Source organism: Leptosomus discolor, chromosome 5 (genome assembly GCF_034619465.1).
Source record: "Leptosomus discolor isolate bLepDis1 chromosome 5, bLepDis1.hap2, whole genome shotgun sequence".
Taxonomy (NCBI): Eukaryota; Metazoa; Chordata; class Aves; order Leptosomiformes; family Leptosomidae; genus Leptosomus; species Leptosomus discolor.
In genome coordinates, this window is record NC_141395.1 from 14,531,244 (window position 1) to 14,603,332 (window position 72,089).

General features: G+C 44.3%; 2 protein-coding genes across 2 annotated transcripts in view; both read right to left on the reverse strand.

Moving 5' to 3' along the window:
- Window positions 1-8,817: 8,817 nt before the first annotated feature.
- On the reverse strand, window positions 8,818-9,768 carry TMEM177 (transmembrane protein 177). Its single transcript, XM_009946561.2, has one exon. It carries the CDS (start codon window positions 9,766-9,768, stop codon window positions 8,818-8,820), a length of 951 nt encoding a protein of 316 aa, XP_009944863.1.
- A 47,964-nt stretch (window positions 9,769-57,732) lies between these two features.
- Window positions 57,733-72,089, reverse strand: part of MRAS (muscle RAS oncogene homolog) — an 18,095-nt gene continuing 3,738 nt past the window's right edge. Inside the window, exons 2-5 of the mRNA XM_009957281.2 lie at window positions 65,738-65,891; window positions 62,321-62,420; window positions 60,913-60,992; window positions 57,733-57,857 (exon numbers count right to left, since the gene is read on the reverse strand). Of these exons, the coding sequence (XP_009955583.1) occupies window positions 57,758-57,857; window positions 60,913-60,992; window positions 62,321-62,420; window positions 65,738-65,891 (434 nt within the window). The 3' untranslated portion in view covers window positions 57,733-57,757. The remainder of the gene's footprint in view (window positions 57,858-60,912; window positions 60,993-62,320; window positions 62,421-65,737; window positions 65,892-72,089) is intronic.

Genomic DNA, 72,089 nt, shown 5'->3' on the forward strand with positions numbered 1-72,089 from the left:
AGGAGAAGAAATTTTGACACATCTGATCCGGCAACATGCACACGCGGTATTTTGCAGGGTTCAAAGCTGCATTAAATCTGTTTCTAGTCGCAGAATAAAAGAAACTTCAGAGACAGCCATGGTGTAATTTGGGAAATTTGTGCTTCAGGGAAGCTTACCTTTGGGATCTCCACATGACACCTCTCCAGTGTGAGTAATTTTGTGTCTAGATCAAGGAAACAGCAAGTATGAGTGCCAGCTGAACTGCTTGTGGAGAACATAGCACCACATTTGGTTTGGTTTTTTTTTGCTCACTGCATAAGCAGAAAAAAAAAAAATCTGGTCACCACATAACTCTGGAAGAAAACGTACCTTTTCCAATCCATCTATTGTGAAGTTTCAGCCCAGATTTTTTTCTTTAACACTCACTGAAAGAAATCCCAAATGTGTAGAAAATCCCAATTATTCTCATTCTTATTCTGTTCTTAGACTGAAACTTTTGCATTTTCATGGCTCTGAATATCCAGTTCAGCTGCTGGAAAGTTAGAAAAAGAACTGAAAGAAATGTTTTTACAGTTCAATTTGCAATTGCTAAAGCGTGACTTTAATTTGCAACACAAATTATATTCTGGCCAGGAAAGCAAGAAAAATATTTTGCCTTTTCACCTGCTTTATAGGTGTAAAGCCAACTATACATATATAAAGCTTTCATCTAGCCACTTGCAACTATGCCACAGCCATCTTCACATATGATACAAGTGAACACTATTAAGATCTGTAAATTGTGATTGCAAAAAAATACTTCGATTTATAACCTCCATAAAATGATGGATTCAGGATTTCCTTTTATAAGGTGCTGCCATGCTTAATGAAAACTTCAATGATATGAAGTTTGTCTCATTCCTGATTTGACTTTTTCAATATTCACTAGTATATCTTTAGACTAAGTGGAAGAACTGGAAGCAGAAGGGAAGGAAGTGTTAGGGGATGAACACAATTTTCCAAATTGCTTAAAAGAATATATAAAAAAAAATAACCTTTGGGATCACTGGCTTTTATTTTCCTATGGCAACTTCTAACCACCACATGCATATAATGAATGCCTGAACATTAAGAATTTATGTGTGCTGCCTTAGATGAGCATAATTCTCAACTATTATTAATGAGGAACTATAAAACACACTTCAAGTTTTATGCCTAAATTACATGAAGTTTCCAAAACCCATAAATACATCTGTCTACGAGTATCTACAGAGAATTATATAACACACTTTTATAACAGTCACTAAGGCAGTGGAACGCATCCCATATGAGAAAACATCTTACAAGGAAAACTTTCTACAGAGTAATTCATCCCCAGCTCTGTTTTCTGAAATATTTATAGATGCCTCCAGTCTAGTTAGGAAATGAAGACCAAAAAAAAAAAAAAAAAAAGAAAGAGGTTTTTTCAAAGCCAGCATCATTATTTACAACATGGCTTGATCTTAATTTTCAATCTCACCTGAGAAACAGATCCACTGTTTCATTGCATAGTAATTCATTTTTCTTTAAGAATGAATATAGCTTTACAATAGTAAAGTGGATTACAGTTTTATCTTCACTTCCACATTTGTTAAATCTCTTTATAGTTAGAGCAGAGTAATTTACTAGTTTTCACTTCTGGAAATTCCACTTCTAGTTTTTATATCACAAATCATGCCTCCAGTCTCAGCTGATTCACGTTGATATTGACAGTTACGTTTGTGGTAACAGAACTCTGCAAAATTCCATTTTCTCTGGCTGGAAATAAGTAGTAGCATGGGCTTTTTGGACCAGCATACCTGGTAGAGCTGGCATGGTATTGAACTGTGTCACGTGTTGCTTAGTGGAAGCTGGAGAGGGAACCATCCCATTCAGTTCTCAGCTCATTTAAATCAGGCGCTACTCCACTGAATTCTCTGGTGGCTGTGCCTCCAGGCCACAGGAGCACGGAAGGGGAACTGGTGTGGGTAAGGGAACTGAAGCAGAAGCTTTTCTCTGGGGTGCGTGTTTGTTACCTGGAGTACCCAGAATGTGACTGCACACAAGGAACTGGGAAGTGATGGAAAACTTGACTATTTGAGGAGGTACTGACCAGATGGAGTTTTACTGTAGTTGACATGGTGACAAAGATGCTGTTCAAGAGCAGCTAAGTACCCATGCATACTGTCAGGACTGCAAAGCTTAGTCCTGTTAAAGGGATAACCTAGAAATCAGATGCAATTGGTTACAGAAGTCTATTGCAATTCTTGTGCCATATACAGCTTTGTAACAATATCAAGATTTAGAAAAGTTAAGGGACATGGGATTATTTTCCTTGGTTTTGCCTGGGCTTTTCTTCCACATTCCAAACCCCTCACCTTGCAAGAGTTACTCAAAATATTTTGTCAAAAGTGACTAAGTGTTCTTTTTCATCAAACAAAACCCAATATATCCCTCAGCTTCTGCTCAGTGGCAGGCAATTAAAACACATCTATAAACTCCACAGTGGAACTGGCAGTACGAGCTACTTGAGAAGATGCAGTTCTTAAAGCCAGCGTGCAACGTCTCTACACAACAGCTCTCAAGTGTAACACGACATGCCTGAGCTAGGTCAACATTGATACAAACAGCTAATGGTAAACATCAGCTGTTATTTCTCAAGTCACAATATGTCACCTAGCCATAGAAGTAGATGAGATTCCCTGCAATTTTCAGGAATAGGAAACAAAATTTCTAAGGGAACAGCAGCATCTTAAAAGTGACAGAGGCAAATTACGATCAAAAGTGAACTGGGTGCCATAGATGGTGAGTAAGAAATAGCCTTTCAAAAAGTAATGCTAAATGGAAAATTCAAAAGCAATATTATTTTTTTTTGTGGCAAAACAAGAAGGTTTTTAACCTTTAACCACAATGTCTATTTTTCATTTAATTAAAGACATTTTTCATTGCAAAACCAGGTAGACTAAACCTAATAAAACAAAAGAGAAGTTCAAGCTGCTGTGGTCTTTGGCTAGCAAGTACTGCAGGAGCAAGTAGTGCAAATGAAAGTGCAAGCAGCAAGTCAGAGCTTAAAAAGTTCACAAATCTTGTCTGAGTGAGCTGAAGCAGCTTGCAAAATGAGTCAGCAGAGGCAATTAGAATAGCAGAGCAATGGAAAATGCAAAGGAACAGAGAATGAAGAAACAACAGCTTTCCCACTGGAAAATTATTTCAGCAAATCATAGAAACAAAGCTACCAGAGGTCAGCAGGTCTGCACTAAACCACTAGACAGTTACTAGAGAAAAGTTATCAGGATACTGCATATCCTTTATTAATGCTCCCTCTGGAAGAACTCCTGGAACCGTGAACCTGGGATCGGGCTCAGTGTCTGTTTTCTAAACACTGTTAGTCATACTAATGAGCTCTGCTGTTTTGCAAGACATCTACAGCAGCAGTAGCTGGGCCACACACAAAGGAGGACACAGCTTCATCTGTTACTCATTTATACTGAAAGAAGCCATTTACACCTTGCCTACGTTAATGCAGTAATGCTCCTGCAGACCAAAGAAGCTAGTGACTCCAAGTAACCAGGTCGAGACTGGGAAAAGGCCCGAATTCCAGATGATGGAAGATCAGACATTCAAAACAAAACAAAGCAAAAGTTCTCTAGGAATCATGACTTGAGGGGCAATTCTTTTTTCAAAACTTAGGCCAAATACACTTAATTACTGCCATATATAGGAATCTCATTGTTACACCATCAGGCTGAGGTCACATTACAGTAAGTACCGCACAAGCACATAGAACCACAAATGGTTCCTGCAGTAAGGGCAGAAAGACTAAGGTGGGGGGAAACAAACATACAGCTGGGCTGGCTGTGTTTTCTAAAGAGCATTTTTGGACACAAACTGAGTCTTTAGCAGTACTCTTTCTCTGAGGACTGGAGACCAGGATACATCATAGAATCATTAGGCTGGAATAGACCTCCAAGATCATCAAGTCCAACCATTGACCTAACACCACTATGCCCACTAAAGCATGTCCCGAAGTGCCACATCTACACATTTTTTTAACACCTCCAGGGATGGTGACTCCACCACTTCCCTGGGCAGCCTGTTCCAATGTTTGGCCACTCTTTCAGTAAAGACATTTTTCCTGGTGTCCAACCTAAACCTTCCCTGGCATAATTTGAGAGGCCATTTCTCTTGTCCTATCACTTGTTACTTGGGAGACGAGACCAACCCCCACCTCACTACAACCTCCTTTCAGGTAGCTGTAAAGAGCCGTAAGGTCTCCCCTCAGCCTCCTCAAGACTTAACAACCCCAGTTCCCTCAGCCGCTCCTCGTAAGACTTGTTCTCTAGACCCTTCACCAGTTTCGTTGCCCTGTCATGGCAAACTTGTTCTGACTGAGGAGCGTGAGAGCTCCCAAGTGCAGCGACATTTCAGTGTTTATTTCTGGCTATGAAGCTGAAGAGTTGGGCTTGTCCAAAAATTTCCCTTTTTCCAGATGGGAAAGACAGACTGATTTCTAGTCAAATTTTAGTAATTTTCTCCACTTTATGGGTTTGGCAGTTTGAGCAGCTTGAATGTACTCACTTCAGCTAAACAAACTGATATATTCTCAGTGAAAAAGCAGCCCAGCAAAACATCCATAAGCCATTTTTCAGCTCCTTCAGATTTAATTTGTCTAACATACCAGTTCCTAGAGAATAATTACATTGTTTTTCTGTTTGTAAGTCTACTTTTGATAACCAAATTCAGCTTCTCTCTCTTCCTGACAGTGTTCTCCTTATTCTGAGATCTTAATTATGTCTTCCTTCATCAGCACTGCTCTGCTTACCGGTGTGTTCTGCCTTTCAGTTATATACAGTTCCAGCTAAGATTAATGAAATCAAGGAAGAACTGGATGCATGAATGGCAGGTTGTCTGCAACTTAATCATTTTTATATTAATGTAATCACACCTGCTACATGAAGCTTTTAATGAACACAAGCAGATAACAGTTGCAGGATATGGCCCACATACTTGTCTCGGTGTCTGCAGCTTGCAAGGAATTGCATTTCCACATAGTGGAGATTCCTACCGTTGTTGTAATGATGCCCACAATGGCTGCATATAGCAGAACTCACTCTGAGATGGATTCTCTGCATTTGTTTCTTTGATGAAAGCTGCCTGTGATTCAGTCATGATGATTTGATTCATACATTTTAATTCACTCCCACCCAAGCCACACTTTGTCACAGTGGTTGTTTCACAGCTGCTATGGCCAAGGGGAAAACCACAGCATTAGGCTGGGTTTCCAGCATCACCTTTCCCAACACCACCAGCTTACCCTGTAGGGTAACAGGCTCCACAGCTTCCCAGTCAGCTCTCTCACTATCTTATCTGTCAGGTTGTAGAAACCACTTCAGCTGTGAAAAGGGGTGATAACAGTGCCCTACTGTAATAAAAAGTGCTCTTTTCTAAAGGTCTGCTCCACTTCAACTGAAGCCCTTGCGGCAATAGCATGGGGGACATTCTTTATTCACATGCCACCTGGGTGGAGATGCCTCTCTTGGAAGCCACCTCTGAAGCTTCTTCTTCCTGTAAATTGCAAGAGGAGCCAGATACCCATAGCAGCTGATTCAGAAATTATTTTAAACAAGATTATTTTTACAGTTTGTTTGTCTGCAAGAAAACTGTCTAGATCAATTTCTGACAGTTTTATGGTTTTGACCATTAAACAAGCTGAAGGCTTCTCCATGACAAGAAACCACAATTTTTAGGATAGGGAAAGAAACATCTGAGCCAGACGCTGCATTTCTTACACACCAGTGGGGAATTCTGAGCACAGCACCAAGGTGGCCCTCATCTCTTGCAGCATTATCCACTAAAGCTTTATGTAGCAGCAAGTATTACATTTATATAAAAATTTATAAAAGTTACAAGGATCATTTTCTTTTCAGTTATCTAGAAAGTTCAGGATAATAACATAAATAAACCAGTCAAGGAAAACTTTCTTTAAAGGAGATTGTGTATAAATTTAAACTAGCAACTCATTTTCGTCCTTTGCTAATCATACTTCATCCTTTAATCACTTTACCAGGCAGAGCACTTAATTTTTGTAGACAATATCCATTTTTATGAGAGTTCATTATTTCATTCATACCCTTGCTTTTACAGTTTCTTGGCTTAGACTTCTTATATCCACATCTCCTAGCAATTCCCTTTGCTTAACACTTTCTGTTGCTTTGCTACACAAAACATTGTACAAAGTCTGCCTCACCTGAGCAGCGCAAGAGATGCCAGTTACTACTACAACAAGTTTTCTGAACTCAGAGTTTCAGCTTCAGAGCTGGGGGTGACTCTAAGGCTGTTCACTGACACTATTTACAGATTGATTCACTTGGGTTCTTCTAGGCCAACTTGCTTTTCCACGTCAGACTTTTCTTAGCACAGAAGAGCATGATCAACCAATGTTTTCACCGTTAATTCTGGGGTGCTTGCTTCTATTATACTCTCAAAACTAGACCATTTCTATCACCAGGGTGAGGAAATCCTATTTGATTTAATCAGAAATTCCACTGACAGAAAAACATTTTCAGTATTGTAAGACTTTGCATGAGTATTTTCATGGCCTTATATTTGAGTTGTGCTATTCTTACTTGCCAAATAGCATGGGTGGTCTTGCAAGCAATTACCTGGCAACACACACGCAATGCAAACCTTTCCTGGGACAAGCCACACATTCCTAAAGTTCAGGGAAATCTTAATTAGCAGTTGTGATTTCAACTTCCATTTCCCTTATACAGACAGTACTATGCTTCCAGATTACACAGATGGTGACAGAATAGGAGCTGGACTATATAGATACAGAGGTGTGTAAGCCCTTGGCAAGAACATCTCTGTGCTGGGCAAGGGCATACGTCTGAATACTAGCCAGCCCTCTCTCACTGACACCAATATGCCACATCAAGTTCAAAGAAGGGTAAACCAGACACAGCATTTACAGATATGTAGAGCTTTCTGGAGAATCCAGCTGGAAGAGTAAAGCAAAGTGCACAACTGCAAAACCCATTAGCATCACTAGGGTTTTACAAGCTGGAAATGCTAAATAACAGTACTGGATGCAGGCACCTTGATGAAAAGCAGCAGTAAGGAGTGGTGAGAGGCAAGCAGATTTCTTTAATTTAATTTTGCTTAAACTGCTACTTGTTGTAAATCTCAAAGAAGCCTCTGTTTCCTCTCTGCACTCTTGATGTAGTACCAGCTCCTTAAACCACATAAAACAAGTGGGCGAAGCTCTCTCCAAGAACATTTCATGGAGTTTAGACTTGTCTGAAGGAGTAACACAAGGATGAATTGGACTCATAGGTTATATAAAACAGGAGTTACTTTCCAGTCTTGAGCCACTATATCACTCAACAGAAAAACCTCTAACTTGACTTGTTATATTGGATTTACCTGGAAGAGAAGTCAAATAAAATTTAGCCTGAAGCTCTGAAAGCCCCCTGCTTAAATGTGAAGTCTCCTTTTATTCCACAGATATGAGATTTTGTCAAACTCTTTCACAAAGGTAACAAGAACAACCACCTTATGCCCTACATCTAGAAACCACCTTAAAAGGACAACTGCAAGTGATAAGTGGTAGTCCAGAAAAAACATGACACATTACTTCAGCAGAAACCCAAACTTCTTATATATATGGCTTCAGCAATGTAAGGCAACACCCGTGCCTCAGCAGCCAGTATATCAACTTTATGTCACTGTGTGATTCAAAGGGAAATCAGAACTCAATAACTGTTTGAGCAAACACAGGCATGACGGTTATTATTGTAGCAGATGAAGAAAGCACAAAACCAGAGCAGACAGGCCACTCAGCACACCTGTAACAAAATAATAGAAATTTCCTGCAAAAATGACAACAGAGATGAGAACTGCTGTGATGTCACCAGAGAGGGCTACTGGAACGGCTGCAACAGAAACACAGAAAGGAGGGAATTACAAAGTTTGAGAACTATCATCTTGGAGATCACGTAAAAGCTTCAAGGTGAGACTACAGTGGAAAGTTTAGTGCCCATGCACTAAAGACCTTTCCAGAAGACTAGTAATCCTGGGTTCTGCCAGATAAAACCTTCTTAGGCTAGTCTGAACAGGAGAATTGATTTCCTTTGGCAACTCTTCATCACAGACTTCACCATTTTCTGCACCAAATGCCAGACTTATTTCTTATACCTTGCCTTCTTTGACATAAAAGATGACATACGTATATTTTTAAATTAAACAAAAACTGTACCAAAGCAAACAGAAAACCCTCTCCTGAAGACACTTATCCCACTTGTGAGAAAACAAGCAACCGTGACAGTCATGTTATGTACTGCCACTGCTGGGACACATTCAAGATATACCCGCTGCTGTCTCCACGTCATGTAGAGAGTGGAACTAGATTTAAGCAAAATGATGCAGGTGCTGGTAGCTATCTAGCTTTGGGTTGTTCCATAGGAGGAATGGCAAACATACATATGAACATGCCAGTTTAAATGATAATTCTCCCAAAACTCACCATTGGACTTTACCCTTACCATTTTCCAGACTGCGCTGGCAGGAAGGCACAGCAGAGCAGCAGAACTTCCAGATCAGTGTCTGGGAAGTTCCCCTCCTCAGCAGTCTTGTGATTTGAGATGCACACAGAACAGAGCACTTTAAAGTGAGTCTTTAATATTTCAATAGAGAATTCTTTATTCACAGAATGTGCAATAACTCCTTCCGAACTATATGCAAAAATAAACCCCAAAATTCTAATGAAGATACAGAAGAAAAAAAAAAAAAGCAGCACAGCAATGTTCCAAGAGAATACATAATTCACAAGTTTAAAATTCAAGCACTCCCTTCCTCTGCCTGGAGCTCTCTTAAAATATTAACAATCAAATCTCTTCGGTAAGTGTATGGGGTGTACTTTATTCTGAACCAGTGCCTTGGGAAAAGGTTACCACTCGGGGCATACATTTTCGTCCCTTGTTTGCCCATCAGACCACGAAGAATCCTGTTGCGGGACAAGATTTTATCATAAAATTCAACCCCACCTCTGGCGTAGTCTTTGGAAATAGTAGCTGCCTTTCTGTCAGCCTTGCAGTCTAGGTGATAGGTCACAGCGTCGTAAGAAATGTAATAGCACATCAGTCCACCAGCGGCAGTTATGAGGTTACAGATGCTGCGAAGTATAATGGGGCCAGGAGATAAACCCAAAAGTAGCTTTATACCTCTCCCACAGAAAAATGTACCAGCTAAGCAAGCTGGAGCCACAACTGCACTTGCTAAAGGGCTGCCGTTCTGCAAATACACAACTTCTCTGGCAATGGCAAACTTCTGAGCTTTAAGTGAAAATGTCAGAGCTTCCTTCAAAGCAACACCTTCATTGCTCTCCCAGTCCACTTTCTTGCCATTGATCACAACAACATGGTTGACTATTCCTTTTCCATCCTCAGCTGTACTATCAAAGTTAGGAGGGATACCCACCAAAGAGCCTGCAGGCAGCCAGGGGACTCCCGCACTCACTGGGTGGAAGCCAGAAGCTGCGAAGGCTCGATAGGAGTCAGTGGATTTCACACCAGCATCTTGAAGGACATCCTGAAAGACAGCACAGAGCCTCTGTGAAAGCTCAGCTGGCTGCCCCTCTGACCAGCCCTCATGCAACAGTTTGAACGTCTGCTCAGGAAACACATGATGGGAAAGGTTAGCGCCAAACAGTCCCATGCAAGAAACAGCCAACAAAGTGATCTTGCGCTTCTTTAACCACACAGATGCCTTCCACAGGAACTGCACTGCCATAGTCAAATCCTAACCTGTTTATAACACAAAATCAGGAATTAAAATGTGCATAATGGGTCTCTCATCTGTAGCATTTAAAAAAAAACAAACCAAAACCAAAAACATGAGAAGAAGCAGAGCACCATAGCCAGAGAAACATTTGTCTACATTAACAAAACACAAAACACCTTTACAGAGAAAGTGATACACATTAATTTTTGGGCCTTGGACCATAGGATGATTGATACGAAGAATTAACTTCTCCCTTTCCTCCAGTAAATCAACTTACCGCAATAAAGACGGTAGTAAAGCCACCGTACTTCCTCCTTCCCCCAGCAATCAATATACATTCTGTATTTACCCAACTACTTGTCTGGTCCTTGCCAGCACAATCCTACTGTTGCACTCCACTACAGATACTAAGGCCAGAAAGAGACAGCAATTAGATTAATCTACACTAACCTCCTCTACGGCACAGCTCCAAAAATTTTAATAGTAACCTCAATACTAAAGTCAGTAATTTGTGCTTGACTACAACTTCCAAAATAACAAAAGAACAGTACATGGATCTTTGTAACAGTATCTTTTCTTCCAAAAGAACAGTATGTGGTTTTTTTCTAGGGTTGTTTTTTTTTTTCCAGATTTCAACTTCCAGGCAGTTGTTCTAGCTTACTCAGCAAAAAGCTATATTCAAAAAGCAGCATGCTTTCGGTGGCTACTTTTACAAATTTGTCTCTGAAATAATTTCTCTGACAAGTAATACATGCAATCCAGAGCAGAAACTGGAACAGAAATTGTTTCAGGGCAGACAACTACATTGTGACTCTTTAAATAAGCAAAGAAACTTAAAAACTTTCAAACCTGCCAACTCCTTCAGTTCAAGAGTCCTGCTTCCCTTGGGGAGTATCAGTTCCTTTTACAGTCCAAGCCATATGATGTGCTCTGCCCAGGAAAGCTCCAATCTCTAAAAATTCCATTGGCTACAGAATTTCCCCCTAGAATGATGCTACTATAAAGTCAGTAGTGAATTAGGCACCTAAATCCAACCAGTATCAGTGAAAAAGAGATGCCCCTCTTGCATCTTGCAATGTCTCTTCACTCAGGGCTTTAACACATGAGCTTCAGAGAATCTTGCTGCAGCTGTTGAAGACATTAGTGTTTCCAGCTGTCCTTACAGGAAGCCGAGGTGGCAGAAGGAAACCGCGCTTTGATACAACAACTAAGGTCTTAGTGTGGAGTACCACCAGAGGTGGATTTCAGCTATGCTGCTGGGCTTTGTACGGCAGCAGCTGAAACACAGACATATGCTCTCTTCCACTCATGCTGAACAAGAACGTCCCGCAGAGGGATAGAGTGGACAACTGGGGGCTGTAACATCATAAAACAGCACTGCATGACATGCCAGGATACACCAGTCATGGTCAACAGCAAATGAGTATTAACCACAGGGAAACGGAAGGGGATTAAATTGAAGGCAGTGTTTTAATGATATGTTATTACTACTCCTTCCTATGAAGCTCTTTCAGATTGTAAATTCACCAGGGGAAGAATAATCTTGTTTAATGTTTATACTGCACTGCACACATACTGAGTGCTTAATAAAAACAATGATGCATGTAAGTATACAATAATTTAATACGTATTTCTTAGTGTAATAAGTGGTGGTATTCTTACATTCTGCTGAAGACCGGAGGTGGTGATTTGTTTGACAAAGTTATTTAAGAAAAACATGCTGAAGAGCCAGGAGCTTGGATGAAACCCAATTTTGGAAGAAAATCTCCTTGATAATAGAGCTAAAAACCAGAAGATGGCAATACTAAACCCAAATGACCTTTTTGGAGTTAACAACCTCTCAGCAAATCTGGTAGCCTAGATCTGATTGAAGAGGTCATGGCATTTACGGGGTGGGGGCAGCACTTCTAAGGGGATGATTGTATGAAGACTATCACTTAATCCACAGGTGAGGCTGAGCCAAGGACTGCCCACGTTTCTTTCTCCTGCTCATGTCAGAGAAAGCCCTCTCATTCGGGCTGGCTAACACACCTTTTTAAGGTTAGGAACACTGCAAGGAGAAAATACCCCCTCAGCTTATGTCCACACCAGTGTGGTGAAGGACAGACCATGCTGAAAATCAGTCTACTTTCCTTTCTTGCATGGCTGAAAGGTGCTCAGCAAGCACATGGGAGGCTGAATAGTCCTCCCAGTCAGTGACTCGGGATGCCGGGAAGGACACCTGGACAGGCGGACAGCCAGCAGCCCCCGGGTAACCGTAGGAAAGAGGGTCAGAAGCGCCATGCTTATCTATATACTTCTCCTAAACAGCCATAACGGCAGGATACACCTCAATGCATTAACACTAACTTTTTTCCTGCTTCAGTCATTAAAATTGTAACAGTTGCTAAATATATATATATATTTTTTTTTAAATTAAATTAGCCTTTGTGCGGGCATGGCTTTAAACCTTTGTGAACAGACCCCTCGCAGCCCAGGACATGCTCTTGACTGGATTATGCCCAACAGTCCTGCCACACACCTAATGCAAGAAGAAGCAGGAAATGCCACAGAGTATTAATCTTCTCATGGTAATCAATACTCTGGAAAATAAAATTGCCCCCGGTACCTCCTAGCATTCACGCTCTCAAACCTTCCCCGAGGGTCAGCACAGACTCTCAGCTGCAGAAAATCCCACTGCAGCCCTAACTGCATATGACATCTTTATTTTTATTCATAAACTTTGTACAATTTATGTACAAGAATGGCAACCGGAAACTAGAAGGCAATTTATACGGACCGTATCCTGCCAACTTAATCATTTACTTAGTTCCCATTAAGCCGCAACAACGTTGATAAGGTGGCCTCCCCCAAATGCTGAAATACCGTGTTTCTCTGTGATGTTAAGGGCACTCATTCTCACGTAAGTCTGAGAATTTTAATAGCTAAATTTCAAAACGGGGACACCTAGACAGGTTGTTTCCTAACACTTGAATAAATTTATTTTTCCTAATTACACGTAGCCCAACTTAACACAGTAGCAGGAAACGGGGCGAGGCCTGGACCCGCCTCCAGGGCTCAGGATTTCAAGGCTCACTTGCCGAAACAAAACCAAGACGAAAGTGGGGGGTGGTGTGGCTACCAACGGCTTTACGCGAGGGGCAGGCGAGGCCCCGCCCGGCCCCGGGAGAGCAGGCCGCGGCGGCAGCGCTCCCCGCCCCCCTACCCCGCCATGCCGGGGGCGCTGAGGGCTGGTTCGAGCGGGCCCCTGGCCTCAGGCCGTCCTCTCCTCCCCCGCCCCGCGCCCGCACCTACCGAGGCTCCCCGCGCTGCGGCCGAGGCGGGGCTCCGGCGGGGCGGCCGCCTCCCCGGTGCCGTGCGGCGGCCGGAAGGGGCAGGGGCAGGGGCGGGCGGTGGCGCCGTGGCGGGGGGCGGTTCTCCGCCGCGGGTCTTTAGGGTTGTCACAGGCTCAGGGCTTGAAGCCTCATGGGTGAACCGTGGCCTCGAGTAAATCGGCGGCAGAAATCTCCCGAGCGGGAGATGCGAGAGGGAGGATCCCCCTCGCAAGGGAGGAGCAGGGCAAGGCCGGCGCTCGCTGAGAGACACCCCTGGGAGAGCGGGACTGCTTCTGCCGGAGTCATAAATTCGTTCCGTGTCCTTGTGTTTTGTGCTGTAACTCCCAGTGTTCTTCCTGCCAAATACCCTACGTATGTATTATTAATACAGCCCTCCCGCTGCAGCGCAGGAACGCTCACTGGGAAGGCAATAAGTGGCATAACTAGCATCCATCATGTTGGATTTGCTTTCTCTGTCATCCCTAGGAGGAAAACAACACATGCAGGGATTTTTATTTGCTTTAAAGTTATGATTTGCTCAAAGCAGAAGGTGGCTGGTGTAGTTTCTCAGCAATCGTGCATGGATTTTTTCCACAACCTGGGTGATCCGAGAAAGCCGTGGAGATGTTCTGTCCTTTTCGTGGCAGCACTGCTTGGCTGGAGCGAAGAGGGTGATTGGTGACCGGAGCAGCACCCTTTGGTAAGCGCTGGCCTCTGAGAGTGTGGCTCCAGCCTTGCCCCTGGGTTGTGCAGTCCTTGCAAAACAAGGACAGAGAATAGCTTTTGGCCAGCTTAGGATTTTATTTGGGTAATGGATAGCAGAAAATTGGTTTTGCCTCATTTATAGGAAAAGTATGCATTGGTGCTTGATGGTTGTTTTAAAATGTCCCTTCACACCAGGCAGTCATGAGGTAAGCATTTTTTACAATCCAAACAGAAATAATGCTTTGTAGTGGGTTGAGAGACAGCAGAATAGAAATTAAAGCAAGCCATGATTATTATCTACTTAGATTAATTTTGATAGATCAATTTTTCTTTTTACAGCCTCTGATTGAGGCATCTCTTACCAGTAAAGGCTCAGTTCCTACACCTTTTGACCTGCGATTTGCTTTCACATAAAAGGATTAAGATTGTAAACTGAATACTTACAAGTTTTCGTTCAAATTCAGGTCTTGCTCCAGGAATTATGTGAAAGTATCCTAATGAAGATATTTTATCCTATCTTTTTCCTACTAGATGATCTCCTGCATTTTAGAAATGCTAGTGTTAAACAGGCCTGGCTAGGCATACCCAACATCCCTCCCTGTTGTGAACAGAGGCTGTTAATGACACTCTTGGTTTCGACTTCCAATAAACGAGTTGCTAATTGCTAAGAAAACACACTCCTTCATGAGGGGTCACAGTTCTACCCTTAGGTTATGGTTTTATGCAATATGGCAAGACAGATGAACCGTTTGCTGCCACCCAAAAGGGGAAGTCAGAGGAAAGATCCCCCCTTCCTCACCTCTCTGTCTCCCTCTGAACCACTTTTTGCCAGATCTGGCATCCATCAGGCCCTCTTGTGCACTGCTTTTAACTCACTATGAGCAGAAAAGATAGTAACGGAAAAAAAGGGATCGTTTCTACCAGGTTAATGAGCTGAAGGGGTCATTGAAAAGTCTGAAAAGTGCCAGGGCTTCAACAAGGTGGGAGGCAGACAGAAGAAAAGGAGAGCTTCACCTCTCCCTTTATATCAGCAGAAAGCTGTTACAGCCATGGGTCTGCAGCCTCAGCATGTAGCTTCATCGTCTGCCAAAACTTATCATTTGTAAGTTGGCATTGATATTCATACTTCATTCAGATGTGTGAAGAAAAGGTGCATGCAGATGATGATGGACAGCTGGAGACCAGACTCCTCACTACCTGAAACAGCATGGTGATGGATTTTGAAAGCCTGAGAGTCACCAAGACTTACTTATCCTAAGTGATATATGGAGGGAGGGTTGGATGAGTTTGTACAGCCTGACTTTCTGAAAGGTGCTTCTACCTTCTGTACCGTTGGTCTGGAAACCAATGGTTTCATATACAAAAACTCAAGAGGCTGGCACAGCACTGCATTTGCACTACGGTTTCTCTTAAGAGCTTAATAATTAATATGATTGTGAAAAGTAGAGACCCCAACTTTACTAATCACCATGTTGGCATGATTCTGGTTTCAAGAAGCAGCTGTTACAGCAAGAAAGGTTAAAGAAGACTGAAGGGCTCCCTATTTCTGTTGCATAAAACACATCGTTATAGTCAGGGATCGAGGGATATAGACCACTTTTAAATTAGCCTGCTAGGTGGTGCTATAGGACATGCTCTAGGTTACTCATGCAAAAATAATATTGCAGTTCTGCCTGATGTTTTAGCAGAAAACATATACATGCCTAGTATCACCTGCCTCTCTAACTTAAGATTTTGTATATAAAGTCTTGTTGCTATGTTAGCAAAAAAAGTTGATTTTTAAATACAGAACTGAAAGTCATTGGCTTTTCTTAATGATCTGTGTACTTAGACAGTCTGCTTTGCTTATGTGATCTCCAGAGTAAATGTCATCAGTCAGTGAGTGTCCACCAGTCTGAGATACACATATTTCTTCCCCGAACCTCTTCTTCCTCTATGGAGTCCATTTATCTGCCCTTTTATGCAAGTTTTGGGGTAATCCAGCCTCCAGACATAATCTTTAATGGAGGATAGCATGAAGAGCCTTGCAGTTCTGGCCCAAGTTTATGCAACATTGCTTGTCCCAAACACTTCTTCATGTAGTTCAGTTCTTGCAGGTGTCAGATGCAAGAGACACCGCAGGATTTTGGGACTAAGGAAATGTACTGTCTGAGTCTCTGACCATAGAGTAACAAGGATAGCAGGAAGAGAGACATTATAAAGTCTGCAGGACAAGGATCATCTGCCAATTATTTACGGAAGCAATCATGAAAAACAAGGGACTGGATAGTGTAGATGTCAGGGGTTTCTACAAGAGCATTTGTCAAATTAAAGACATGAGGATAGAGAAGTCTGATGAATAACAGAGAAAATGTTAGAGCACAAAAAAAGGATCCTGAAGTGGGATGTGTTGGCAGACCTGGGGAAGATCTTCTTGTGAAGGAAGGACGTGAGATGTCAGTCTGTTTTTTGGTACAGCTACCTGGACTGCTTTTCAACGTTGCTGAGCGTAGCACTTCAGTAATGAGTGGAAAGCATATGGAGGAGCAGTGCAAGTCTCTCCAGCAAAACATATACCTAGAAAGTACCTGTATTAAGGTGACTTACAATGACCTCTGCTGGAAGTATTTCCAACTCGGCAGAAGGCAGCAGACAATGCACAATGCACTGAAAACTGATGTATTAAGTGACTGCTAGGGTTTGTGACAGATGTCAAAAGGTCAAGCCTGTTCATACTTAAATGATCATCCTACTGCACTGAAGGGAAGAAAAGCTTGTGGCAAAATGGCTTTCCAGCCTATCACACTGAGCAAGTTTCACATCTCCATATTGCAGCTAATAGCGAATTGACAGTGGGATTAAAGTGTACGCAGCATTGAGCAAAAGCATGAAGGTGCAGCTGTTGAGATCTCAGCAATTTTAGTTTCTGAAAAGGTAAGATACTGGCCAATACTGATAACAATTCCTTGTGTGTCCCAATCCCACTCCTCATCTTATAGTTCCATCCCAGATGGAACATTCACATCATCCAGCTAATGTGGGATACAACTGCAATTTTTGCCTGTGCTCTAGGATTTTGCTATGGGCTCAGATAGCACAGGTTAGAATCCACATTTTCCCTTGTGTTAAGGTTTGGCTGGAATGCCAAAAGCTCTGCCAGTCTCATGCTGATAATCAAAGCCATGCGTAAAAAGTAGTAGGATAAAAAGTTTCCTGTCTCCCTGTTAAGCCTTTGCTGTGGAAAAATATGATCTATTCCCAATTGTTGATCTTGTTCCTGGGGCACGCATATGTTCTTAGAGATAAATACATACCTTGTGCTGCCCTCTCAAGAGGTTGATATATAGACAACTATAGTGAAGGATGAGCATTCAGAAACACAGCAGTGGGAATAGAACAGGGAATTCTATTCCTGGTCTAAAATCAAACCTTCAAACCCCAGTATTCAAGAAGGAGTGAAAAGATGGTTGTGTTGTTGGGATTGGCAGGTATATGGATCAAAGCAATCAAAGTAAAATAAAGAGTCTTTAGAAGAGCTGTGAAGATATTTTCTTCCCAATGTACCACAGCTCAGAATTGGTCAGAGATCAAAACCTAGTGTTTTAGAAGGCATCAAAAAGGCTATGAGGCATTTGGCTGGCTACATGACTTTGTGGGACTGCTGTTTCCACTCAAACACACTTGGCGTTACATTTTAAAGTATTCTTCTGCTGGTTCGGATCTGCCTAAAATTCAGGTGGGGTCTTTGTGGTGGCAGATGTGGGAACGGAAAAACATGCAGGTCATCATGTTTTTATTGCTTTGAGTCTGCATTTTCAGATTCTGGGATACAAGCCTCCTCAGCTCTAGCTGGATGTACCAGAAGTTGATAGAGTGAGCATCCTGTGCAGTAAGAGAATCCTTCTCTCAAACAGGACTCCTTAAGTATAATCATAAAAAAATTCCTTGATCTGAACGTACTTTGCAATCTCTGCTGATGCTAACAGGTTAACATGGATGCTGGTGGAAAATCTAGATACCAGCAGCAGAGAGCTGAGAAGCAAAACCACTTACAGATTCTGGACAAATCAATTCATGCTGAACTCCGTGGTCCTGCAAGTAGCCTACTGCTATTTAAAACTGCTTCGGATCTATCCACGTTGTGCAGACAGACCCTATACCATATTGAATTTTAAATTACATTAGGGTCTAGCTGTATTACAGACATCATTGTGATGCCATTTGATGAAATCGGAACAAAACTCACAAACATAATTTCATTGTCTAGCCTGGGATTTCTCGCCAGTGCATACAAGCCAAACTTGTAACCAGGACAATTGTGCATTGTCTGTAACTAACATAGTCTTTATTTTTAAGAGTTCTGGTCTTGCAATTAGCTGGCTGTGCTGAAAGGAAGGTAGCTATAGTGTATTAAGATGTCATATGTCTTCATAATACAGCTAATTAGCACCGTTTCCCTTCAGAATTGGAAGCAGCATGTCTTGAGGAGGGGAGGATGCCAGTACTTAGAGGGAATGTTAAATATAACAGATTTAATCACACTATCTAACCTTTGTAATATTTACAATTCCAGATATCCTTACTGCAAAGGTAATTATATTTGACAGCAAGGAGAAATTGGGGTGTTTCTCTGAGTCAGTCAGCCTTGGTGATCACTGAGCACTGCTCCATGGTGGGAGTACTTTGCAAATATTATGACCTTCGAAGACCCACTGCAGATAATGGTATGTTTTCCTATCTCAGTAGCTGTGGAAGGTACAAACAGAACATAGGCTATTCTAGCAGGAGAGGGTCAGGGAGCAGAGACTCTGTGGACCACGTCTTTGGATTCCATTTTATGTTGTGGAACAAAACTTTAAAATGTTTGTAATCCTGTTCCAGAGGCAGACTTGGTCCTGGCTCTTGCTAGGAAGACTGGGAGGCAGAGCACAATTGCATTCAGAGGATTTCTCTTTGTTGGAAATACCATGAAGAGGATTGTTATTAAATATTCATTTTTATGCATAGCTAGAACGATACGTGAACAAGACATACCAGGAACAAGTCAACATAAAGGTCCTAGGAATAAGTGTATCTATGCATCAGAAATGTTGACTGTAACACATACAGTGTTCTGTCATAAGCAGTAGCTGAGAGTGTTGATATGGGTGCAGTACCCAAAGAACCGGAAATAAGTGTTTTGACTAAGAAAAGCAGAATGGTGGCATGGTTGAATACTGAAGATGAAGTGCAATTTATCATAGAATCATTAGGTTGGAAAAGACCTCTAAGATCAAGTCCGACCATCAACCCAACACCACCACGTCCACTAAACCATGTCCCTAAGCACCACATCTACATATTTTTTTGAACGCCTCCAGGGGTGGTGACTCCACCACTTCCCTGGGCAGCCTGTTCCAATGTTTGATCGCTCTTTCAGTAAAGAAATTTTTCCTGGTGTCCAACCTAAACCTTCCCTGGCACAACTTGAGAGGCTGTTTCCTCTCGCCCTATCACTTGTTACTTGGGAGAAGAGACTGACCCCCACCTCACTACAGCCTCCTTTCAGGTAGTTGTAAGAGAGTGATAAGGTCTCCCCTCAGCCTCCTCCAGACTAAACCACCCCAGTTCCCTCAGCCGCTCCTCATAAGACCTGTTCTCACGGCCCTTCACCAGCTTCATTGCCCATCTCTGGACACACTCCAGCACCTCAATGTCTTTCTTGCACTGAGAGGCCCAAAACTGCACACAGCACTCGAAGTGCAGCCTCACCAGTGCTGAGTACAGGGGCACAATCACTTCCCTACTCCTGCTGGCCACGCTATTTCTGATATAGGCCAGGATGCTGTTGGCCTTCTTGGCCACCTGGGCCAATTTCTTCCACTTGTTCTCAACAGAGCGTGACTTTGTACACCAGACCTAGTACATGTCAACTTTGCAGGTTATCAACCTGCAAAATACAAAGACAGAATCTAAAAGTCAAGTGGACATCTTTTTGATTTGCTGAGTTTTTCACGCAGTCAGACTGATTTCTCAATATTCTTGACAGATCACAGCAAAAACTCCAAGAAGCCGGGCACTGTTACCTGCTAAGGCTACATTTCAGAAACAAATCATGGTTATTAAACTTAGAATTTGTTGGCACCTACAGAGTTATTCAAAAACTAAAGCGATTGATGTCTTCACAGCCTCAGTAAAGCATATGTAGAAGTCTGGGGCCCTTTAGCAGTGCATACTGTGGGAGGATGTGCAAGGATATGTCTCTTGCCTCTAGTAATTTAAACTCTAAAGATCAGATTATGGGGATCAGAGGCTGGGCAAAGGAAGTCAAATCAGGGATGCCACAATATTTTTAGTGAAAATTCTCTATTTCATGCATTTAAAACCTATGAAAACAGTACATACTCCTGGCACAAGCACAGACCACAGATTCCACCCTGACTCAAGTCAGCTGAAAAGACAACCCAGTTCTATGGGAGAGTTATCAATAGAAATAACTGGATTAAATGTAGAGGAAATGCAAGTTGAATGTTAAAGTGAGATCTATTTGGAACATGCTGAATTAATAGAAACCAAATCAGTTTAAGACTTGCCTTATTCAGTGTTATAATCAAAGCTCGGATCCACATCTGTACTGTCTAGGGAAAGAAGACTCATGCTGGCAATAGTAGTGAAAGATATATTCTGTTAATGCAGAAATCATTTTTCTGTCACCACAGGAAATCCAGCATTTTATTTCTGTTTCCCTACTGAGGGCCCGTTTGCCCAGTGCTTTGTGCTGGAGACTCCCAGTCCCAACCTGTTGGGTGCCTAGTTTAAAAATAAAAGCTACCTAGTTCCATTTTGTTTTCCCCACTCTCAAAGTGACTTCTAATTTTTTTTCCTCAGTCAGAAAATCATAGTTAAAATACTTAAGAGGTCATCATGAGAAGATGGGATCATGAATAGCTGTAACCCACAGCATTTTTTTCTTGGACATCATGTTTAACTGGAGAAAAATAACAGCTTCTGTGTGGGAGCTGATCAAGTCTTACAAGGAGTGTGTGAAGCAGAGAGCAGCTGCAGTAAACCAAGGCTGTTTTCTATGAACTAATTTCTTTGCTGAACCAGGTGAAATATGTCTGCTTTGACACTGTGGTATTTGTCTGTGTGTAGGAGTGGTCTGATGCCACACTCTCTTCTTGGGGAAAAGCAGATGATGTTCGGCCACTGAACAGTCTGTTTCTACTGTGGCAGTCACTTAAGGATCTTACAGTACTTTAAGAAACATTGTTGAGCTGTGCTTCAGACCGCACAGATCTCCAAGACAGCTTACAGTAAGTATGACTGCATCAACTTCTGTGTGCTCCATCCTTGCAAATGAATTAAGTTTTGAAAAGATCCCCTCTCAGCTAGAAGCCTAAAGGAAGCAGTACCACCCAAAAAACCACATTCCTATGTAAGCCGTAAGTTTGATCTGGAACAGACAGGCTCGTTTATGTGGCTTACTAGCATCTCTTTATTTAAGTACTAGCTTTCCAGATCAATAGCTTTTTCAGGATAGTTTCTAAAATGAAATCTGGATACCACAATATCACTAGTACATCTACTGCCACTCCAAGTATATGTTGCTAGGGATGTCTAATGAAGTTTACACTATATATATATTTCCTATGTCTGGCTTGAAACATAAGCATTCCATCTGCAAAGGTAAGTTCTAATGAAAGATGCTGTGGGTACCTTTCAAAATAAGCTTTGAAGACCTACACAGCTGATGCAGCATTCAAAGATCCAGTTGTCACCTACAGTCACTCCAGAATGACTATGTCATCCTCTAAGAGCTTCCTAAAACTGCAATCATATTCCAGGTCTGAATACTGACAAGTGAAATACCACGGGTTCAGCATCATTGGAAATTATTCCAAATGATAAAGCATGGTCATAGTATAAACAATAACACTTCTGGATTCTTTCCTATCCACTGAATAACTACATGAGAAGAAACTTCTGTTAAATCCCAAGACAAGCTTCAAGCCAACCAGCATCCTACAAAGGGGAATGTATGTTGGTTTACAGAAAACATTTTTGTTTCAGAGAGGTTATTGTTTGCATCACAGTCTCCTCAAGAGGGTGTTACATCCTCTTCAAGTCTTCTCATGAGATACTAATCAAATCCAAAATAAACTGTTGTTTTTCACTAACTGAAGGTATTCTCCAAGGAAAAATAAAAACAAAGGGCTGAGAAAGGGCATAGTCTGTGAACTATGGTAAGGATAACATACTACGTGCAGATGTGAAATGCTATGACAAAGAATATGCAAGGCAGGAACCCTGCCATTGTTAGGCCACTCCTGCAAAAGCCTATTATCACAGTAGTTTGCATTTGTATATCACAAATCACAAGAGAAGACACAGGGATAATAGCTCAGAAGACTGTGAAACTGATAATCCACATTCTGAAACAGAAATCTTTAAATGCCAAGAATGGTTTGCATTCATCAGGAGTAATCTCCCTACTAATCTGAAATTGATAACAGTGACTCACATGTTACATCTGGAGAATCACATGGGAGCCAACAAACTGGAGAGTCAATCAAAAAGCTGGAAGCTGCGTTTTGAGGAGCAGTCTGTATTATCCATAAAGACAAAGGAAAACTTATCATATATTATGATAACTACTTATTAGTTAGCTTGCCATAGATAATTCAGTGCTAAAACAAAAGTTGAGAACAGCCATATCAAGTGCAACAGATATCAAAGTGGTTTTCAGAGAGCAACTTTACAGATGAGTGACAACATCTAAGAACCAGGTGAGAATGAGTCATAGTGCCCTCAGCTTAAAAACAGTATGAGGTTTCAATAAATATATCTATTTCTGTCACATGGTTTCTTCATACAAAGTTAACAGGAGAATGACTGAAGCTTAGGAGAAGTTACAGAACAGCACTGTAATCAGCAAGAGCTGATGTTCGTTTACAGATCACTTTGATATTCTGATTTGCTGCACACAAATGTCAATATTTCATTGACTGATGAGGTACAGGACAGGAAGACTGTTACCAAATACACTTGCAAACCTTTCAGTTACTTATGTTTGCTTTGTGCAAAGAAGCAACTAGAATGAAGAGTTTACATGGGAGCACACATGCAGATGGAAACTCTGCTCCAGCAAAATAAGAAAAAATTAAACATACAATTTCTTCTCTGTATTTCCCCTCTCTTCCAAAACAGAGATTTGATTTACCAGCAAGTTCTCTCTCTCCCTTAAATCTCCCCTTAATTAAGTGATTCCTGTCATGATCCAAGCCACCTGAGTCTTGTTTTCTTTCTAAGGTACATACTTGATAAACATTAAGGACAACTTCTAAAGATGTGATCAGTGGTTAGTCATTTTACACAAAACTCAAGAGCTCAATTGTATGTTTGCTATTGTTAGTGTAGGGGAAAGAATCTAATAAAAACTCTGACTCTAAACCCCCTGTTCTGTTAATACCAAGCACAAAGACAAAGACAGTGTAGTCCTGCTGTACCTCCTACCCAAAAAAAACCTAGTTTCTGAAAGGTTCAACGAGGTCCTCTCATCTTTTCTTTGCCTCTACTGCTGACCACTATATTTCATGCTTTATTCTGTAAAACTGTCTGTGGTGCAAAATGTAGGCTATGTGCAATCTGAAATAAAGCTGCTTATTACACAGAGGATGCCAAAATTAATAGCTTTGAATTTTAATGAGGAGATGCTTGATTTCTCTTCCACTGGGACTGCAGGGAGTAAGTTAATACACATGAAAACATGGGGAAAAAATAAATAGAGCAAACAACTTTGTGTGTGCAGGAGTTCATCTATTTAAATGACTGTAACAAAACATGGCTGCAATGGACAAAAAAAAAAAAAAAAAGCTTTCTGGTTTTCAGAGACGGTACTCCTCAGCTCTAACAATCTGCATTCCCAAGTTATTGTAGGTCCAAGCAAGAACAGGTGTGTTGGGGGAAAGTTTGCTGCTTTCAGGTCATTTTAGAATCAGTCTATCTGGACAGATTGTGCCAGATCAACGCCACCAGCTGAGCACTCATGACGCTCTTTTTACCCTGGCAAAATACCCCAGGAGAGGCCTAGAGAGCCTCTTTCTCTAACTTGGAAGTCTGTGCTGAGTCCCTGCTGTCCACAAATACTGTTTAGCATGTAGTTGCAAGACTTGTTTTGATTACATATGCTAGCAGTCAGGCTGTGACTAAATGGCTATTGGCAAAGGTATTGAACTAAAACCTAAAAGAAATGGAAACTTTCAGTTGGACTCCAGTGGGCTTTGCATCAAGCATAAAACAGAATAAAAGCTCTAAAGCAAATAAGGCAAAACTTCAAGTTTCCCACCCTGTCTAGTCTCTTCTAATCAGAGGTGATGATGAGGATTGTTCAGCTGTTAGATGCTATCAACTGCTATCTCAAACAAAGGTAATTAAAAGAGATCTTTTAAAAAGCAGCAGAGAAAAATAAGTGCATTTCTGTTGACATAGTCAGTTCTGGACAAACACCACCAGTTTCAATTCAAAATCTTTCCCAGGAGGTCACTAGGACTGTGTATGCTCTCCAGTTACATACACCGGGTTTTACTCTCCTCCTCTCAGCAGAAGGGTGATCTGCTTAGACTTGTCAGGTAAAGAGACTCTTTTCCATTTGAAAAACAGACTGAATCAGTTCTTCCTCATGCTGGTCTTGAATTAATAATAGTTTAAAGTAGCTAGGGACTTTATGCAACAGCCAGGTGTGTTCAGAGCCCTGAACACCTTTCAGGCAATGTTAGACACAAGGCCCCAAACAGTAGGTGGCCAAGTAAGATCACCATGGGCAGGAGCATGAGAGGAAATACAATAACCTGGTTATTGTTGCATTGTTGTGGACAAGAACGGTTTCAAAATTCATCCTGAATTCCATCTCCACCTCCTCTGCTTAGCAAAGAACTTCTGTTCAGGGAGAAATGATGATTCAAAAAGTTCTTCCACTTCAGTCATCCTTTAATGCACACATGCCATCCCACCCTTCCAACTGACCCATTGGCATTTTACCTGTCCCCCACACAGGTGACACCTTCCCCTCAGCACCAGCTGCTGGGCTTCATACCATGCATACCTGTTTCCATCAGCTGCCAGCCAGCCCTGGGCACCAGCCCTCTGAAAACGGGCAGCAGCTGCAAGAAGCAATTCTAACCCTCCACCTTTTGGATATTTTCATGTGGCGCTGCTAGGAAAGGCACCAGCAGACCAGCGTTTCCTTACCAGATTTCATGGTGTTTTACAGTCCAGGCAACAGAAAAAGGTACCCCTGTGTTTTCCAGTGTCTACATTTAGCCCATACCCAGGGCTAAACTATAACAGTCGCTCTATCACCCAACAACCCCTCACCAGCCAAGAATGGGAATTGGGAAAAGGAGAGCAGACCTGTGGATGGAAGTAAAACAGATCTAATGAAGTGTTATCTTTTGCAACCTTTTATTTCTCTTTATTCAAATTGATTGCTTTTCATTTGAATTTAGCTTTATACTTGGTTGTGTGACTGGGAAGAGCTTCTCTGCAGTGCACAGTAAACAATGTATGCCACACCTCTTCCATCCTTTAATATCTGCACAATAGCAAGACGTGGAAAGCAGAAACACTGAACCATTTTGGTCCAAGAACGTTACTTATTTCTCTAAGAGCAGGCTGCGGCATCACACATACATGTGAGAAGTGACCCCATTCTTAAATGCACAGATCACACAACATAACTAATTTAATTTGCAGGCTCAATGCTTCATAAATGAAACTTTCTTCCAGGGACTGTTGTGGGAAGACATCAGGGTAGAGTACCGTGTTTCAGTCCTCTGTTTTCTAAACCTTTGTGCTAACCCAGAAAATTTCCTTTCCTCTCTGGGAAGGAACACCACGTAATTATAAATCTCTTCTTTAGAGTTCTGTACCCCTCCAGATTTTATGGAAAATACTTCTGTTTGACAGATGATGGCAAATGGTTTGGAGGGGCTTCTTCTGATTTTGCACTGTATTCTGGAAGTCGTTATCATTACTCTGGGGTAATGGCTTTAAAATTGAAAGAGCATAGATTTAGATTAGGTATAAGGAAAAAGTTATTCAATGTGAGGGTGGTGAGGCACTGGCACAGGTTGCCCAGAGAAGCTGTGGCTGCCCTCTCCCTGGCAGTGTTCAAGGCCAGGCTGGATGGGGCTTGGAGCAACCTGGTCTGGTGGAAGGTGTCCCTGCCCATGGCGGGGGGTTGGAACTGGGTGGTCTTTAAGGGCCCTTCCAACCCAAACCATGCTGTGATTCTGTGATCAGTTCATTCGAGCATCGGTAAAGTACTGAAATAGAGTATTAACCTATCCTAAAAAAGCCATCTGGGTTTAAGAGAGCAAAACATCGACACATTCTGTCTAAACACAATTATACAAATGATTGAAATTATCTGTATGGGTCATTAACAAGTGAAAAATTAAAAAAAACCTCCTCCCTATGCCATCCTGCTGCTCCATGTTACACTACCTTGGTTGCACAGTAAGCCTGCACAGCTGAGAGCAGGTAACGTTACCCACTTTAAAGGATCTTTAGTAACTATGAGCAGGAGCAGAGTAAAACCCAGGTGGGAAGCCCTTGTTCTGTCTGTCTGAAGATGCTGGACATTTTAAGGACAAATTCTGAAGCAGAGTGTGCCATGTCCTCTCACAGAGATCACCACACCACACTTTATTGTATGTAGTCTGTATAACTGGACTTTACTGGAAAACCTAATCATTAATTACAGAAAGTCCTGGGTACAGTAAGTCCTTCTACGAACTGTCATCCTGGGAGACGCTCATGAAACACCGAGGTGCCTACTGACTTGTAGTGTCCATCACGTTATCTCCTCCAGTGCTACTACCCTTCAAGGGAATGACTGACACAAGAGCGTAGTTTAAAGGGATGTACTCAGAAATGCACACTATGCACTTCCCACTCTGCTGCCATCCACCAAGCTTCTTGGTCCGGAAAAATTTGCATTGCTATAATCTCAGTAGTGTACGCTGGATGATGTGCTCTGCCTCTGGCAGGTAGGACCAGGACAACTCCTCTGGCTTCTTGGCCTTAAATCTGTATCCATCTTGGCTCCCTTTAGTATCTTTTGGGTGGTACTTCACAAATAACTGAACTGGACTTAACTCTGATGCAGAAGTTTGTGAAACTGTATGGCCCCTTCAAGCATGACTCTCTCTGATTTAAAATTCCCTAGTCTTATCAAGAGTCCAAGTTAGAGCACAGATAAATAATTCTTTAATAGAGAAAGGGTCTGCAATTCTGATAAAATAGCAAGCAAACAGCACAAAGAAACAATAAAGTGTCCTCCCTTCTGTTTTTCCTCATAGCTTAGAGAGTAATCCACCTCATCCCACTTACTGCTGAGAACCTCTTTGATGGACTAGCTGCTTGGTTGCACCATGTCCCACATGTATGACACCCAAATCACAGCCCCAGCAGAGGAGGAGAAACTCAGCATTTCTTTACCAGCCTATCTGCAATCCCAAATTAATCCTCCTGGACATCCCGCTGACTAATCGGGTTTACTGACTCATCTTTAACAAAACCTCAATAGATGAGGAGATGAGTATCCACTTCATTAATCCTCTGCCTGATCTCCCAGTGCACGGTCCTTATAAGCGCAAAGGGGCAGGCACACTCTGAAGACATTAAGCTACAAGCTGGTTGCAAATGAATTTTCTCTCTTGCTCCGAACAGACAAGTGCTCACTGCCGCTCAGCATCCAAATTCAGGATAATGATAGTGACCTCCCAGCTGTCACCAACAGCAGTGCGGGAAGGCAGATTATGCACATGAGGTTCTCTGCAGCTAAAGCCACCATATGCTTAGGTTTCACTGGACACATTTCACAAAGCTAACTTTCTCCAGGCTGAAAAAAAGAGTTTGGCTATTTGTCCTGAACTTGTGTGCGTCTGGAAACCCTGCCCAGGCTGGCTGACACTTGGACCAGAGCTATGAAGCATGCTCAGATCCCCTGTATGGTGGCTTCAGATACGCTGGAATCACAGTGTTTGTGCTGCCAGTCTGCTGGGGCACAGCCCGAGGGGCTTTGAAAATCCAGAAAGAGAGGGAGGCTCAACCTTAATGCTGGCAGCTTTCATCAAGAGAGGAAACTGAGAGCTCTCCCCTGCCTGCAGCTCCTGTGGGCAGCTCCCAGCAAGAGCAGGAGGGGTTTGGGGCTGGAAGCAAGAGCATGAGCTCTTTGGCAGGACGCTGCTTCTCCAGACAGGAGCTGATATCCTGCATCACTGCTGTGAGGGGTGCTCATGGCGAGGTGCGGGAAGGCAGCCCTGCCTGCACAGCCTCCCTGCGCAGCTGCCTCTGTGCAGAAAGCCCCATGCTAAGGCCTGTCAACCACAAAGACCTCATGAAACATGGGTTATTACAGCATTAGCTAAGTCTTGATTAGAAAATGCTTTCTGCAACACATTGCTTGTAGCTTAGCTACAGATTCGAGAAGGTTTTGACTGTAACTCTTGGGATTTAAAGGGCAAACTGCATTCTTCCAGTTTCAGAGATTCACAGATGTCCTACAGACATGTTACCATAAAATGAGATCGCCTCCTCTTGTCACATCTCCATTGAAAGATTCAGGTTGGTCAGAGCCTCAAGTGGTTTAATTTACCAGGAACTTTTTGAATGCTGAGTCTGGAGAAATGTTTGTTTAAGCTCAAAAAAAAAAAAAAAAAAAAAAAAAAAAAAGAACCCTATGCCAAGGAAGCTGAGAAGAAAACAAACAATTAGAACATGCAGGGCTTGACTTTTTCCCTCCAATGAAACAACACAGACATTTTAATAATTAAGCAGTTTCATAATATTTGTAGAGGGAAATGAAAGTTTATTGCTTCTGCTGTTTCTGTAAAGGCACAGGGCAAAGTGTGGGAGCTTGCAGAGTAGAAGTCTTAAGGAAGGGAAGGAAAAAAGTGATGGTGCTATAGGGGTGAGAGAACAAATCTCTAACTCCCTAGGTAATATTTACAGTATTGCAGTTGGAGCTTGATTAAGGAAGGAATGAGTCATGGTTTGGGGCCTCATTTGGTAAACCAGTATTTTTGCATGTGAGGAATTTGGGTGAGTATGGATTGGACTGTGGTTTAAGAGAGACCCTTCAAGCCTGACCCAGTGAAAGCTGGGTTGTGCAATTCTGACTCATATTTTAGGATCACTCATACTCTAATTTAAACCAATGGGAATTTTTTTAGACATGAATGGGAACAAGATTAAGCTTTTGCTCCATTGTGATTCCCTTGGAGAATGTGGTACTAGGGTAAAATTAGCTGATGCTCATTAGAATTATCAAAATTTGGCCTCCAAAAGCAAGTGGTCATCTCTTCCCCTCTCCTCAGAAAAAGTATGTGAATTGGGAACAACATATTTATTCCATTTCTTTAGACAGATGAACACTTGAATTAACTCCCTCAAAGTTAGGAGGATTATTCTGCCTTTGTATCTACGTGAAAGAAAGGCAAAGTTGATTCAAGACATACAGAGCTAAGAGATTTAAACTCTGCCAGTTCCTACGAAGTGTTGAAATTGATACAATATGTCTGGAATTGATTTTTCCTTGGATGATGCAGACAGATCTCAGAGATGTGTTGGTGCCTGCTCTGTAAATGAAGGAGTGACTGTAAGATCACAGATAGCTGGTTTGTACTTGCAGCATTTGGGAACAAAGAGGGGAAAAGAAATCCAAAGCACAGGCAGCAGATAATATGAAAAGCAAGAAAAACACAGAGCCGGCACTGACAGCTATACAGCAAAGGTAAGAGCCTGGTCCTGCCCCTTAGTGGGAGTACCACACTGCTCAGCATCAAATGGACTGAAATAAGACATGGCATGGGTGGGGAAGAGGAAGCAATTAAAATCAGCCAGATCCCAAGAAAGACTGGTAATGGAGGAAATAAAAAATGTATCTAGCTTTGTTTTTCTGATATAATTTCAAGGGTTTTTTTTCTTACAGTGTGGTAGGGCAGCTATCGCCAAAATCGCTATTTCATTTTCAACAAAAGTGATGCCAAATCCCAACAAATCACCTGTCAGATACAGAGCTGTTTTATATGTTGCCTCGTTCCTCCACTGACCTTCTCATATTGCTGCGAAGGATTTACCTCTCTGGGGCATTAACCAGGATAGCTCCTGGGGCAGGGTCAGATGTAGTTGTGCTGGTGGACAACTGTGTCTCCTGACTTAGTGCCACTTAACAACCCGGCTATGAATGAACATGGTGGGAAGGGTTGAGCTTAGTCCTTATTAGAGCCTCTTGTGTCCCTCTCAGCTTGACGAATCTGTGCTTGGCAGAGTAAGTTCCTGTGTGCACATTCTGGTCTGGAAATAAAGATACTTTATTATAGAGTAGGAAGCATAAGAATAAACCCTAATTTACTACAAGCTGAATCAGCCCCTCCTCCATCCAAAAAATACAAAAAACCACATCACATTTTTTTTTAAATTATTTTTGAAGTCCAGACTTCACTGTGTTCATTAGTATTTTATAGCATAAAATAAGAGGTACTCTTATGTGTTTGACAAGAGTAGTTGAATCTGTGTGACATGCTACATTACAGTTTCCTCAGCAGCAAGTCTATTTCAAAGAAGTTTGAGGGCATAACCACAGAAAAAATCAAGATAGCACCCCTGAAAGGGGTGAAGCACCCATAGGTGAGGGCTTGAACACAGACGAACCTCATATACTGGCTTTGCTGCTGGAGCAATCCTGATATGGAACCATCCCCTTAGTAGCAGAAGAACCTTGTCACAGGGGCAGCTATGAATTTTCTGCTGTGAAACAGGATGAGGTGACAAAGCTGCAAGGAAACACAGATTTGCTTGCCTTGCAGCCTCGGTAAGTGAAATTTTGCTTTGATTGTACTGCCAGATGTCAAAGCAATGGTGAATTACTAACTCAAGCTTACTAATGCAGGGGGGAGGAGGAGGAAGTGTGAAGTGCTGACATGTATAAGCATCATATAAAATGCACTTGCTCTGTAAAGGATAGGTCCCAAAAGGCCTGTAGCATATGCACTTACCTGCTTGGACAACGTGGTCTGTGCAGGGTTGTGCATGCTAGTTCAGGCGCTGTTGGATACTTTACCTCGTAAGAGGGGTCTTACAGTGAAAGGGTATTTGGACATTTCTGCTGTAAGCATAGAAATGCATTTGGGATTGGAGGCAAGAGAGGTGGTAGATTAGGGTCGCTCACAATATTCTCTGTGTTTATGCTCCTCACAGCTGTAGGGTAGAAAAGGGAAGAAGGGGCTATTACTGCTGCTCTGAAGGGGGAGGAAAGTGGGGGAACAGAGACCCGGGGGAACAGAGACCCAGGGGAATGGACTCACTTGCCCATGATCCCATCAGTGACCTGTAGAAATAATAGAGATTATAGCCTACATTAGGTTGATGTAGGATGTGCGTTTATAGTCTACATTAGGAGGATGCCTCCTCAGCTAGTAAGTTAAGCAGGATGGGAAGAAAGCCGTGCACAGAGACATCAAAGCTCAAGCGATGTAATCACAGACATGTTGTTCCCATGGGTTTGTGTAGAGGCAGAGTTCCAGCGTGGGCTCTCCAGGTTTAGAAAGGGTCATCTCCATCCCACCTTTCCCTCCACCCTGTGCGGCAACCTGAGGTCCTTAACAGCATTTGTCTTCTCCACTCTCATGAAATCTGTGGACACTCGATAACATTTCAGGTCTCTATTTCCCTTCCCCTCTCAACTGGTTTAAATTTGGATGATGCAGCTGACAGTGATGGGACTGGGAGGAGAAGGACGAGGATGACAGACGGTGCTGTTGCATAAGCCTGTTTTCAAAAGAAAACGTGGCTGAAAGTTGAAGAGTCTGGTGTTTTATATTGCAAATTATCAGAAGACACCATCAGACCTCTGCTGATGAAGAGCAGGATAAAAACGTGCTGGAATAGATCTTGTTTTTATCAGCACAAATATCAGTGTAACGAAGTAGCAAATCTAAAAGTGACTTCTGGTTATTTAATTTGGGTATCAACATGGCTTTTACATAGGGGAGGGATATTGGTTTTAGTTAAGTATTAAGCAGGTTCTCTTGCTGCCTGATCATCTCTGCAGAGAGATTATTGTGAAAATAGTGCAGAGAAATTTTGAAGCCTCATGACCATGCTATTATTTTTCATGCCCTAATTACCTGGCCAAAATCCTACTCTTCACTGAGTCAGTCTTTGCTGAGATTAGTGGAAATGCTTTTGATTTACAGTGAGATATGAATTAGCCAGAATGTCCGCAAGAAGAGAGCGAGAACGCTGTTTAATATCATTAAAAAATGAGAAAGAGAAGCTAAAATAGCTTTTGTCTGTGGCATAATACCATTCCCAAAGAGATGTGACATCTCTGTATCTCCTGGGGCTAGGAAGGCACAATGTTTTGATATTTGCTCCTTCAGAAGAAAAACGCTGCTAACAACCTTTTTTTCTGGGCTATAATAGCTCCATATCCACTTCAAATTGGTTGAGAGATATTAGAAGTCAAAGCACTCAGTAGACATGGAGTCTTTAAAGCACCTCCTTCATCAATGGTCTAGAGATCCTGGCAATGCACGAGTTAACCTGAGGCCAGGGAAAATGTTGGGAAGATCAACACTGGACAAGCCTTGAGGACAGGGAGGGCTTTATTGTGAGCTTTGGAATATATTCAGTATAACTATGCTCTGGAAATGGAGAGAAATAATAAATACACTGAAAAGCAAGAGCATGGAGGAGATGATGAAAGCAGCAGCAGTGTGGACACGGCAAGGATGCTCGCCACGAAGCAGCGATGCCAACCCTAATTAAGAGCAGCAATACTGTTACTCCTACAGCAGACTTTGGTGGCTCTGACAGATGCTCCCTGGACTCCCACCTACCTGAACCCATGTCATCTGCCGAGTGCTCAGCAGCCCCTGTGCATGGGGGCCAGCGTCACATTCCTATGCGGCCCCCACCTGCCCTGATAGCCCAGTATGGAACCATCACGTGCAGGTCACCAGCAGGTAGGATTGGAGCTGTGCTGGAGGATTTCAAAGCCCCAAACCTGACCCTCCACTGCAGCGCACATGCTTTGTCCCTCACTCTGTGCACAGTTTGTGCAGCTGTGAGTAGAGCAGCAACTGCTATAATTGCATTACCAGGACGGAATGAGCGTTGTGCAATATGCTGAGCTGCACCCATTTGCTTGCCCAAAAATAGGAGGCAGTGAAGAACTGGGGCCAGAACCTGGGTGGTTTACCTATAGTATGATGGAGGTGGGAGGGAGAAGGTCGGTGCACCGAGCATTTGTTGGTAAACCTGTATGGAGGCCTTTCCTGGCCAGTTCATGTAACCTGTTAGAGGGAATACACATATACTGGGCAATGCAAACGTTACCTATAGAAGGAGTAGATCTATGACAGGTTGGTGCTACTGGCCCCAACGATAATTTTATTGCTTTGATCATACCACTTCAGGGGGACATCATATTTACCACAACCCGCCCCAACTCCCTGACTTCCATTTTGTGTGTGAGACTGGGGAAGGAGAGGAGGCACCAGGTTTGTTACAGGTCCCCTCCGCCCTGGAGCCTGCAGCTTTGTTTCTTCCACCTGAAACCTGCTGGCAGCGTGATGCTGTCTCAAGACAACCTCAGTGAGAGTCCCTGTGACACCAGGGGTGTCTAACAGTGTCACCGGCGTTCACGCAATTGAACAGTGAGAAGTTGAAGCACAGAGATGAGGCTTCCCCATTTCCTGTGCCAACTGCTAGGATGAGCTGCCTCATTTCACCCAAACGGTAAGTGAAGAAATAAGAAATCCAAATGCCATGGCTGAAAAAGAAACATCAATACCTGGAAAAACTCACAAGGATTTTCTGCTTCATATTTGCTTGGGTCTGATCCTCTTGTAAAAGGGGCAACAGCTGAGCAATTGGGAAAGAGAAAGGAAACTTAGATTACACAAAAATTTGCATCGAGGACTCTGATTTCAGACCTCAGTGTCTACTGTAACCTAATCCTGCTCTTTGCCTCGTTTGCTTCCCCTGATTCATTCAAGCACTCTGCCTTACTGATACAGCTGTAACAAAGGACTTGCAGAGGGTTGGGAGGCTCTTGTTTTTTCCCTCTTTTTGGAAATATTTCAGAGCAACCATCTGCCAGTTCCTACCAGCCCAGAGAGCTGCTCTAATGGTAGATTTATGCAGCATCTCCCTGCTCCGGTACTGTGAAAGGAGGGTACAAGGGAAGAGCTGTGCAGGGCTTGGGAGCAGAGCTGCAGGTTGCAGCTGGTGTGAATGCTTTTGCTGAAGACAAAAACCACGCCAAATGTATTCTCTTTCTCATGCATGTGAAATTGTTTGTTTGCTACAGTAAGTAAAAAGTAGAGATTTTGTTTATTGCTTTCTGTGAAGAAGGGGACGACAGTATGGCTGTGCCACAGCTGCCTCTCCAGGTTCGGCGACATCTCCAGGGTTAAGCAGAAGCAGGGTTGGTTGGAAAACCTCCCAAGGGAGCAGCATGCTGTAGGAAAGGGGCTGCTGGTGGCTGACTTGGTGGGGAACTGACAAGACACGAGAATCACAGGGATTTTGTGCATCTTGTTTTTAGGTGAGAATTTGCCAGAGGAATGGATAAACAACATAACACAAGAGTAGCCTGTACTGAAACCAGTAAGCACCAAACTGCTATGAGTTTCTGCTGTGCTTATAACGCACGTGAACAGTAACTCTGCTTCGCAGGAGTAAATGACTCTGTCAATGAAATGTCACAAATCAAATCCTATAGCCATCCACCCAAATATTTGTTCTGGAGGAAGGGGTACAGTTATTCACTCAAGAAATGGAAAACTACCTTGCATTTTGTTGATACTGCCTAAAACAGCTTTTGAAGGGCTTGTAGCAATATGCTAATGGAATACAATACTTCCAAATATTTAGTTACTAACTATTTACCAACGTAGTAAACTGCACAACAGCTTTACCTAATACCAACAATAGGTTGGGCATCAAAAAAGCTCATACTGTTCTATATTTCTATATTACAGTTTCCCCCACAAAGTTTTAGCCAAACCCCAGTGATTACACTGAACCTTGGTGTGTTTTTCTCTCCTGCCTGAGAGGTGATACTCATTTCCCTCCTTGACTTCTTCCTATTCCCCAGGGCTGTCATACCTTTTTACTGCTGCAACTGCTGTGTGAACAAATCCAGGATACACCTGATCATGTAACATAGTCTAAATCCTGCTTCCAGACTAACAAAATTATCCTAAATTATCTGTGGCTCGAGGGTGCAAACACCCAGCAGCGACTGGCACTTTTGAGCTAGGGCTAGCATAGGTGGAGCCAGAGTGGACATGGCTGTACCCAGGTGCTATACGTGCCACAACTGAAGCATAGTTTTGTTTCCAATAGGATCTGAGAATACACATGCTTTTTATGTGGCAGTATGGCTGCATATGGTCAGAGGCTTTAGGTAAATGCAATTTTAAAATCACTTTCTCTTTAATGCTGTAGAAATCCATGGAGGAAATAGAGGAAAAAAGATCTTACTAGATACAAGAAAAGCTCACTCGTGTTTGATCTGTCTCCTGTACCCATTGGAAGCAGATACATTTATTTACAGCACAATCTCAGCTCCACTGAAGTCAGTGGGAAGTCTGCCACCAACTTCACAGGCAGCAGGCTGGTGCCTCCGAGGGATGATCTGCTGAGCATGCTCTCCCCCTCTGCTGCAGAAGGAGCCACTAATGTGTGCCCTTTGGCTGCTTGCTGTGCTAAACCCATTTATCTGAAACATGACAGTGTAAGAAGGAGTTTTAGCGATTAACCCACTTTTGCTGCCATAAAACTAATCAAGCTGCTTCTTTTTATTTAGTAGGGGAGTCCGTTTTAAGTTCCCAGATGCTCAATTGTAGGGGAGGAAGGCGAGTTTTGCACATTTAAAATGGAGTATTGTATTCATTTAAGGAGCAAGAGGGGAAGGAAACAGTGAGCGATCCTTTGCCCGCCTGAAGATTGACAGCCTGGCAGCCTTTGAAACAGAAGAGTCTTTGTTTATTCCGTCATGGCCACAGTGCCCACAGCTGTCAGGTCCGGTGCTCCCATACTCGCCAGCTCATAATATCAGGAAGAGCCACTGTATCCAAGTCATCAGGGACAAGCTGAACAGATCCATCAAAGCAGGGTATGGGAGCCAAGCCAACAGGTCAGGCCATGTTTCAGGCAGCTGATAGCTGAAGACTGGGAAACCCTGGAAATCTAGGAGGGTTAAGATGCTCAACACATCTCTAAGTCTGTGGAACAAATCTTCATGGAAAATAACAGTGCAAGAAAGCTGACAGATGCTATGGAGGAGGGTGGTTGGAAGGTACCGCTTCTCTTTGAAGTGGGTTAGCAGTGTTAAATGTGCACTTTGAAGATCAATTATAATCTAAAACTGTAATGTATCCCACCTCCAACCATCCTTTCCTGCCTTGGGAGGATGAGCAGTGACTGCTGCCGGCAAACTGGGTGGAGGCAGAGGTTGGTGGGTGAGGAAGTCTTAAACCACAGGCTTAAAGTTCATGTGAAAAAGTCTTGAGAGGTGCCAACCTGAGTTATCCCTGCTGCACCGGGAGAGCGGTGGTGGGCAGGGATGTTGGGAGGGGGACGAGCAGGAAACACTGTTTTTCAAGTTTTGATAATAAGAAGCCCTTAAAGCACAACACTTGCTATCCTCTTGATTTCTAGCAAGAACAGTTCAGATGAACACCCATGGGAAGTAACAGCCCCCTTGGGATCACAGAGCCCACCTTCGCCCAGCTTTATAGTGCTGAAGAGCACAGGTGGTGCCTGTCAGCTGTAGGTGGTGGCCTGCCGGAGGCATAAAGGCTGCCCAGCTTCCCTGGCCAGCTCTGCTCAGCTCCAGTCCAGGCAGGCCTTGAGCCAGCATCTAAACAAAAGAGCTTTGCCCACAGCTTCCCTCAGCCAACTTCAAACTGCAACTTAAACAAACAGTCCCCGGCCATGACTCAGAGTGGTGCTACTTGTGGGCACGCAACGGGGACCTGCCCTGTGCCTCCAACAGCTGCCATTTCAGCTACTTGCAAAGTCCTCCTCCTTTCCTCACGTTTCCTAATCCACAGGACACATCTCCATCCTCCTTAACCTCCCAACTGTGACAAGCACCTACTAGAAATATCAGCAACACTTTGCTCATCAAAGAACCACCCCTGCACTTGCTGACCCTTTCAGCGTAGCGTTTGCACCAGCCCTGCTGCTCTTACCATGTGTTCCAGCTGGGGGACTATGGGCAAAACTAGTCCGTGAAATGTTGTCTTGAAAGCATTAAGGTTACTACTGAGATTGGGACCTTCTAAAGCTGCTGCAGCAAGCAAGATGAAGTTGGGCAAATGTTTGCCTTGCAGGGGGCTGATCAGCAAGAGCTCAGGCAGTAAGGCAAGCCTCGGCTACAACTGCTGGCCCTGAGCAAGCCATTTGGAGACCTTTCTAATAAAACAAAATGAGATAATAATCTAAGTGTAGCAAAGGAACAGTTAAAAGCCCTCCTGTATTTTAAACTCTGGAAATACGGAAGACAACTAGTTTAGACCCTGTGTTGTTCTGTCCCACTTAGCTGCGAGTGCCAGCAAAACTAATGAAGATGGCAGTCAGAAAGCAGCTTTATTTGTAACAGTAACTGATTCTGAATTGCTTGACAGTTCTAATAGTTTTCGTCTGACTTGGGGAAAGGGCAAGCTATGGACAGTATGGAAACACTGAAATGAGATATGGGAGCGTCAAAAGGAGACAAACATATTATAAACCTTCTGAATGCAAAAAAACCCTGCCGCCATTTTTACAAGGATTCTCAGGTGTCAACCGGGTGCCCACAGCAGCAAAGAGGAGGCTGAGGAGCACTGGTAGCACGCAGGACTTCCTCCCAGGAGCCATGGAAAGGGTTGAAGAAACAGTTTGCCCTGAAAGCAGCTGGGACATTGCTAGCTTTTGGGCTTTGAATCCGGGTACAGGGGTTAATGAGGCAATGGAATCACACGCGCATCACCACTGAGGTAAGTCTTCCATGAGCAGCAAACCCACCAGGATTCATGGTCCATGCCCCCTGCACTGTCCCACTGCAATAATTGATGTCCTTGTTGCTGTTCCCTGGGACATCTCAAAGAGCATACCCAGCTCCTCACCCCTCTCTGTGATTTCTTTCCCATGCTTTTGTCTCTCCTTTCCCATGTGTTTGGGCACTTCACTTCTTGATGTGGCCTCTAAGCCAACTTCCCAGCTGCCTCCCCACTCTCCATCATCTTTTTTAGCTCTTGGCAGGTCAAAAGCCAGCATGGGATGTGGCTAATCCAAAGCTACACAGGGCTAGCTGGCTGCTAGCTACCACCAAGCGGATGAGATGGTCCTTGCTTTTCCCTTGGTAGAGGCATTAATAATTTTCTCTTCTCTCCAGCCATGGAGTTCCACATTGAGCTTACGGAAACTTTTTCTCTCTGAGGCCTCCATTCATCTGCCTAATATGTTTATATGTCCAAGAAATTCAGATTACCACAGGCAGACAGAGAAACAGGCAGAGGGACTGCACAGATGCAGTCATCTTAGGGAGCAATGTTAAAAAGCTGGAATGCTCTATTTATGTATACCTGTAAATAATAGAGAGAGCTGTAATAAAAGAAACTGTTTTTTACTAGCTTCAAAAGAAAGATTTCTTGGGAGCTGACAGATAGCAAATAGCTTCATGTGCATCATCAGATATCTGGGAGGTGCCCCTAGAGAAACAAAGTCTGTATTTCTACATGCTCCATTCACCATTTGGGAGACACTTCTTCCTCAGACTGACATTTCGGTTACATTCATTCCCTGAGGTCTTTTTCAGGAAAATACAGCAACATATTTGATTGTTCAGGAGGTACTGAACTTTACATAGATGACATTTGGAATCACAGAAAGCTGACGCCTGGGAGCTCCAACTGCTTTGAAAGAAGCAAAGCTGCTGGACTCAATTATATAGAAATGTAAATTTAGTGTAGCTGTAATACTGAAACAGAGAGAGAAGTTAGTGCTGCTGGATTGCGCTAACCTCAGCTGCAAAGTGTACTGGAAGTTCACGGTAAAGTTGCTAAAAATGAAGGATAGAGACTTTTTGCAGTAAAAGCCTGTGTGAGGAGAGCCACCTTCCTCTGTCCGAAGCCAAAGTCTGAGCTAACATCCTAATGAACATGAAATGTAAATGTTTTAAGAAACCCAGGATGTTTCCAAGGTTCCAGTCCCAACAATGAACACAAAATTAAATAATCTGTCATACATTTCAGATAATGCTTCAGTTTAACAGGCTGAGGCTTAAGCAGTGTGTGTGAGGGAAGTGCAGGCAAGGATTTGTTACTCCTCATTAGCCCCTGCGGAGGAGTTGGTGTGAAGGAGAGAGGGTCCAAATAAGAATATGCCACATATGTGAAAATGTGCTGAGTCAGCCTCTGCCCTGTGTTTAGCATTGTCAAACCACAGAAGAGCACCAGGGAAATAATCTGTCTTATCCTGACAACAGAAAAGACAAATGCGTGCACTGCCAGATGCAGTCATGGGAGAGCTACAGCAACACAAGGAGCTGGGTAAGCCAAAACCCCAAACCTGCCATTGTGAGACCAGCCCAGGGAGATGCATCATGTTGTGGACGCCTTGGTGACTGGCCTTCAGCAGGGCGCAGGGGTTACAAACGCGAGGTGGCTCTTTGGTCAGAGGAAGCTGAGCCTGTCCCAGGGGAGATGCACCCTCGAGTGCCCAGAGGAGAAGATGGGCAAATTGGCCAACTTGGTGCAGCAGATGGGCCATAACCCAGGGAAGATATTGGATCATCCAGCCCTGCGCTTGCTTAAATGACCACTTGGCTTTCACCCGCTGCTGACAGGAGAAGCTGGCATGCAAAGCTGCAGCATGGGAAAGGGCGTGGGCTCCTTGCCAGCACGAAAGTTTTTATTTGAGCCCGATGTGCTCCAGCAACCAGCCAAAGCTGGGCATTCAGCCCTATCATCTGCATTTACCCCATCAGACCTGGGAGCAAAGGGGAAGGCATAATGCAGTGCCATGGATTTACAGAAACTGGGGCCAGAGGAGAGAGCCTCAAGTGTGAAGTCAAGATATGACAAGTCTGCATAAAGCATCAGTTTCTCACTCACACACATGGTCTCTCTCATTTCTGAGAACATCTTAAAATATATTCTCCTCCCTGGAAAAATCTCACCTCCCTTCTTCCCAGCCAGAGAGTGCAAATGGGTTTGTGAACCTTAGTACATCATTTACAGCTGCCATAAATCTGGAACAATGTACACTATCAGATGTGCAGGTCTCATTTATAAAGCAGGATTTATGATTTCACCCCTTGGATCTGCAGATGGGCTTTATTGTGATTTATGCCTGTGTCATGAAGGACCATATATAAGAATTACCTGATGTTATCGAGGGACCTATTCTTTTTGGCCCTTATCTTTCTTCTGAAAGCAGAGACTACTTAATCACTGTTAGCTATATACTGAGTGCAGTGTCCTCTGTGATTTACCCATATCCCTGTTTTCAGTATTATTAGCTTGTGATGTTAGGACTAACTCAATGAAATACTCACAGCATGTGCTGAATTGCAACTATATATACAATTTATAAATGGCTCTTCGGTGACTGTGTTGGTAAATATAATTACAATCTTTTTAAAGGAGACATTACATCAACATTAACTGAGTGCCAGCATCAAACTGAGGTATGAGAAAGGCTCCCTGGGACCTCTGAGTAAAATATTTAAGTTTCTACTATTATTGGTAGAGGCTGCATGTCAATAGCATAAATTGTACGGGAAAATTCCCATGTCTGAGAAAGGTGGAGGCCTAGGTGTGTTTGTGGCTTTAGATGTACAAACAAGTCTTGACAGTGATTGGCCCAGTCTTGGTCTCAAGTACCACAGACCCACCATAAAAGCAAACCTCACATCTAATCACATGTTCATCTAGATGAGAGGATAATCATAGAAACATTCCTCTTCCCCTTTCCATTTCTACAAGAAGTGGTCCCTAGGAAGAGTTTGGGGCAGTCAGAGTACGAAGCCCTCAGAAAGCATCAGGCTGTGAGATGCTACTGCTGAACCTCATCCCGTGTGCTGTCTGTTGGCCCTTTCCTTCTGCCTGCTGAGAGCACCAGCTATCTGCAGCGCCGTTCCATTTCAGGGAGGGAGTCATCAGATGCTTTCAAGTAGCATTTTCTTCCCTGTGTCCCCCAGGACATTTGTGAGAGCAGGGATAGATAGGGATTGCAGGGAGCACTTTCTTACCCCAGGCTCCCTAAAGCTTTTCGCTTTGCTGGAGAGGAACTTACCAGGCATACATCCCTGCTCTTGCCTTGCCTGCTGTGATGGTAGCTTCTTCCTCTCTCAAGGAGAAAAAGCCCCAGCAGATTTCTGGAATCAAAGCTGGGAATTTGGATCGTCTAAAAGATTGCACAGAGGATGTTAGGGCTTGGTGGAATGGTTCATTTAAGTTAATTTGGCTTCAGGAAACGACTATCATAATTTGAGTCCTGGCTATTTTTTACATCCACATGAAGGTATATGATCTGCCAAGACTTTGATCTTGAGTGCTGGCACAGAACGCACAGACAGTGAGACATCAGGCATCGGGCTTGACTTGCTGCGAACCACGTGTGGATGCAAGCTGCTAGGAAATCCTTTCAGGAGCTTGAGAGTGGCCTAAGCTGCCTGTGTAGGCACAGCCGTTTTGTCTGAGGTATTCTTAGTGCACGCCTACCAGGCTGAGCCACTGCAGGGATTTAGGGAAAGGAATGCTAAATTTCTGGATCCCCAAGAGCTGTAGATGCACACGATATGCTGAGCGGCTCAGCCGGGATGGGATGGGAGTACTTCTGAGACCCAGAGATACTGATAACTGTAAACATCTGGGGAGCTTTAAACACAGAGGTGCCTTTTGAGTTTACACAAGCTGAAAGTCTGTCAAAAGCTGAATAGGGATTTTTCAGCATTGCAGTATTAGATTTAGGCACCTCCATCCCACTTTAGGTTTAAGTCCTTAAGTAGATCTTATTCATACCACTCGAACGGATTTCAAGAATTTTCTTGCTCTTCTTCAGCAACTTCCCAATGACTGTTCTATTTGCTTTCAGGTTGACAGCCTAAAGCATCCCAGCTTAGTTCCTTGACTACTAAGTAATATACATTTTTCATCAAAGCAAGTAGAAGTCTTAAATGAGGTATAGATTCTTACCAAAATTTCAGCTTTTGGCGTTTCTTGTTACACCCATTTAAAAAAGATGTAGGCAGAAAATTTTTTTTAAAGTGTAGAAATCAATTTCTTCCTCAGACTCCTATAATTCAAACAGCAATTTAAGGACTACAAGATGTGACCCATTCCTAGTACTTTCTATTACATCTCCCTATTTTCTCTCACACACAGAAATTTAAGAACAAAAATCTCAGCCCCAGAGGAGCATCTGAGATAGCACAAGTGCATGAAAATGAGAGGTTGTGATGCTCAGTGTTTTGCAGCTTTCTAAGTGGGCCTAGAAACATTTACAGCCTTAACTAATCACATTACATTTGCTTAATTAATGGGAAGAGCCTATGCTCTCAAGCTGACAGGCTTTGATAGATGAGTACAGCTGCCCTGGCTTTCAGCAGCATATATGAGTGCTTAATGGGAATAGGGTGGGGGACAGTAGGGGGATGCAAAACAATGAAATAAATGTACTATATCCAAACAGAGCTCCCCTTCATGCTTACTCTGCACCTGAGATGGAGAGGTAGGTCCAAGCTGCCTTTCCATTAGCTGTAACTGAGGCTGTGCAGGGATCTGACACATCGTCGCTGCATAGAGGGGGCAGCCCTTTTCCTGGCACATCCCAAACCCATCACTGTGCCCAGGGTCACCAGCCCATGGGGGTGCTCCCACCCACTTAACATCGCTTTAGGCAGCTTGAGAGAACCTTATTGTAACAAAGCGTTGGCTGTAAATGAGGGATAAAGGATGGGGAGAGCATCAGTGGTTTCCTAGGCAGGGAAAGAAAAAACCTGCTGTAGACAGCACAGAAAATCACCCGCATTTTTCAGAGCTTCTCCTGTACTTAAATCAGAAAACCAGCCTTGTCTCTTGGATTATCTGCTCCGTTCCTGTCCAAATGACTTCTCGTGTGCTTGCGTTACAGTACACGAGCCTGAAACACATGATAGAAGCAGCTGCCAGGCCAACTGCTCTGATGATAATCGAGCCAGTTGCACATACTTTTGTACATCATACCCCATCGCATCCGTCTCTTACTCACCCTGTTACCAACTGCTTCTTGTCTGTTTTCTCCAGGAAATGGACTTTATCAGTGTGATTTGCAAGAAACCCTCCTGATCCTAGCTGGGGAAGTCATACTCTTCCCCACCTCCCTTCTACCACTTTCTTCAGGGCTGTAAGTTGTGCAGCAGGGCCAATTAGGAATTCAAACCAGGTAGAAAGTGAATATACAGTAGCAATAAGAGACAGTGGCATGATTGATGATGCTTATACAAATGCTTCTGGCTTGAAAAGCAGTGTCTGGGTTGATTCCAGAAGCTGTGTCTAACTTCAAAAGGATCTTCTGAAAGAAAAAAAAAAAAAAGAGTGTTAGCAGCACATGCTACTGAAAGCAACTTCCACATATTATTCCATCCCCAAAATATCAACCAATTACTAAGAGCAAAGCGTGAGAGAACTAGCAAGAGCTTTTACTCATACTGATCCTCCTGCACACTTGCTGAAATAGGGCTGAGGCTTTTTTTCTGTGGGCTTCCCAACACTCAGTGTCGCGTTGGTCTAACTATGGTTTTAAACTTAAGTTGTTACATATATTAGGAGTAAGGGCTTCAAATTACGAAAACCTGAGTAGCTGTTAGCCACAGTAAAAAAGCAAACACTGAATTTCCTACTGATTCAAGTGGATCTGTGGAATTTTTAGAGAAAACAAGAGATTTTCTTACATCAGCCTCTGATTTTTTACTGACACTTGCTAGCGATGACTGTCTGTGTATTCGTGCACCGCTTCGACATAGTTAAACCAAAACCCCTCATTCCCTGCTTGTCCTTCCTCATCAATCAATGGCCCTTCAGTACTGTCCTGGCACATTGCCTTCTGCCAGCCACGGCAGGAAGGGCACAGAAATCCTATGGAAAGACGTTGACCCAGATTTATCCTGGAAGCCGCCAAGCCCGGAGAAGATGAATGTGGGGTGGGCATCGAAAAAGCATGCAGACCTGCCAGGTCTACAGTGACGCGGGAGATGAGCTAGTGGATATCTGGGTATTTGCCAGCCGGGCTGGTGGGCATCTGGAAATGCTGGGCAAACGCAGAGGAACACTGTGTCCCATGCACAGCAAGGCTGATGCATTAGCATTCTTTTACATGTGCAGAGGCTGTTCTGAGCAATCCAGTTTGGGTTGCCATAAAACATACTTTCAGATCCAAGGGAGTTGTTAGGGTTGTGTGTACAGGCTGTAACAGGACTGGGAGAGCCCCCGAGGGTCTAGGGTGAATGCATGGGCATGGAAGGGTGGTTATGACAGACAGGGGAGCTAGAGGTCTCCACTAATACTTGGTATTGTGGCGAGTATTTGTACAACCCACCCTGAGGCATTTAAACGAGGTGTCTCATTTAGGACGGTAGTCTTCAGAGGCCCTTGCATATTCATTGGAGAGAGGCAGGCTTTCCTGCGGTGGGATCCGCAGCAGAGCCTGTGTTACATGGGAGAGGAGCCCCATGTAATCAGAATCTCATTCAGCAACTGCAGAGGGAGCCATGGTAGTTCCGACTCTTCTCTTGCACACCTAAGCCAAACACAAAGTTAAATGCTGTAACCGGCACATTTATCTGAGAGGGAAATGTGTTTAAGCAGATGTCTGGATGGGACAGGATATCCCTGGCCCTAGGCTCAAGACCCGTAACCCTCACTGGGCCGTATCCTCATGGTCCACTTCACTCTGGGACATACCAGCAAGACCTTGTTCTAGCTCTTGCCGGCAGTGTAAAACATGATTTCTTTTTATCCAGGTGTCCGAATCACGTTGGGATCTGCCTGGCACCTACTGCCATCAGTCTGTATGTTGTGCATCAGTGTTCAGTGGTGAGTGTATCATCCCTCTGAGTAATGTTAATCATGGTAAAATGTCCCGCCTCTCTGAAAGTTTTTGCTCCTTTGGTGGCTACTACTTCATTGTCTTTAAAGTGGAGGCTATCCTTAGCATCAGTAGAGCTCTTCAAGTAGGTTAGGGTGCTGGCTGTTCTTTTATTTTGTAAATACTGAGAGAGCTGCAGTCAGATGGGTAATCACCGATTCTTCGGTTAAGGCATTGTTGCATGCGGCAATTCATTAAAAAGCCCCAGGGAATGAGAATAAGGTTTTTATTTTAAAAGCTATAATCTCTAGGACACACACAATGTTCTCTCCCAACCCAGATTTGTCACAGACGGCTGCTATAAAGCGCCATTCTCTTCTGAAAGCCATCTTCAATGTATTGTCATTGTAATTGACAACAGATTTTTTTTTTTTCAAGTGACATTCGAGGAGGATTGGAGGATGACAGCACATGACTGGGTAAAATTATAGTTAGGGAAACACAGGAAGAGCTGACTCTTCCCAGAGAGCTTGTGGCTGTCAGGCAGGGTCATCTTTTTTGTGTCTGAAATGGGATTAAACCAAAAGGCTCATGGATTTACTGCCATTTGTGCTCTGGTCCTTTATAAAAACAAGTAAACTAATGTCTATTTTGAATACACTGAATTAAGACTGACTTCACATTTTGCAGGGTTTGGGCATCGCAGCAAGTTGCTGGCAGAGTGTGGTGTGCACAGGGGGGTCTGGGAGGTTGGGGACAGCTGCCCACCCGCTGCCCTGGGTTTTCCAGCGTGGTCGTTAATGAGTTGAGTCCCTTTGGCTTGCTGGGAACCCCCCCCCCCCCACCTTACAGGCTGCTGCATGATATGCACAGGGGGGATCTCCAAACTTGTTTTCAGCGTTTAAACAATCTCTGTCCCCCACTCACATTTCAGGCAAGCAGCGTTAAGCTCTTCTTTGTCTAATTACTGCCTCCCCTCCACCTATAAGGTCCCTCTACTCATCCAGCTGACTGAGACTCCTCTTTGTTCAGGTGAAGCTCCTTGAAGCTCCTGCTCGAGTACCACCTTACAGGCACAGCCCTGGGCAGCAGGACTACATTTTAGATCCTACATTCAAAAAGGCTTCAGCAAAGAAAAAACATTAAACGCCGGTAAGTCTTAAAAACAGGTGGAGAGTCAGTGGAAAATAATTACAACAGCAAGTGCTCCAGAAAGCTGCTGCAATGAAGAAAGGCTCTTATATCAGATATGGTGGATAATATGGAGGGAAGATGGAAAGGTAGTGATGGAGGAGTAAAGGCAAGGGCTAAGAGAATGACAGGCAGATAAGAAGGAAAATATGAAAGGAAAATTGATCTGAGTACTGATTTCTGGAGAGCCTGTTTACTCTTGTAAGCTGCAAAGTACAAATGCTCTGCTTGAAAGTACCCTGCACCAGCAACACACAGCATTTTCTGTGTAATGCATGCGTTTAGTGAGCACTCTGGGTTATGCTATAATGGCCTGCCATAAGTCTCTTAAGCATAACTCAGTGTACATTTAACTGCGATGGTTTTGTGAGGGTAACAGGTCAGATGGACCAAAGCCCTTCTGCAAACCAAGCTTCTTACTGTACTCAGCAGCTAATTGCTTGTCCTAGGTCTTAGAGATTAAATACATCTCTGTTCAGTTTTGTATGGCAAAAATGCAGAAAATACTTGTTAATAGGCTACCTCTGCACACTGTCATTTTTATGTGGTCTTGTGTTGCTAACCCCAGTGAAGATGAGCTCCTTGCCTGAGCAGGGCACTGTGCAAAGTGAACAGAAAAGTGATTCGCAAAGCACACGAACTAGAGAGGTTCAGAGTACAGGTAAATAAAAATAAACTTCACTTTAAAAAACCTCACACCTGTAAACTGACAAGTGACCAATTTACCTGCATAAGCATCCTTCTGCCTTTTAGAAAGATGTTACTAGATGATGACAGGAATAAATTTTGCAGCAGAATTGAATGTTTTAGGGAGAGGTCATTTCTTAATTGAAATTGTCCACTAAGAAGGATGGCTATGAATTAAGGCATAATTGCAGAGCCACATGGCTTTTGTATGAATAAAGAAGCCGGTCACAGCTTTTCTGTCAAAATGATTACTGAATCGAAAATTATTGGTGAAGCTGGCATTTTTTTTGCGGTGTGCCTCTTTCACAGAAGCACTTTCCATGCCTGTTGCTAGAAGCCTAACTAGTGCAAGGCCTCAGCCACTTCTTCCCCTCATGGTGTCTAACTGAGTAATGTCTGATTTATATTTTGGCTTGCTTGATGAAAAGTCAACATTTTTTCTGTGTTTTTTCTCCATTGCCCTCCCCAGTCCGCTGCCTAAGAAGGGAAAAGCAGAGAAATAAAGCAGCTACAGAATACAGCCTCCCAGTACCTCTGAATGGACAATGTGCTTTAGCAGTGACTGAGGGCTCCTTTGAAACCAACAATAAAAGCATCTTTTCTGTCGAGGAGCACAGGGCTCACAGGGGCAAGAGACTTTAATGACACCATTATCTTTCAGGCAATTAGAACTTGCTGGCACAATCCAGCAGTGGCACAGGCACTGTTTTGATTGCACTGCAATGACTTAGTGAAACGTAGACTGCTGAGACTTAGGAACATCATAAATTGCTTTTAATCTCAAGACACCATGGATAAAAATGTACTAACACAGGCACAATCAGAATTCACAGGCATATTTTCTCTTTTAAAAACATATGCCCAGGAACAGAGGTCTCCCCTCCTCCCATCCTCTCCATGTGTACATGAGCTATGTAACGCTTATCCTCCTGCTCCTATCCTAACGTGCTTTCAAACACGGGTTTGAGCCTGCCAGCTGCATGTATGTTTGTTGTGCATTGTGGATTATATTTTAATGACATACCGTAAGCCTCTTACGCTCAAACAAATGTGCATTTAACTGTCTGTGCGTTCGTGCTGGTTTATTAAGGTAGAAGAGGTTCAGCCAGCTTATCCCCCGGCTTCTCTGCGAGGGCACCATCCAAGAATTTTAATGGAGCTTTCAAAAAGCCTCCCGTTACGCAAGGTGCCCTTAATGGAGAGTCCTCTTGCCTCTGGAAGTTCCCTCTTGTTGCTAGACACAATGAAAGGCAAGCCATAATCTCTGCGGAGAGTGCCCGGATTTTTTCGTGTCGCAGCGTGTAGCTGGGATGCAAAGCATGGCTCCCTCCGCTCTCCTGCCACAACCAGGGGGATTAATTTCATTAGTTTGGAAAGCTGTTTCAGAGAGAAGGGAGGTTATGTAGGTCACCGATTCATCCCTGCTGCCTTGCAAAAAGAATTCATTATGAAATTTCACTTTAATTAATGCAATGCACCGGCTCTTAATAGTATTTCATCAGGACATCTGGTAAAAGCACATTAGCTACAGTTTAATGTTAAGACATAATTGAACAGAACTCCTGTTGGAGCTTGGCTTTTGCAATATGTTTCAATTCTGCTTCTCCTGCAAGCTGCCGATTAAAGGAATTGTGGAACTCCTCATCAGAAGGTGATGGAGGCTGTTCGACTTTACAGGAAGGCTCCGGTTAACATTCATGGGCTCTGAAGTGGGTCTCTGAGGAACAAACACAACATCCATCCTGTATTTCCATACCAGGTACTGCTGGTACCGTTGCTGATCTATAATCCTGAATATAGAGTGACAACTCTGGTGTTTTGTTCCAGTTGTGTTTGAAAGGCCATGGTCAAATGGTCTTTATAAACCATTTTCTTTTGGCTTTACTTAGAGCTTTTTCCTATTCTAATTTTATCTCTGCATAATTGTGTGTTTTAATACTTATTTGATTATCTGCCCAAATTAATGTCAGCACAGCAGCTTTCCAAACAGCCATATTAAACATTCACATCCAAATGGGATTTTTTCAGCCCTTTGGTTTACAATGATCTCCTGGAGTATAAATGCGAACTCTCAAAAGATTTTAGCTACTTGCTAAGTACTAGGTCATGATTATTTAAGTCTAATGAACAGGCTAAAGAGTCTTTGGAAGATTAATATATTTAGAAAAAGTTTGTGAACTATTTGAAGTCTTCAGTTTGATTTGAGGCTGCTGCCTCCACTTCTCCTTTTCTTTTTTTTTGGGTAAGTAAGTGTTTAAATAGCAATAACAGTAATAATAAAAAACATTCACCACTAACACAAGTGCAGATTGCTTACTTTCCCTTTTACACTCTCACCCTTCTGCAATTTTTTCACCATTGTTTTTGGGGCAGTTCACTGAGAAGGGCCACAAAGGACTACGGTGTTAGAGAAGGTTTTTCTACTGCTTAGTTGTTCTTTGGGTTATTTTCTGCACTAGTAGGCAAGATAAAATGACAGGAGGGATCTGGAAAAGCATAGTATGCCCTCACCAAAAACCCCAGTGAGTTCCCAGTGGTGCCCAGCACCTGGCAGTCCTGCTGGCGGTACCTACCCAGCACACACATGGAGGAGTCCCAAGGGCGTATTGACCTCCCTGGTCATGCCAGATGCCATATGGCTGGCTGTGTCCGAAGCACCCTGTGCCACCCACCCTGACTGTGTTTGCTGCTGGACATTGTTGCAAGGGGAAGGTGGGACCAACGGAGGCTGCTGGGACAAGGCCAGTCCGCATGGCAGGTAAGGCCATCTCTCATCACAGATGCTCTCTTTGAGTCTAATCTCTATATAAAACAGCTAATCCTTGTACCATGTGAAAACAGAGACAAATTGTACCTGTCCTCAGCTGGTCAACACAGAGGATTCATCTCTGGGAAACAGCCCAATTGCCCCAAAGAGATGCTAAGACCCCCTTAATGATACAGGTTGGCAATGAATGCGACCCTGTCCTTGAAGCTGGTCTATGCAGCAGACACAAACCCAAGCCCACACCAGCCTCTCTCCAGGGAGCACCAGCTCTGTCCAACCTTTACAGAACCTGTTGTAAAAGCTGTTGCAGTGAAGAGGCAGCTGGGCAGTAAAAGACGCTGAGCCATTGCCAAACTGGCTTTCCAGTGATTTTTCAATGCTACAAGTCCTATACTCATCACAGCAAGAGGAAACCCAACTGAGACCCTTGCTAGGGCTCAATAAGCCTGCACTTTGACATTAGTTGGCAATAAAATGTAAGAAACATAGGCAGCCTTCCTCCCTGTAGCATTGGTTAGGCTGATTCTAACTCCAGCCCAAGAAGCAAACAGTTTGCTCAGTACAGGCATCAGTAACACTATACGGCCAGTTCTGAAGGTCCTCTGAATGCCAAAAGGAACAGCCACACTGGCATTAGAGAGCATCATTTCTTTGTTGTTGCCTTAAGACAACATTGCCGAAGGACCTATCATTCTGAAAATAAACATTAGCCTCTGCCCCTTGGAAGCCTGAAGCAGCAACCTAGCTGTGGGGCTCATGCGGCTTATGCTTTGTGCTCCTGGGTTTGTTCTCCTAGGGCAGCCCATTGCTGATACAGTCACTGGTATTAAGGATTTCATGCGACAAGCAGGAGTCAAGCTTTTGTTCTGTAAGAAAAACAAAAGCAGTCATGTAAATAAGTTCAAAGGCATTTTACAAAGAGGACATCTTTTTTTTTCTTAAATGAAGTAGAAACTGTGACCTTTTCAATTTTTATTTTATCTCTATGATGGGATAAGCTGAAGCCCAAATTAGGAAGGAGATGGATTGTTTAGGAAAAAAAATCAATTGAAAATACTGGGAAATATGCCATTTCTGGAAGCAGCCTGTATCTAGTAGGTATTTACAGTTTTTATTGGGGATTGAACCTCTCAAGATAGCTAGCTTCAGACCTCTTCTTTCAGCTTTTAATATTTATCTTCAGTTAAGTCTATGTTAATTGTAGTTTCACAGCTTGAAGCAAATTGAACACAAGTCGCAGCAGTGCTAGGTGTTCGGACATCTCACCAGCTTCAGCTCTTTCTTTCTCCATGCTTCAGATCTCTGCGCTCTCATTTCTGCAGCCTACAGAACAAGATCTGCCACCTCTGAGTGTCCTGACTGCAAAGTGTTTGCATTGATTCATGAATGTTTTAAGATCCTGAAATGAAAAAATCATTAGTGCTGCTTCTCTATTCTTACAGCAGCAGGTATTGTGTGAATTTTCCCAGAATAATTGTTACATGCTAGAGTAAAACCAACAAAAAACTAGCAGAATGCCACCTCTGACTACGTATTTTATGCTGGTGGTATGACTGCTTTGCTTTCCCCATCTCCCGCTGCACCTCCTCTTCTCCACAAAGCACCTTCTGCCAAAGGCTGCCCAAACACCCCCCCATCACCAAGCTAACGCTTCTGGTCAAAAGGTGCTGGAGGAGGCAAAGAAACTTCACCAAGCTGAGCAAAAAATGTGGGAATGCAACTCTGTGACCAGCTCTGTGGGAAACTCGATGCCAGAAACCAGCTTAAGCTCTTGTGAAGGTTTGGAGATGGGGATGAGGGCAAGGCAAGGCAGGAAACTCCCGGAGGGAGGGCGAGCAGCACCCTGTCCCCAGCTCACACCATTGTGCTTTGTTCGACCTCCACAATTGTGCAAGCAGAGCCCAGCGCATCAGCCTTCACTTCGAATTTCCTGCTTTTTGTCGGCTCACATCCTGGGGACTGTCGTTTGAAACATGGCTCTTATTATGGAGCTCGCAGAAAAGAAACCCCTGCCCCATAAGCATGTGCCCAGGCCTTTCAGCAGGTTCCCAGCGCCAGGGCTCCTGCTTTAAGGGGACATGGGCTATTGAGATGCAAAGAGGCATGCCAAATACCCACTGGGTCTGGGGCTGGTTAGGCTTGACTACTGTAGTCAAGAGGAGCTACTGTCACAGAAGCCACACGATAACCACATTTGTGTGCGACAGCCCAAGGACCAGCTCGTGACTTGTTCAGATGGGCTGACTTCTCAGCAGAGATTGTCTTAATCATGGACCATACGATGTCTCTTACCCAGATTTGCAGAGGATTTGGCTTTATAGAACAGGGTCCCAATTCACAAAGCTCCTTCCTCCTCCTCTTGCTCCTGCTCTGTTATTGAGCAAATCCAGGATTTTGTCTGAGTCCCTTGTCTTTGGCTCCTGGACCTGACCACATGCCCAGTCTGAGCTCTCAGACTTTGTTGTACATGCCCTGGTCTGCAGGAGAGGGACTTGGGAGGAGAGATGGAAACCAGAGAAGTAGTAACGTTTGCGGCAAGTCAGACTGCTGTGTTGGGCTTGGCATGATCCCCCAGGATTTGGCAAAGGGGGCCCTCAATTCAAAAGAAATAAAACAGCTGTCCCAAAACTGCCAGGATTAGGGGATTTTGCCTGTCTCTGCTCTGCACTCAGTACTGCTGGTCATCCCCATCACTGTCGTGAGCACTAACCACTGCAGTCACCGACCTGGCAGGTCTCACGTGCTGAGCATGAGCCTTCCTTCCCCGGTCCCCTCCCTTTGGCACCACACACAGCAGCGACACAGCGCCCGCATGTTTCTTCTGCCTCGGGACACCTTGGCCTGCCCAACCTGCTGGCCACTTACACGTGACTTCTTGGAGCTGGGGGGAAGCAGCAGTGATTTGCCGCAGAGTGGGGAAAAAAATCCCCAAACTAGAACATACCTCCGTGCTGTCAGTCCTTGTTGCTCCCCATAATGGGATGCAGCACATGCAGAATTAAGTCCCTGCTCTGTTCTGCTGCAAGCAAGTCCCATGTCATCCCAGAAACTGTGTCTATGAGATCATCTATGAAATATTTATTCCCCTTGCAAGCAAGAGAAAAAGAAGCAAAAAGCCTGCATAATATTGATGGAATCCCTGACAGCAAAATATTGAATTATTTACAGCCTAATTGTGCAAGTGATACTCACGAGAATGCTTAGGCTGCAAGATGCAATTAATACATTTCACAAAATTGGTGACTTCTACTTCAGACTTTGTTTTGATGCACCGGTGAGTCCCTAAAAAAACAGGTGAGATCACTTTGCAGGAGAAGAGCTAGACGATCCACAGACGTTTCTCAGAGCACTGCTGTGAAATAGGAAGGAGCTCTCAAACCACGACCTAGCTGCTCAACTAGCTCCCTGAAGATACGCACCTCAAGCCATTTCAGATGCTCAGGTGAATCTTACATGGTTGCTAGCTGTTGCTCCAGAAGGGCACAGATCTCCCATAGGTCTTGTGTTACATCTGAAACTCCCAGGCAAATGCCCTGGATACCCCAAGGCATCTCAGGTGGCATTAAATACACATGTGCAAGACACAGAATTGAGCCTATGTGACCGCTGGCTCCAGTAGACCTGCCAGCACAGGGAGCAGTGACCAAGAACTGCAACACTCCCTGTGCCACAGTATCCTTAGTCTCCTTTCTCCTGTGATGTTTGCTGTGTAGCTGTAACGTGGTACTTCACACATGTACTAAAGATCCTCCTTTCTGCCCAGCCTACATCAGGCAGAGTAGATCAGCCACTGAACCTGAACTCATAGAACCTGTATTTCCAGACACAGAGCTTTTCTGTCCAGTTCCAGGTACACAGGTTGATGTGGCAGTTGTCACAGGGGCTTGGCTATTTCTCTAATGCCAAACTTCTCTCAAGCCCTCTCTCCTTCTCAATTAGTAAACACATTATCTGAACCCTGACATCTGGAGTAGTCCACAAGTTGTGTCTCCTGAAACACTCTTACATTCTGTATTCCTCATTATATTCTACTCTCAGCAGAGCTTTGGGGGCATTGCCTCCTTCCCAAGCACTTCAGCAGCATTTAGCCACTATCCCTTGAAATCACTGGAGCAGAACAAGGCTCCGAGCAGTTTGCTTTGGCCTTGGATGGTAACAAGCAAAATAAAAATGAAAAGTCTGAGACAGTATTACAATGCTGTCCTCTTGGTGTGTAATAATGCTCATTTTCTCTAGAGACAAGACACATCATGTACGTCTAAAACCCTCAGCCTACCCCAATTTATAAATTCTAGTACAGCTGTAGGTTTAAAGAGCCAGCCAAACTTAATTATGGCAGATTAAGGAACAGAGCAACATACTGCAATGGCCTCCTGTTAAAACTGAAACATCTGATCCAAACCAAGCAATTTCAGCCCCTCGTTAAGCTCTTGCTTCTCTTGTTCACCATCTCTAGTGTTTTTCTGCTGAGCACCATCAACATGGTTACCGAGATGTTCCCAGGCTGTCATTAGGCAGCTTTGTCAGGAATAGCACTGGCTTTGGCTGAGACAGCCAAGAAAGTGGGTTTGTAGGTAGCTCACCACCTGCAGGCCTGCACAGGTGGTGGTTTTTTGTTTGGTTTTTTGTTGTGATCAGGCTTTTGTTCCATTTAGAATTGGCAGGCAGAAAGGGACAATTAAAGCCTCTGATCATGTCAGAGGAAAATGTATTTATTTCAGTCAGGTGCTTTTCCTTCTCTTCCTGCCCACCCACCCTTTTCCTTAAATGAGAGACAAATGTAGACAGACAGATTACTTTGCTTGTACAATAAACACCATAGATCTCAAAAGCCAGCAAGAAAACAAGCCAATATCTGCTTTACAGGCAGAAGGACCTGAGGGAGGAAACAGCAACATGATTTACCTGAAGGCAGCGGTACAGCTGGGATGAGATCCCAGGTTGGGGAGGTGATTATGCCTTTACAAAGCCAAAACTTAGGTAGCTTAAGAATTTTTGGGTCTAAAATGAAAAGAGGAAGCCATTTGGTTATCAAATACAAGTAAATCTGCAAGGTTTTACCCCTCTTCTAATTTTGTTTGAAAGTGTACATTGAAAGCAAGGTAAAGCTAAGGCCAGCTCTACCTTCTAAATTCCTGGTTAGTAGAAGAAGAACCAGATTGCTCTGCGACAAGCGAATACAGATTTACCCAGGGGTTGAAGATGACGTTAGGTCACTTGGACCATCAGGTTTTTGGAAAATAAGCCCCAAGCACATCCTTACAGAATCCTTCTCCAGACTGTCTCTGACAATGGCAAAAAAGTCCTTATCCACTGGATGCTCCACAGAAAAAAAAAAAAGCACAGTTGGTGCTTTCTGTAGTGCGAGTACCACCAACCAGTGTCTCACAACCCAGGTCTCTGGGTGCTGCCTATAGCAGGGAAGGTGCTCTCAGTTTCCTAACAGTGCCGAATATGAAAGGGTGAGTTAGATGGCAGTGGGCTTTGTATACCTCACTATTTTAAGCACCGGAGACTTGTTAGTGATGCGATCCCCGTTGGAAAACACTCCTTGCTATAAGCAAGTTGATGAACAGAGAATGGGCATGCTTTCCCCATTTGCCACTATCCATATTCGGTTGTTAATTTGCTCCTTTCCCCTCCTCCCTATTATTCTGCAATAGCTGTTAGTTGCTAAAGAAGCTGAAGAAGCAATTAAGAAAATTCAGAAAAAGCGGATAATTTCTCACATGCAGTGCTGAGTACCCAGCAGATGTGACTCAAGATACACACATGCTGTTTTCAGGGAAGTATTCCCAAGGGTTTAGATAAAAATAATAAGGATGAGGGTTTTCAGCAGAAATCAGGTTATTTTTAAGTGCAAGGGCTCTAGGGTGTATTAACAGGGCTCCCTGAAAATGCCATCATCTTCTTGTGTGTGGGATCCCATAGCATTAGTTGTGTATAATTAAAATAAATTAAGCCAGTAGTCAGGCTAGACAGGGATTCTGGCAGGAAAGTGGTAATGGGGGTTACAGCAAATTGTGTTGGTTGCAAATATCAGACACCTTCCACTTTACTAGAGGTTTTCAAGGCAGAACAAAGGAGATGCCTACAGGGAGCTCTTCGACCCAGAAGATAGTGGCAAATCTCAAGAATCAGGATTTGACCTGGATGGTTCCAGTCACCACAGTTCAGCCAACAAGGAAATGATATAGTAGGAGAAATGCTGCAATGGTCTAGAGCCAGATCGTGGTTGACACAGGGTGTTGCAACTCTACTGAAGCGTATGGCCCATGTCCAACGCAAGAGTCCATGAAAGATATTTCTTTCCAATATCCCCCTTCTTAATCCATCCCCAGCATCTGTCATCACGCAGAAGGGGACGGAGGCAGTGGAGCCAGCACTACAGTAAGCAGCTTGCTGAGCCAGCCACAGACGTTTGCCATCTTCTGGCTGTGATGAAGACTGGACAAATTAGGAAAATGTTTTCATTAGCCTCACTCACCTGAAAACTAATCAGCAGCCAAGTGCCATTTTAAAAGACGGCCTGGCAAAGAGTCAAGAAACAAAATCCAGCAGCAAATAGGTTGCAAAGACAAATATAAACAACTAAATCTGTGATGATCCACCATCTTGAATGGATCTTCAATATCCAATACCAGGATTTTCTGCGCTCGACACATAAATCTCAGGCATTCATACTCGGCCAATATTTTAAGTCATGCCCACAAAGCATATTTGAATAGGATTCAAGCTGATGAAAAGCAAGTTGTTACTTTTAAAGGGGTTTGGTGACCCTGTGAATGGAGCTGACGGCTTCAGTCCAGCAGATGACAATCCATTAAATGAACGAAAAATTTGCCACCACAATTCTTAGTGCCAGGGAAGGTGTGAAAGAAAATCTGGCCCTCCAGGATGTGCACAACCATATTTCTGGTGCCACAGATGGCAGCTTGAATGGCTGCAGGTTTTTTGCTTTGCCTTTTCGTAAGGCATAGATACCTAGTCTTTGCTGTTTTCAGGGAGACATTTTAGATATATTAAGCTTATGAAGGGACACAGCCCACTTTGTTGAAACACCTCTTCCTTTCAAGTCCCCAACTCTCAGCAAAAGAGGGAGAAGAAGAAACAAAGAAACATTGAACCAAAGCCCATAAACAGATTTTTTTTTTGTGTGTCTGTGTGTGAGATAAGCCTGGGAAAAGCAAAACAATTCATCTACCCAAGAGTGGCTTTGCAGGGAAAGGTTAAGGAATAATAGAGCGATTTAGATCGCACCATTTACACACATTTATGAGGGTGAAATTCAACACCCAGATAACAAATTCAGTTCAGTTTTTACTTCCTCTCTCTCTTCCCAGCCCCCCCCCCCCCCCCCCCCAAAGACGACATACCCTTCCATTTGTAAATTACTTTAATTTAAATACTTCCAGGTTAACAAAACATCTTAACTTTGACATGCCCCAAGTTACAAAACAGAAACAAAACCTCTTGACAAAGGGTAAGAAAAAAAAAAAAAAATAATCCAAGCCCAAGCCTCCTTTCCTAAGCTGGAGTTTATGGTCTGTGAGCTGGCTGCCCTCCAGAGTCTGACACAATGTCTGGAGCACCCAGAGCAGCTGGAATTCATTTTCTTCCTCCAAATCTATGCACTTTCATATGAAGTTGTGTTTTGGCACTGCCGCCTAAGAAAGAGTTCAGTGCAAAAAATCTAACCCCGGCCGTGTTTCTTTGCAACCCAACACTCGTTGAGCAAACAAAAAAAAGGAGAAGAGGACAAAAAAAAAAAAATAGAGAAAGAAAAGAAAAGCCCTGTCCCTTCCCCCACACATACACACACGACTGTACCAAACAGGGGGGCTATTCATGGCTGTTCAGAAATGGGTCACAAGGAGAAATGTTTGCAGATAAAACCAACACTTTTTTTTTCTTTCTTTTTCTCCCCCCCCTTTTTTTTTTTTTTTTTTTAAATAAACATCATGGAGGCCCCTGGAAGGTGCTGGGGGTGTTCGAGAGTCAAGGTCCTGCTGATCCCTTCCGCCTCCCATTTGCACGGCTCCCATGCTGGCCCTGGTGTGCAGCCCCCCTTTGGGGGGGGGGGCCCGGACCTCATTGAGCCACCCCCTCCGAGCCCGAGCCTCCGTGGGGAGCCCAAGGGGGTGCGGGGCCACGCAGGCGTCACGCTGCTGCTCCTCGCCTGGGCTGGCGGTGGGTCAAGGGGGGAGGAGGGAGGCGTCCAAGGCACTCCCAGGCAGTCCCGTCACAAAATCACGCACTGGAGTTTGTGGGAGCCCGTGGCTCTGTCCCCTCGCCATTTGGTCTTTTTCTTCTTCTTCTGGCTTTTCTCTGGGATCTGTTGCCTATTTTGGGAAACAGAGAGGAAAATGAGCAGGTGAAGCACAAGGCTGGGTTGGACATCAGCATCCCGAGCCCTGGGCAGCCAGCAGAAAGGCATCTTGGAGTGCATATGTATATTTGCATATATATTTCCATACACCCTTCCACCACCACGTGGCTTTTCATGCCATACAGCTAACAAGACAACCACCTGCATTTTTAAGGAAGGAGGAAAGAAGCCATAAGCAAACACTAAGGCTAATGGTAGGGATGTATGTCCTGCGAGGGCACTATGCCTCCAGTTGCCCTGGGTTAACTGGGTGCCTCCTTCCCTGCCAGGGGGCTGCTCTGGGGAACAGGGATGCTCTAAGCAATGCAATGGTCATCCACCACACTGCTGCTAACGCTCATTAGGGGAGAGGATGAAAGAGATACAGACTACACAGAGAAATAAACCTTCTTGGAAAGATTTGCTTTCAGCTGGCATTGCCCTTAGCCAGCTGCACTGCTTTGGACTTGGTTCTAGAGCGGGGGCTAAAAAATAATAATGAAAAAACAGAGTCTGCTGCTGCTGGGGCTCTGGCCACCCCTGGAAGTTGTGAAGAGCACCAGAGCACGGAGAGAGAGTTGACACCAGAAAGATGTCCCTGGCTGTCTTAAGTCACAGCCACCAGAAACATGCAGTTGAGAGCACTCCAGCACTGTGCCACGACAGCCCCCGTCAGTCAGGTGCGTTGTGAGCAACCTCTAAAATGTTATGTTGAGAGCTTCTCCGTTTTCATTAAGATGGGGCATTGCCCAAATGCCTGTTTGCAACTGTACCTGTTTGCATCAGCCACTCAGCTAGCCCGGTGCTGCAAATTCAACAGAAGGCAGGTTTGTAGTTCAAACACCCGACAGGCAGCCCATAGACTTAGATATTATTGCAAGATAAACCATACAAACACCAGCAGCTTCCGTAGATCCAGTGTCTAAACAACCAGCCTGAGAGTCTGAATAGTTCAAAACCAGTCTCTTTGCTATGTAATATGGCAGGCATTAAACTGAGTGTTTAGACCAAGTTATCCAGACCGGGATGAGACATAGCTGGGGGACAAATCATTATGGCTTTAGTTGGTGTTTTTCTTAGCCTCAGCTCCCAAATGCTTGCAACCACCTGAAAAACTCAGCTTTGACTAATAAGATTTTTTTTCAGCAAGTATGAAGGCTGCAGGCATGGAAAACATAGAACTTTAAAGCTCAAAACTAGAAAGCTGAAATAAAAAATACTTTAAAGTTAATTTGGATAAACACTAAGCAGCCACAAGGTATTCACAGTGTTCTGGAACTGTTTTAGAGATCCAGAAAACCATGTCCCGCGCCTGCTCAAGATTTCTGCTGTGACAGTCCTTGTGTACGCACTGCTGCAGCACAAAAGGGGTGTCAGAAAATTTAAAAGATCTACCTGGTGGACTCAATCACCCCACTCCTTTCTGGATTACTTCAGTTTCTTGCATCAAGCTGAATAAATTGGGAATCAGCCAAGTGCAATGAGCACAAACAGTGCCCACCCTGAACGAGTGTCCTCACCTTGAAAACTCACATCAGCTCTGAGGAGCCTCTACATTTGTAAAGCACTCTAGGAATGACACAGTTATTAGGGAGCTGTAAATTTACATTTTATTTGGAAGAGCTCACTTAAAAAAGAAAAGCAATACTTGGTGGGTGATGCCATCCTACGGCTGCAGACAGTCTGCAATGTCCAAAGACCAAGTGAAGCTGCTCACAGCACCTCTCTGCTCTCTGACTTAACCCAAGTTCCAGCTCTTGTGAACATCTCTGGTGCCCTTGATGCCACCAACGGTTTCACCTGGCTGGCAATGACTTTCACAGTGACTGAGGGAACTGAGGTGCATCACCTATTTTTGAGGTGTTCCTTCTAGCCTGTCTGGAGTCGTGTTATGTAGAGAAAGCAGAGACTCACTATCTTATTGTGGCTATGTTTTTTTTGCCCAACAGTAGAATAGATGGTGGTAAGAGCTCGCTGTAAGACAAACATAACATCTAGCTAGTTAATGCTGAATTACAGAACAGTTGGGAAATAGCTTGGGACATTTCCAACTCAGCTCTGTAGTTCTGAAAAGACTTTCTGCCCCCTGCTTCTGAGACATGTGGGAAGAGTGGGCAGTACCATCTGCTTTTGATGGAGGCTGACTCGAGGCTGCACTAAGATATTCACAAGTACAGATACGCTGTGAATAAATGCCTCATCGTTTAATTGCCGAGCGAGGCACTTTGACTGTGTGACGGGGACGAGCACGATTTCAGATCAGCACCCTCCCAAAACACGAAAAACAAGGGCCCAGAAAAATCTGGCAGACAACTGGTGCCAGAAAAACAAATCTTCTCAGAAAGATTTGAGGTTATCGGCCGAGACGCTGAGATGTGCGTGCAGCTCTTTTCCTGCACGGCAGCTGGGATTTTGGAAGGCAGTCCCTCCCTGCCGGCAGCCGGAGCAGGGCTTTGCCCAGAGCGCAGGCATTTGCCAAAGCAGGCAGCTCATGCCAAAACTGGGAACAAACCTCTGCAGTCTGAGGAGGAAACCTGTGGCTTAGCCATTAGGACATGCTGTTTCTCATACAAAGCAGCTTAATTTTTCCATTTAGTGAGCAGAAAATGTTAGAAGTCACCTACAACATTAGAATTTTGTAGAAATTTTTGCCAGTGCTTTTTAACCTCTGGCAATGTAAGACCCTGAGAGGACAAAGCTAGGAAAACCCAAATTACTGGCCCGGAGCTTTTAACGTTGGCCTTTAAAGGCTGATCATTATAGTAGGCTTTGCATTGTTCATTGAACAATATATTTTCATCATGGCCACAGGTAGTTCTCAACCTGCCTAGCCCTGCAAGGTAACTTAAGTGCTAGTAACATCCCTATGCAAATACAGGACAAGAAAGTTTAATAAACCCCAGAAATCTCCCACCCTCAACCAAACCACTAGGCCCTTGCTCCCCAAAAGTTGGCTCCTGGCTCTCCAGGCCGGGACTCCTGCACATCCCATCCACAGGCAGTGGGCAAGTGAAGAGTTTGCAGCTTACCTTATTACCCTCACAAGATCATGGAAGGCCTTGTCAACGTTTAAAGGTGGGTCCTTGGCGCTAGTTTCTATATAGGGAATCTGGAGGAGAGAAGTGTATCACGGAAGAGATTACTAACAGCCTACACATTGGTAGCAAACCAGTTTCAAAATAAAAAACCCTAAAGGCTGGAGAAATTGGGTGCCTAGGAGACCAGGGAAATACAGGTAAACAAAGTGTTGTCATGACACTGCTATCAACACCTTCACACTCACAGCAAGGTCAGCGAGCGCTTACAAAAGGTCCGGAATAAGCACCAGGCAAAACAGCTGCTATCAGAGCTCTGGGTTTGGGGAAGAATAATCATTGACTTCATGTTGTCAGATGTTCTCTCCCCCTAAGCCGTGCTTGAAGACATGAAAATAGCCGAAGGTTGTTGAAAGATGAGCACTTGCCAAAAATTCTTGCTTGCCACATTTTATTAGGACTACTGCATGAATATTTCATGACTACAATCCCCCTTCAGTGTAAAATGATCTTCTCCTTCAAAGTCTGACAGCCAGATGGGGCCTCCTAGAGTGCTTGTCCAGCACGCTGGCAGATTTATAAAACTGCCTCTGATAAGGTATTTTCGTACACAGCCTTTTCCAAAGCGTGCATGTACAGATGGGTGCAACATGTTGTGTCACAGTTTAGGTGTCCTGGCTCCTGCAGAAACGAGCTCCCTCGGGGAGGGGAGGGAGTGAACCTGCCTTGCCAAACTCCCATCGTGGCTTGTTTAGAAACCTCACACAGCTTGCCATTTGGGCACAGCAAGCTGCCAAGAGGTCTCAGGCTTGTTTGCCTTTACCTTTCCATTCAGTTCCTCCTACAGGGAATTGTTGTCTCCCTCTGGGTATTCAGGACTGCTGGCATTTAGAGGTGATTAGTGGAGTAGCATGTGATCTACACCCATCCAAGACCAATTTCTCAGGCTAAACTATGGCATGAATAATGCAGAGCTAAGACGGTGGGCCAGATTTATGTAGGCTTAACAACCGTGTAACTTCATTATCTTTAACAAGCTCACTTCCTAGGACACCTGGGTATACTTCCTAATGCCTAACTCTGCCTTTTCACTCCAGGAGAGTGCACTTTCTTCCCTCATTTTGAATGTTTCTCACCACTTACAGACACCTTGTATACGTGGCTTTGAGATGGCCACAGCTTTGCTACAGCCTGGTGCACAGCAGAGGTTCCAGCTTCAATGATGAACTGGTCCTATGGAAAGGAAACTGCACAGCTACTACTCTGTAGTAGTCGAAAATGTAATTGCAGATGTTTGATTGTAAGAGAAATGCTTTAATTCTGCTTCAAATGAGCAAAGAATCCAATTCTGAATGCCTCAATGGGACTTAAAACAACCAATTAAACAATCCCGCAAACTTACATTATGTTTTGTTGCCATTTCTCTTCCCTGTTCTCTTGTAATTTTCCGTAAATGCATTAGATCGACTTTGTTCGCCACCAAAATCATTGGAAAGGACTCCCTGGAAAAAATCAAAATCACCACCCAATTATTAGCAGACTAGAATAAAAAATGCTGAGCCTAAGTTTCACTTTCTGAAGCTCACATCATCTAACATTTTCAGCTACAGACATACCACATATGTGTAAAGAAAAATAAAGACCAAATGAACACACATCAGCCCCTAGACTGTGCTACATGTGTGTTATATTGTAAAAATTTACTTGAGAAGTTGCATGCGTGCACACATTCATTCTTATTTGCAGGCACTTCAGAGACTTGGTGTCATGGTTTTTGCAATGCCTGATAACAGCTAAGCCTGAAGATCCAAACAGGAGAAGAAAGAACTACAGAATTAGTCAGGAAATTAACTGAGACATAGAGACAGATCTTGAACAGGAGATTGGGACTCTTTTGTAACAGTTAAGGCATCTCGGTAACTGGGTCTCTTGGCAGCTGCTCACCATTGCAAGGTAACAAGGTATGGTGGAGGAACTGGTGTCAGTTCATGTCCTGGTCATCCACTGAGAGCAACCATGGGGGAAGAAAAGATGGACTCTGGGAGACGGTGCTTAGAGTGACATCAAATGGGGGAAAAAATGACTGGGAGCAAAGATCCCCATCAGCTCTTACCCCAAGACAAACTGAAAGACTGGCAGTGGTAGCTGGAAGGAGGCTGGAGGGAACCAAAGAGCCTTCCTAAGCTTCCAGATGCTATTACCTACCATCTCCTGCTTCTAATCCCAGAGCAAAAATCTGATGAACAACCACCCTTTTGTACCAAACCCATCTACCTCTGTGATAATACTCAGTATTTCTTTAACTTCACTAGGCATGTGACTGTCTTCAGCCACCGCCCGAGAAGAGACCCATCTACGCACTGCATGTCCAGTGCAAGGCTCTCCCAACAAGGCGTGTGGGTCAGGCTGTCCCCAGTAGAAATCCCTGTAGCTCTGGTGATTAAACAGAACCAAGGCAGCTTGTGCCACAGGAGGTCCTGGCAGTGTAGCTGCTGCCCACAGTACCTCCCATATGCGAGCCTCTGCTCCGGCTGCATGACACAGAAAGCAAAGTCATGCTGCGGGGCCTTTACCCCCTGCTAGGAGGGAGGAGGTCCCTTCTGGTAACTGACAGTTATTGTGGTATTATTTTGTTATATTTAACTTTAAACCCTCCTAAAATGATTCCAGTGTTCACTGCTGTAACAGGGCTGATTTTATTGGGGTAAGGAGCAGCTGGCCGTACTCATTTCTGCCTAAAACGCTTCCCTGAGTAACTCTGGATTTTCAAACAGCATTTCTGTGTCAATTTTCAATGAGATGATAAGGGCTCCATCTTCTCTCTGGCATGCTGCCCCATTTCTGGCTAGAAAAATACCATACTGCACTCCGCATTTTAAATGAGCTTTACAGTTATTCATTCTGATAATGTGGCATTGATTTAATTTTAATACCCAAGTATTGATATATCTTGACTCTGATCATTCTGGAGCAAAACACTTGCTTGTCTGCATTACTTGTTATCTTTTTGGCTGGCAGCACATTGATAAGAAAGGAATTAAATTTGGACAGTATCTCATTTGCCTTGTTTACATCAGACATAAAACTCTATGGAGACTTTGTTCCCTGTCGTAAGCTGTACAATTGCTAGTTGGACAAAGTCACTATAGTTGGAAGTTTTACTGTAATGAAGGTTACGGAAAGAAACAGGAGAAAGGCTTTGAACAGTTCTGCTAACGCGGCAGCCTGCAATTCCTTTGGATTTTAAGTTGCCAAAACTGACTGCTAGCTTGAAAACCAGGGCAATGCTCTGCTCCCAGCTACCTGCAGGGCTGGCAGGACGGTTTCTTTACTCATGCTGCTCCTGCTGCTGAGATTTTCTGAACGAGCTCAGGGTTTGGATGAAGCATGAAGCTCCTCATGCTCTGTGCTTTGGTGGCGTTGAGCAAGGAAACAAAAACAACCTCACCAGCCGGTTTCACTTCCTGCTTCTCACACGCCGGCCACGATGTTTGCACGGTGTTTGGAGGGGTAGAAGTTTCAGTCCAGAGCAAAACAATGAGTACCGCATATTATTTTCTTGAAGTTAAATGAGATAAAACCGACATTGGTTTGGGGCAGGTTACAGGAAACGCTGTTTCGTCTTCTTCAGCTTTCAGAAACAGATTGAATTTGCCCCAAGCTGAGCTGGCAGTGAAGAAAAGACTGTCGTGATCTGGGAGGCAGACTGAGTGACTGACATTTTTCTCCATTTAGATGAAATCAAAGGGTGGGTTTTCCTTTACTTCTCACTCTTGTGGGCTCCGCTTTGGATGCTTTACTGGAAGAGCTGTCAGCTGTGAACCTCACATGATACGAGTCCACCCTTCCTGTGGGGAAGTTATTCAGAGCTGCGAACGGAAGCCAGCAACGAGGCCTGAACCCTCTGGTGGCTTTTCTTGATGACTTCCATAATTAAAAGCCATTATGAATGGAAAAACTAAGTGTTTCAAAGCTGCAGACATATAAGGGCTTAATTCACACCACACCCAGTGAGGATGGATTCATTGCCTTTTGAACTGGGATGGGAAGAGGGAGTTATCTGGCAGCTTCCCCTCGCTCTGTCAGGATGCATTTGCTTACCACGATTAAACTCTCAGTGCTACCTTCTCCCATGCACACACAAGGAGGGGAACAGGTGACCTCTCTTGCTTTCTCCCCCAGTCACCTGGAGATGTTTTATTCATTGAAAATGGTTGCTGCAGAGCACGATGCATTAACTGCATTACATCCCTTGTAAGAAATACAGTTCCTTCGCACGTGAGGCATTTTCTCCTTCAAGACACTTGTTCACAGCCCCAAATCATGCAGGACCTTCTAAGGTTTGTTTTGTGCAAACTGAAGCCAGGGAAAGGAGGATGCTGCCAGGACACACAAAACCATTACAGCCGAATGCCTGCTGACTCCCTGCTGGTGTTCCCCAAGTGCCTGCGCTGTGCACAGGGCATCCTTCTTCCTCTTCACAGCCAATCTGGTTACTTTCAAAGGTGTCTGACCTGCCTTTCTCACACTGCTCTGCCAGATCATTCTGGCTGGAGTTTCTCCTTTCAAGACCCATTTTCACCCCATCATAACACTACTGACCTTTTCCATAATGAAAGCACTAGATGCTTATCAGAAAAGGTAAAATACTACTTATTCCTCATATGTTGGTCTACAAACCCACACAGAGCATGCAAGGATTTGCCCTGGAAAGCATCCAGGAGGTGAAAGTCAGGGCAAGACGTGCAATCACCCCCACGGCATGGTCTCCACATCAGCAGGAGGGGGGTCAGGCAGCGCCTGGCTCCATGGCACCCACCTGTCCTTGACTCTGAGGATCAGCTGGTGGAACCGGTCCACATGCTCGAAACTAGCCTTGTCTGTCACCGAGTAGACTATAAGGAAACCATCTCCGGTCCTCATGTACTGCTCCCGCATTGCGCTGAACTCCTCTTGGCCCGCAGTATCCAGAACTAGGACAGAAGAGATGAAGGTTTTCAGTTACTGTGAGGACCTGCAGCTGCTGTCACTGCTCTGTGTCCTACATGGCCTTTCTGCCTCTGCTGGGCTAGAGCCTCTCAAAAGCTGCAAGATTTCACAAAAGCAAGTTGCACGCACAAGGTGGTTTCTTGTTACAAACCAAAAAACACTCCCAGACCCCCCCCCACTCGTCATGGTGTGCCTACGCTGGGAGCAGATGGGAGGGGAAGAAGACTACGTGGATTTTACTTTCCTTTTCCAGTACCAAATACTGACCACTGAACTTGGGGAGCTGCTCCTCTGGCAAGATATGGCCAAAGTATTTCACAGCCCTCCATCTTTCCCTCTCCCAGCTCTCTCTGTTCCCTGCATGGAAAAACCCAAGACTGGAAGAGTAAGTAAATGCCATTTTAAATGTCAGGGACAATCTACAAACTGCATGGTGAAGCAGAAATGGGAGACAACCCAGAGTAACAGCTGCAAGCATTTTCCTTTTCTCATTACCTGGATATTATTTCTACACAATTATGTGCTTTCAGAGCAAGACGGTACAGCCTTGAGGAACTCCCCTTAAACAGGTAGTCCCAAGTGGTGTGCTGATACTGAGAAGCTAATTAAAACAGGTGGAAAAGCTTTAAGGGACTTGCATATCCTATATAGGGATTGTGTTTCTGTGCATCGACAATGCCTAAATCTATGCTTGAACCCCCTAAAACATCCCAGTTGTGGCAGCAACCCAGGTGCTGTTCCCCACTAGATTAACCTCCTCTCTACTGTGATCATTACTCACTGGTTCTCCATCATTCTGCCTCACAGGGGGTCCCATCAGCTACATCATGGACCACATGCAGACCAAGCTACTCCAGCCTTCTGGGTAAACACCACATACTGATGCATACATCAATGCCAGTTCTTGGGCCCCAGCTTTGTAGGCTGCCAGGATTTTGACTGGCAGGAGGAGGGTACAAGAGGAGTTCATCAGTCTAGGCTATGCCAGTACAAACATGGTGTGAGCTCAAAGTGCATCAGCTGCTCAGAATCATAGAATCATTTTGGTTGGAAAAGACCTTTAAGATCATCAAGTCCAACCATTATCCTAACACTACCAGGCCCACCACTAAACCATGTCCCGAAGTGCCACATCTACATGTCTTCTAAACACCTCCAGGGATGGTGACCCCACCACCGCCCCAGGCAGCCTGTTCCAATGCCTAACCACTCTTTCAGTGAAGAAATTTTTCCTAATATCCAATATAAATCTCTCCTGGTGCAACTTGAGACCATTATCTCTTGTCCCACCATTAGTTACTTGGGAGAAGAGACCAACTCCGGCCTCACTACATCTTCCTTTTAGGTAGTTGTAGACCCAATGTATTGTTGTCTCCTAGAGGCAAATGTGTGACCTTCATGATGACTGGGAACATTTTCACATCCCAGTCAGCCAGGCTGGGTGGGAAAACTGTTTCTGCCTCTGCTGCAGAGCCACAGTGTAAGCATCTGCTGCCCACAAGTGATGGGGAAAGCCCAGGGCACTGGTGGATGGAGAGTGTGGCGGGAGCATACTGCTGACAGAGCAGCAGGGCTTGATACGGGTTTTTCTAGTCTGAGAAGACCTACAGTCCGAGCAGGACTACCCTACTACCCTGTAGGGGTAAGTACTCAGGCTGCCCCAATTTCCAGATGGGGCCAGGATAAAGCCCAGTTTGCTGCTGGTGTTACTTGCTGAATCAGCATGGGTGGCCACAGGTGGACATGCTGCACATCACAGCGCACCCCACAAGCCAACCAACACACTTTCACTATATATATCTGTCTGGAGGAAAGGCAGCTATGCCTGAGGACCTGGAGACCTTACTTGGTGATGGCAGGCCCTTTAAAGCTTTCAGCCTCATTCATTAGCCTGCCTTAGCTGGTCTTGTATGTCTGTTTCCATGAGCTCTTAAGGTGAAAAGAGCTTCTAGGCACTTGCAGAGACCCTGAGATTTAGGCTTGTTTGCCAAGTAGCTGAGGCTTGCTGGAAAGTCATAGATGTCTCTTCACAGCGTTTTATCCTGCTTCTCCCCTCTAAAACTAGGAAACAAGGGTCTCAGCTCAAAGGCATCCAGGCTATTCTTAAGGACTGTACAAAAAAGTTAAAAAAAAAAAAAAAAAAGAAAAAAAAAGAAAAGCCACCCAAAGACACTGCATGTGCTGGTGAATTTCTATGCCCTGGGCAGAATTGCTACCATGGAATGAGGCCAGGACTGCGTGGCTAGGAAGGAAGAGGAAATTAATCTTTCCTACCCGCCCAACCTGTAAGGAGAGGCTGGGCTGGCCTCATCTGACTTCTGCACCAGCTGGATGCAATGTCAGGGCAGGGCTGAGGGCTGACAACGAAGACACACACACAAACACACACTCCCTTCCCCTCTCCAACACATACCCAACTTGTGGTGGAGTGGGACAGCTTCTTGCAGGGGGCCAGGCTCTCCCGCCCTCCCTCCCCCCAAGACAGGGTAGGTGCCTGAGCACAAGCCGTGGGCAGGAAGGTGGAGATGGATGTGCCGTATCCTGCATGGTAACTTGCTTAGGGACTTCCCCTTGCTCTGGCACATTTACAAACCTCCCATGAAACACATCAGGAGCATTCAGCTCTGCTCTTGCACCCATCAAACCATACCCAGCTGCTGCTCCTCCATAGCTTTGCATCCCCTGCAAGAGGGCAGGGGACGAGCCTTGGGGTTGGGGCTGTGGGGATACTGAAAGGCCAGTACGGGGCTGTGCTCCTGCTATTCCCACCTCGCCTGGATCTTGGTTGTGGCATCAGACTAAACACGGGCAGAGCTGCTGTGTCAGCAGCTGCTATTTAAAGGGAATTCACTTGCAGCATTTGTAGAAAGGCAAGCAAGTCCAGGCAGCATTTAAAATGGCACTTTGAAAATGCAAGTAAAAGGCATGCAGTAGTGAAGGTTGGGGTTAATCTCAGGTGGGTTATTCATACAAAGTTAAGCATCATGTGAATGGCCACAGGAAGTTCGTGTTTTAACTTTAAATGTGCTCTTCATAAAGACACACCTTCCATCCTAACACTTCTGTGCTACATGAATTATAAACAGAGAAGAGTGCAATCTGGATCCTTCACAGGCAGGATGGGACCACATCCTGGAAACCATCAGCACCAAAAAAAGGGCCAGATGCAAGCAGCTTTGCTTCTAGTGTAATCCTGTGGCATAAAAGCTTCAAGACTCTTACCTACAGAAAGGGAAAGTAGCAAGGAGAAACCTTCAGAAGGTGAAACTGGGAAGGTGATTTGATTTGCTTTCCAAAGGGGTGAGGAGATTTAGGATGTTAGCCAGCATCCACCTTCTTTTAAAATTCCCGTTTCTGCAGATAAGATGCCAGAAGACATAGAAATAATAATGAGCAGAGAAGAACTATGAGCTCTCTCTTCCCCTGGTACACTTTAAAACAGCAGTTGCCTCTTACTGGCAGTTGCCCCACTGGCAGCGCATAAAAGCCAATGGGGAAACAAGGCTGGACCAAAGCACAGCGGGTTTCCCCGACCTCATTCTTCCAAGAACTGAAATCAGACTCATAGGCTGTGCAGCGCATGGGCAGGGACTTCCGACAGCAAACTTGGTGAAGTTCCCACAAACTTGACCAAAGAAGCAGCAAGGAGGAGCATTAACAAAAGTGTTTGGGTAAAGATCGAAGAGAGAGAGAAGCCAAGGACTATGTCTGATGTGAGAACAGACATCCAAAGAGCGTAAAGTCGTTTTACAGAGTTATCATGCAATCAGCTGGAGACTTAACTAAGAGCAATTATGCTGTGAGAGCCCAGCAGGAAGGTCTCCTGCTTTGCAGGTAAGAGGTTGCTGAGCGAAGAGATGGCCTTTTCCGCTTTCCAGTGGATGTGACCCAACTGTTGTGATGAACTCCTTGCTATTTGAATCCTGCCCCATAGAGCTCTACACACCATTTTCCTGTGAATCTTGATGGGTTAGGCAAGAGCGCAGCTGCTTAGAGAGTACTTCTGAGCAGACACAGGAGCCCAGGAATACACAGGAATTTGTGGCCCAAAACAGAAGCACTCAGTGCTTCCAGGTATTTTATGTGGCAATGTCTCTGCGACCAACAATGCTCTGAGTGCCCATCCAGAGACACAGGCATGTAAATCTAAGCTAAGGGCAGAGACATACTATGAAATCTAAGTCACAGCATTGCTTTTTCTAGAGCCTAGGTTGGATTTAGTTCAGATATAAACACAGCCTTCCCAGCCTTCGGGGAGCTCAGATCTGGTTGTGCAGGTGAGTTCCTCTTCTCTTTTCATACCTAGGCAAAATTCCCTCCTACGTCTTTATCTTTACATTGCTGGGTAGCTAGGTGTATAGATCAACTCAAGAGAGTTTCTCCACTGTCCATGGCATCTAAGGGACCAGACAGACAGGTTAAACCCATTTTCTGTCCTTCAGCCCTTGGGGAAACTGCCCAAATCAGACACCAGCAGCCCATTCCAAGCAGCAGCTGCACATTGCTGAAAGCAGCTCAATGTGGCTCTCAGAGCACCTTGCCTTCCAGCATCCAGAACAGTGGTTGCACACCATGAAGCTCAGGTACAGGATGCAGTTTTTTGTGCCTACCTCGATATCATGCTCAGAAAGGCCAGCACAATGTGTATGACTCATTTTTGCAACCTGTCTCCAGTGAAATCCCTTTGGCTACATAAGTCCAGCACATGTCCAAGCCTTTAAGGGGCTGGATGGGTCTGCAGGCAGACAGGAATCAGGGTTCACAGCGCCAGGGAGAGGAGCAGGGCAGAAGAGTCTGACTTCAGGCATTTTCTGTTTCTTCAACTTCTTATTATGGTATACAGGAAAAGTCCCTGGAGCAAAGAGCAGAACTGGGAATGTGGCACTGTCAGGGGATCACAGGTTACAGAGCCAGATTCCTCACGGTGCTTCACTCTCCGAGTCTTGCTCTCCCCTTGGCACAGCAGCTCTGCTTCAAAAGGTGGGGCCAGAGAGAAACTCCATCCCCAGCTGCCCTGTAGCTTGGTATCTAAGCTCAAGGGAAAAATTAACGTGAATTGACAAGTCAAACTAAAGAGTCTCAGGCTGAGGAAAGCCATCCCCACAGTCTTTGTCTTCCTTCCATCAGCAGTGTGGTGGGAGAAGGCACCCCACATCAGCCATTGGCTTCAACTGAGGAATTAGTGTTGTGAGTGCTGAGCAGATGGAGTGCAGGGGCCACAGCTTATGTTCTATATTCCCACACCCCAAGTCACCCTGAAGAGGTATGAGGTGCCCATGCTGTGCACAAGGCGAGGTTAGATATTTCACTTGGTCACTGATGCTTCTGCTCCTTCTCAGATACAGCCACACTGCCCCCAGCATGAGAACTTTCCGCAGGGAAAAACATGCGACGGGGAAACACTGGGGCTTTTATGAGCCCTTCTTCTGTGCCCTAACTAAATACACAGATGTTATAGCATGGAAAACCCGAGTACTTGAATTCTTGCCCTTTCTTTAACGAAAAAGAAGAGGGGCCTTCAGAAGAAAGGCTTCCACATCAATAAACAGAATAAAGATGTGAGCCCTTAAAGGAGCTCTTTCTCTAACAAAGGGCAAATATTCAAAGCCTTGTGTTTTCCATGTTGCAACATCAAAATTTTCCTGGCAGGAAAAAAATCCCCACAACCCAAGACAAAAAATCCCTCTTTCAAGGCTGCAAAATCCCAGCAATTAAGGAAGGGAAAATACTGTACACACAAATAAAAGAATGAAAGTACAAACTTCATTTGAATTTTAATTCTTTCAGTGATGCTACCCAAAGTTTAAATAAAAAAAAGAAAGTGAGCCGCAAATAAGCCCTCCTGCCTGCAAGTCTGAAGTGACCTTTGATCGCCCTCTGGCCTCCTGGCTGAATTGTTCCCAAGCTTCCTGAGGAGAAAAACAGAAAAGCAGACAGCCTGTCCTGGGATGACTAGCAGCAAAAACCCCCAGCAAAAAGGGATATGCACATGGGAGACACGGGCGGAGAGGGAGCCCAGGGTAAGGAACAGTGCTTGGTGTCACTCTGCAGGGGTGCACACCAGGGCTGTGCAGGTCCAGCCCAACGCAAGGGCACCCAGGGATTGAGAGGGGCACTTGGGAAGAGGAGAAGTAAAATGGAAAACTGAAGCTCAGGAGTAGGAAGACAACTTCTAGGCAGTG

Coding starts and splice junctions, on each gene's coding strand:
- TMEM177 (XM_009946561.2), bottom strand. CDS start 9,768: ATGGCAGTGCAGTTCCTGTGGAAGGCATCTGTGTGGTTAAAGAAGCGC.